The 60,948-nt window shown below is 37.9% G+C and overlaps 1 protein-coding gene across 1 annotated transcript; it reads right to left on the bottom strand.

Moving 5' to 3' along the window:
• Positions 1 to 18,608: 18,608 nt before the first annotated feature.
• Zfand5 (zinc finger AN1-type containing 5) lies at positions 18,609 to 29,406 on the bottom strand. The gene is made up of 6 exons (XM_046459401.2): positions 28,853 to 29,406; positions 24,759 to 24,918; positions 24,228 to 24,339; positions 23,525 to 23,628; positions 21,245 to 21,370; positions 18,609 to 20,257 (listed from the first exon to the last, which is right to left on the bottom strand). The coding sequence occupies exons 2-6, from the start codon at positions 24,907 to 24,909 to the stop codon at positions 20,109 to 20,111; spliced, it is 642 nt and encodes a 213-aa protein (XP_046315357.1). The 5' UTR covers positions 24,910 to 24,918; positions 28,853 to 29,406; the 3' UTR covers positions 18,609 to 20,108.
• Positions 29,407 to 60,948: the final 31,542 nt, after the last annotated feature.

Here is a 60,948-nt window from a genome sequence, read left to right as displayed (position 1 = left end):
CCTTTTATAAGTTCTAGGCTTCCTTTGTTCTCCTGCCCTCTTCCTCTTATCTTTTTCCTTCCTAAGTACAGAGCCCAAGGATGCTCGGTGGGCTGGCCCACCGGTGGGAAACAGGTGGGGTGAAGGGGGAAGGGCAGGATGGAGCAGCCAAGGACACATTAACAACCTTATAGCTCCCTGTAGGAGGGGCAATTCCTGGGACAGGTTACTTTGGCAACAGGTTGGAGCAGGGGCAGGTTCTCCTTAAGGGTGGTGGAAGGGCTCTGAAGGAATTAACATTTCAGTCCCTCAGGGGACAGTCTCCAGTTTGCTGGACTTACTCAAAATTGGCCACCTTGGTCAGACCTGACTGGATTTACCTACCTATACTGACTGCCTGTCTAATTCTGGCTTCACTTTCTCTTTATGATCACAAAACATTCAGGATTTGTCCTATTGATACTTTTTGTCTTTGGGTGTTTTTGCCCTCTAGTGATCAAGGTTGGGAGCCATGTGTTTTCAGAATTGTCCCTCTCTCTGTGTATGATATGTAATACAAGAGTGCTCCACTCATTAGATCATAACCCCCTTTGGCCCAACTTGTTCATAGAAAACAACGAATATTTCATCTGGATATAAACCTGCGACTTCTTAGCCAGTATAAGATTTAAAAGGCATTTTTCTTCATGTTTAGTCCTTGCTTATCAACCTAAAAAATTAATTTCAGCATTGTATTTCATTTAGTCTTCTGCCCTCTTTAAAAATAGCAATGAAAAACACCGGGAGACAGCTCTTCTTGGGTTTGTTTATTGGATTACCTTTAATAGCCCCATTTTCTTATTTATTGCTGGGCTCAAGCAAGTCCAATCATCATTAATTAAAATGCACGAAGCACTCACAGCAGCATAAATAAAATAGTAGAGAGAGCAGCCTCCTCTTAGTGTCTTCTAAGATGGGTTATTCTAAAAGGAAAGACATGCTTTCTATCTCAAAAATTAGAAAAGCGCTTTCTCCACCTGGTTAAAAGCAAGGAAATATAAAGCCACCAATTTTGCAGAGAAAGGTCTTTTTCAGGCCCCTGTGAGGTCTAATTTTATAGCAAAATGAAAGATTATCCTCTGCCATCTGTCACTGAAACCCAGTCTGCATCTATAGCCAAACCTTGGAGCAGAGAAAAAGCAAAGGAAACTGAGAGACTTGAATGTGTAGGAGTTGTTTCACAAGTTTATTTTTATTTGTCATCATCAGAAGGATTTCAAGACTAGCCATTTAATAGACTCTCACTGACCAACTGATGGAGAGACGGGTGATTCAGGATGGGAACTCCCTGGGAAAGGAAAATGTTCTGCTGTGGGGATTGATGGAAAAATGAGGAAGGAAAATGCTGGCACAGAAATGGAGGCCAAATAAGTCAAAGACCCAAGATGTCTCCATGGTGATGGAGAAGAATGGCTTTGCGGCTTTGTGGAGGCCATCCAGTTTCCATCCAGGGGAAGGACAGCCATCCTCTTTAAGAAAGGTGAAATAACTGTGTTAGTCAGTCTCCTGTTCTTATACTAAAAACCTGAGATAAGCAACTTAAAAAGGGAAGGTTTTGTTTGGCTTACAGTTTTAGGAGTTTCAACCCATGGTCAGTTGACCCATTGCTTTTGGGCCTATTATGGGGCACCATATCATGGTGGCAGAATATGGAGATGTAAACAGTTCACTCCATGGTGGCCAGGAAGTGAAAAGAGAGAAGGAAGAGGAGACTGGGATCCCGATATATCTTTTGAGGGCACACCCCCAATGACCTAATTTTACTCCCCCAGTACCTACGTTCTAGAGATTCTACAACCTCTCAATTAGCACCATAGGTTGGGACCAAGCCAACACAGGCCTTTGGAGGACATTCAAGATCCAAACTGAGCCAGGCACAGTGGTGCACACCTGATCCTCCTTCACATTATTCTCAACTTCATTCTAGTTACTCTCTGATATTTCCCAGTTCTGGTAACATTACCTTGGTATGCCAGGAGCATGCAAATTTATTTTTAACATTTGTGTACATGCTTGGTAAAATATTATTAAAACTAAAATTTAAATACTTCATCCATCCATTAAATAAAAAAGAAAAGAATGAATTATATAACATTTAGAATGAAATTAAATTGACTTAATAGCAACAATTGAGCTTATCAGATTAAAAATATAAGATGTTGGAAGTGGGGTGCTGGATAAGAATGATCAGCACAAGAATTGCTTTGCATTTTTTCTAAAGGATTTGGCAAAGTTGGATTGCAGTGGGATAGTCTTTGAAATCTTTGCCACACTCTTGTCATGCTTAGCAAGCACAAACTATTCCCACCTTAGACTTTAGAAGAGTTTCTGAGCTCTAAGGAGATGTATCTTCATTCTAGAAAGAAGAAGGGTATAGAGGAGAGGGGGTGGGCAGAGGATGGTGAATGGGCAGGGGTGAAGTTTGACAGAAGAAATAACTTCTAATATTCTGTAGCACAGTAGCATACCTATAGCTGACAACAATTAATTGACTAGTTCAGAATAACTAATAAATAGGATTTTGAATGTTCCTGACATTAGAAAAAATGATTTATGACTGAGGTGAGTTGCCAGTTACCTGATCTGATCATTATTCATTGTCTACGTGTATTGAAATGTCACACTACACCCCATAAATATATACAATTATTGTGTCAATTAAGAATATATATTATGCCTAGCAGGCATGAGGCCCTGGATTTGATTTCTAGCACTGAAAACAAATAACAAAATATCTATATGTAAATATCAAGTCTCTGTGGACTCAAATTAACAGTTATGGATGAATAAAGTGTTCCATTGGTTATCCTTTCCAAACTTCTTGTCAGAATTGTCATGATCCCAAAGGTCTGGCTCATTTTTAGCTTATCTGAGCAGGCTGTTCTGATCTGTCAGCTATAATTGTTCCTCTTACCTATTCATTTTGCTGAAGGTTCCCCCAGCTGCACAGCCCACAAACCTCCTCCTGTTTCCCAGCTGTCACCACTGGGCCTGGTATTTCCTAAATGTCCAGTGGTGATCTCTCCCACTTCATTCTGAGTTTGGCTAGTCATTAAATAGCCACTGATCTAGATTAGCTACACTGGGGCCAGGGAGACTCTTTCTCCCTTTAAGAATATTGCATGAACTGATGAGTTCCTGCTAGATGATTTTTTCAACATATTGATAAGCTTTACATGAATAAACTAAACAATAACTTGTCGGTAGATACTTTGCTAACTTTATTAGATAGTTCCCCAAATTTGGAGTATATAGTCACTATTTTTTCCTCTAACATGTTAAGTTTTACCTTTTTGACAACAGAAAGTTTAACACATGAGAGGTGCTTTCTGGGTTTTGTTTCTTATTATTTCTTTCAAGTAGTTAAAAAAATGTCAAATAATGAGTGATAGGTAGAAAAAATATTTGCAGTGATTCTTTTTGTTTTTTGTACTTGGAATTGAACCCAGGGGTGCTTTACGATCAAGCTACATCCCAAGCCCCTTTTTTATTTCTTATTTTGAGACAGGGTCTCACTATATTGCTGAGGCTGGCCTCGAACTTGCAATTCTCTTGTCTCAGGCTCTGGAGCTGCTGAGATTACAAGCAAGCACCACTGTGACCAGCTTTGTAATGAGTTTTGAAAGAGATAGATTCCAGATCTAAAGAAATATAACATTATGATGAATCATGTGCTGTGAAAAGTTCTGAGGAATATGATGACTACATATCTTTGCCTCCAGGGGCTTTAAGTGCATATAACTGTCTCTCCATGTGATCCCTCCAGTGGGTTCTGATGCAGTAGGAGTCTGCTTCCAGATACTGAGCAGGTGCAGGTGCCATGCTCTTGGACTTCCCAGCTTCCAGAACCAACCATATGTTGGACATTATCCATAACTTTGGATTTTGCTTATAAAGTCCATCATGAAAAAAAATACAAATTAATTTCTTATAGTTAGATGATGTTATAAACTTGCATGATCTACCACTTGCATTAGTGAATGGGCCACAAGCCAGAGGCACAAGTGAAATCTCATTCTCTACTTATGTCACATGGTGGTATTGTCAGGCAGCCCTCCTCATCTTTCTCTCCATCACTCTAACAGAGAAGCAGGAGAAATGTTTTTAGGGACTAAAAATATAAGTGGCTTTCATTTTTTTCCACCCTCAGTTTGTTAGGCAGATTCCGACACAGCTAACTGCAAGAAAACCTAGTGATTATCTTACAGCATTCTGGGAAAGAGGAACTAAGGTGGTGTTAGAGAGAAAATTATCCATAAGACTTGTTAAAATTGCAACACAGACTTTATTCAGGACTATCATGAAGGTATAGGAAATATGCAATGGAGTGTCACAGTAGTGGAAAGAGATTGGATTCACCCTTGAATACAACAAGGAAAAGTAGGACTTTGGTCATTGGATGGATAAGGAAACACGAGAGGTCAGGAGAGATTCTGGCTAATCCACCTTATGTGATTCCTGCTGCAGACAAGCCAGGGTAATCAGACATCAGCTGGTGGTTGTGGGTGATGAGGAAATTGCTCAGATATTGAGTGCAAACAGATATTGAAACAGGAGACTATGGATAAAGTCTGTTTTAACAGAATTCTTGCTAAGTCTAGACTTACAGGACAGGCCTAAGGGTGGGGACTCATTGAAAAAGTGTTCAGAGGTGCTGACAAGCGTTTGGGTATGGGGAGAATCTTCATTGGTATGAGTGCTTAGCATTGTTCCTGCTAAGTAGGCAGAGATCCTTTTTCTCCAAATCTGTCCTAGTATGTTTCAACATTGAAAATGAATGACAATATTTTTTACAACCACGGGAAATGAAATGTTTCATAATCACAATCATATTTCTTCTCAAAGAGAGCTATTTGCTTTTTTTGTTGAATCCATTATGTCATGGAAATGTTATACATGGATGTACTCTATCCGTGGCTAATACTGTTCATAAATTCTGTAAAACTAAAATTCATGTTAAAAATACTTGGATTATAATCAATGATTTGTTCTTTCTGTATCATATTATAATAAAGTCAGATTCTTGGTTCATGCATCCCAGTTCTTGTTACATTAGTTATGCAGTTGGTTGGATTTTCTCTAAGTCCTAAACCTCATTATGTGACCTATTTAAAAACAGCATCTTTGAAGACAGCATAAAAGTAAGATGAGGTCAGCCTGGATTAGGGTGGGTTTTGCATCCAATGACTTTCATCCTAAGAAGAGAAAGAAGAGAAAGATTTGGATACAGAGACACACAGACACTTAGAAAGATGGTGGTGAAGTCAGTGGCAGAGATTGAAGTGATATAGTTACAAGCTAGGGACTTTCAAGAATAATTAACATGTAGCTAAGAAACAGAGGGCTTGCCTAGCATGTACAAGGCCCAACTCAATCCCCGCACTGCAAAATAAACAAACAAATGAAAGGAAAGAAGGAAGGAAGGAATGGAAAGGAGGGAAGGAGGGAAGGAAGACTGAAAACCACTAAAAAGCTTGACAGGCATAGAATGGATTCTACCCCCAGAACCTCTAGAAGGAACAAACCCTGCTGACTTCTTCTTTTTTTAAAATTAGTTCTAATTAGTTATACATGACAGTAGAAAGCTCTTTGATTCATTGTACACAAGGGAAGAGAATTTTTCACTTCTCTGGTTGTACATTAAGTAGAGTCACATCATTCATCTTTTTTTTTTAAGAGAGAGAAAGAGAATTTTTTAATATTTATTTTTCAGTTTTGTTTTCGGTGGACACAACATCTTTATTTTTATGTGGTGCTGAGGATCGAACCCAGTGCCCCGCACATGCCAGGCGAGCGTGTTACTGCTTGAGCCATATCCCCAGCCCCCTGACTTCTTGATTCTAGACTTCCAGCTTCCAGAACAGTGAAAGAATAAATTTCAATTGTTTCAAGAAACCAAGTTTATGATAATGAATGGTAGCTCCAAGAAACCTATAGATTTCACTTACTATGAAGCTTGTCTTTATGAGAGAGAAAACATCTTTACCATCTTTATGTTTCTACTTTATGCAAAATACCGTTAGGCATTGGTGATAGACACAGGGTTCAAGGAGCTCATAAACCCCTTGATGTGAAAGATGTATAAATACACATACTTGAACTCTACTAGAGAGGAAACATTCTTGTCCTTTAGAATCTCCAACCCCAAAAGAGACTATACACAATGTCAAAGATTATGTTTTACATCACCACTTTTTATTTTTCTTCCATGAGTCAAAATAGCCACTTCAACAAACTATAAGTTAACTGTAATCTTTTGAGACATTAAGTATATTACTGACATTAGAATGAAAATGGCCAAATTATATTGTTTTATTGTGTGCAAAGATGAATTTTAACAAAATTCCACTATTATGTATAATTTTAATGCATCAATAAAAGCAAAAGGTTTATTATTGACACTATACAAACTATAGTACAGAAAATATCCTTTTGTACTGATGTCTGAAGGGAAAGATCATTGAGGTTTTAGTGTTTGTTAGGACCTTTAGAATGTTATTACAAGCTAAAAAGTGCACAGTAGTCAATACTTCTTAGGAATCATTTCATATCTGGAAAACAGGGCAAATAAAAGACAATTTTCATGGACCAGGTTGGATTTTGATGCCAAACAAATCTGTTGTTTTGCATTTGGGATGGGAATTCAAACTTGGAATATCACTGTAAATTTGTTCAGGTTATTATAACAAAAAACCATAAACTGGGTAGCTTACTAACAGAGCTTTATTTCTCACAGTTCTGGAGGTGAGGAAGTGCAAGATCAAGGGCCCAGCAGATTCTGTGCCTGGTGAGGCCTATCCTCAAGCTGCAGCCCTTCGTGGTGGACAAAGCAGCAGCTCCCTGGGATCTTTCATGAGGGCATTAACCCTACTCAGGAGGACTCTGTCCTTGTGCTCCAATCACCTCTTAAAGGCCTCCTCTCTTAACACCATCACAATGGCAATTAGGTTTCAATATATGAATTTTGGAAAGGGGACATTAACATTCAGACCATAGCAGCCACCAGTTAGACATCATTTCATGAGGAACTGAAACTGTCAGAAAACAGCTTTTTCCTATGACATTTCTCAATGATGCTCAACCACTTCTGTTAAGGTCACCTCTACCTCACACCAGCCCTGGTTCCCTGGCTACATTCCTGGGGAGGTCATGAGGTACACTTATCTAAATGACTTTATCCTGTATCTCTTGGGACCAAAATTCCATTCCAACATTTTGCATTTCTTAGTATGTTCTCTTGTGTCTCTGGGTTGCATTTAGAGAAATGAAGCCAAGATCTCAGTGGTAAAGTTTATGTTCATGTTTTGGTGATGTACTTACATTTTGCTCTATAGGTGCCCACTGTTCTAAAATGCTTTTATATATATATATATATATATATATATATATATATATATATATATATATATATATATATAAATAAATAAATAAATTGCAGATGAACACAATACCTTTATTTTTATATGGTGCTGAGGATTGAACCTAGTGCCTCAGGCGTTAGAGGCAAGCGCTCTACCACTGAGCCACAACCCCAGCCCCCTGAAATGCTTTTGACCAAGATTCTGGTTGTACCAGAAAACTGACAGTGGGTATGCTGGGCACTGTCTACTTTCCTTTGTCCTAGATTCCCCGCTCAACTTTTCTAGATAATTCACATAATGCAGTAGAAAAATGATTCTTTTTTTCTACAGCTTTTACCCTCCTCCAGAGTACAGGAAGTAGGACTTTATAAAGCTTTAAGTAGCTTTCCTTCAAGGATGGTAAATAAAAGGGCATCAATAAACAAATAGGTAAAATGGGTGGAGTACTCATTTGAATTTTATTAGCATTTCAGAGAACTCCAAGGAGTGGTGTGATTAAGTGATTACTTTTCAGAAGTTGTTTCTAGGTGAAATAACTGAGTTATACATTGAGGAAGCATGAGATTAAAATTGAAATGGACTTGGCACTATGTTGATATTTTGTAAAATACTCTAATGCAGTTCCATGTATAATGCAGTTCCATGTACACCTGCACTTTGAAGTTAGGAAAATACATCAGCACAGGAAGCTATGTTTACAAGTTCAAGTACATAAGTAACTAAGGAAGTTGCTGGTCTGTTCAAGTTCACCTCTTTTTATTTCATGGGTCTGGTTTGTGGGAAAGGATACATATATTCTAAAGTTGTTTTTTCCAAATCTGGATGGTTAACAGAACCACAAAGAGGAGAATTGTCAGCTACAGATTGTCCCACATATCCTGATTCAATGGAAATGAATTGAGACGTGTGTGTGTGTGTGTGTGTGTGTGTGTGTGTGTGTGTGTGTATAGCTCTCCAGTTGATTTTGGTAATCCACAGGTTTGAGGACGAGTTTGCTAAAAGATTTAGGCTACCTTTCCACTCTTAGGCATGATTTAAGTAAATCTCATCCATTTTCAGTGTGTGGATCAATGGATTAGGAGGGATTATGAGGATTAGAAGAGTTTCAAAGACTGATTCTAAGACATCCCTCCAGCAATAGCCGGCTGGCACACAGGCTCAGGGAGAAAGTACATGCCAGCAGACGGATCACCCAGTGAGAAAGTGCTGTTGTCTCAAGCAGCTTCAGACTGCACTTCAACTTTTCTATAGCCTTAGAAACAACAATGTAGAGGTGGTTTGGTTTCTGTTCATCACACAAAACAGTATTCAGTCAGGGCTATGAGAAGATATTGTAACTGACAAGGTTAAAACAATCACTATGTAAGAGAACACTTTTGAAATCCACATTTCTTGGCTTACAAATACACACATCACACAAAGCATGAGGTCTTGAGACTCTGGTGTGAGTTTGAAAGGAGTAAAAGAGAATATCAGAAAAAAAGCAAATTAAAATGGCATAATCATTTTTAAAAGGACCAACCAGATGACTAGGTCTGTTCTGTGCCTCGCCAATTCATTTTCTCCTTCAACCCATGCTACCACTGTTGCTGTCTCTAGCAAGAAGAGAAAAGTTACTGTTTTTCTTCTAATGTTGTCTCAGAGAATCAAGGCAGATTTGGTATTCCTGGCTTGTGTAACACCTAGTTCCCTCTTAATATACTTAAGTGTCTCCACAAGATAACGTTTAGATCCTGGATCTTCTTGGAATCCTGGATCTCTTTGAAACCTCCAAAATTTGCATGTAATTTCGGAGATTTATGGACTCCAGGTGGAGAGCTTTCAGCATTGCAGAAAACCTAGTGTTGGTATTGCATTTCCATTTCACAAATCAGTTTCAGTTGACTGCAAAGAACTGTTTACACTTCACAGATCGGAATCTGTATTCTTTTACATCTATGAATAAAGTCTTTTGTATAGGTTATTAGTTGTGTGAAAATAACTAACCTGCATCAAGCCCCTGGATTGTACTTAACACTACTAAATAAATGAATTTCATACATCATCATTTTAATCCATGAAGTCCATATAGATGGAGGCAATCATACTCAACATTAGCTAACTCTTCCAGAGTCATGCAGTGTTTGAGTCACAAACTTTAAAGCCAGTATCTGACCACCATCTACTTCATTACTTTCCTTGGAATGAAAAATGTGTTCTTCACTTCAGAACAGTTACAAGTGTTCTAAGGTGTGTCTTGTCACTGGGAGGAGAGGCTTCAAGTAACGTTCTGTATCTTATAACAATATCCAACATGAAATCTGACAACCTGTCCTCATAAAACTCAAAATTTCTCAGTACTACAGAGACCCTATGCCTACTAGAACAAAAAGTAGGCCCAAGTCTCCACCATGTTGTCTTAGGAGCCAAATTCTTCAACAAGACTCCTAACGTGCAAGAAGTAAAACAAGAATCATTAAATGGGATAGAATCAAACTAAAAAGCTTCTTCACAGCAAAGGAAACAACTAATAATGTGAAGAAAGAGCCTACAGAATGGGAGAAAATCTTACCACATGCACCTCAGAGTATTAATCTCGAGGATATGTAAAAAATTCAAAAAACTCAACACCCAAAACCCAAATAACCTAACCAATAAATGGGTAAAAGAACTGAACAGACACTTCACAGAATAAATAGAAATGGTCAACAAATATATGAAAAAATGTTCATTATCTGTAGCAATTAGAGAAATGAAAATCAAAATTACACTGAGATTCCATTTCACTTCAGTTAGAACGGTAATTATCAAGAATACAAGTAACAATAAATATTGACGAGGATGTGGGGAAAAAGGTTTACTCATATATTGCTGTTGGGGCTGCAAATTGGTGCTTGCTACTATGGAAAGCAGTATGGAGATGCCTAAGAAAGTTTGGAATGGAACCACCATTTGACCCAGTTATCCCACTCCTGAGTTTATACCTAAAGGACTTAAAATCAGCATACTACAGTGACACAGCCACAGCAGTGTTTATAGTAGCTCAATTCAAATGGCTAAACTATAGAACCACGCTAGATGCCCTTCAACAGATGAATAAAGAACATGTGGTATATTTCCAATGGAATATTACTCAGCCTTATAAAAGAATGAAATTATGGCATTTGCCACTAAATGGATGGAATTAGAGAATATTATGCTGAGTGAAATAAGCCAATCCCAAAGAATCAAAGGCTGAATGTTTTCTGATATGTAGATGGCAATTCACAATAAGGAGTAGGGGGAAAATAGATGTATTTTGGACTAATCAGAGGGAGTGAAGGGAGCATGGGGGTAGGAATGTTAGAATGAATTGGGCATTATTACCATATATGCATATATGATTATGTGACCAGAGTAAATCTATATCATGTACAACAGATAAATGGGAAGTTTACTCCATTTATGTATGATGTACCAAATGCATCCCACTGTCATGTATAACTAATTAAAACAAATAAAAACAATTTTCTCAGTTCTAGAATGAACAAGATCAAGTTAGTAATTCAGAAGATTCTTGTCTGGTGTGCTAGCTCTTGATCTCTGTGAAAGCCCAAACCACACATAATTTCATTTATCCTGCTCACACATGGCACATTAAGGCCATAGGAAGTTGTTCAGAGAATCTGTTTGTTCCTCTCGGTTGGCTTCTGAGAATGAGAGCAGCAAACAAATTCTTGCATTCATCACAGATCATCTCCCTTTGGCTTCCTGGAAGATGACACAACCACCCACAAATGCATATCATGAGAATCTCCTTGTAACAACTGTTTAATTTGGTTTCTACTAGCTGTCAAAAAACTAGCTCATTTTAAGATGTAATCATTGATATTTGGCTTTACAAATGTGTGCCACTGAACGAGTAACTTGTTTATGATTTGAAATCCTGTATTTTGTTCAAACTAACCTGGGGGGTTTTATATAAAGGCTGCCCATCATTGGGCAGATTTGGTTAGCTGTGACAATTATCTAAGGTCCAGATGCCTGTCTTAGCTGGGCACAGTGGCACATGCCTATAATCCTAGTGGCTTGGGAGGCTGAGGCAGGAGGATCACAAGTTCAAAGTCAGCCTCAGCAACTTAGCAAGACTCCAAGAAACGTAGGGAGAACCTGTATCAAAAATAAATAAATAAATAAAAGTAAAAAAAATATCTAGGGATGTGGCTCAGTGGTTAAGTGTCCCTGGGTTCAATCCTTGTTAACTCACCCCACTCCTCCCAAAAGAGATGTCTTAGCAACTAGGGCTTTGCTATGAAGAGAAGAGCCAATAGCCACATATTTTTATTGAGCACTTGAGATGTGACTAGTCTTGAGATGTGTTCTAAGACATCCAAGATAGTACCGATGAAGGATGTAGAATATCTCAATGTTTTATACTAAATACATGTGAAGCTACACTATTTTGGACATATTGGAGTAAACGAATTAATTTCACTCATTTTCTACTTTTTAAAATTTGACTATTATCCCTTTCTGCCTCTATGGCACTCATGAAAACTTGTGGCAAAATGAGGCAAAAAAAAAAAAAAAAAAAAAAAAAGCAGCAGAGCTGGGCATGGTGGTGCACTCATGTAATTCCAGGGGCTGGGGAGACAGAAGGGTTGCAAGTTTGCTAAGCAACTTAGTGAGATCCTGTCTCTAAATACAAAATAGGGCTGGGGATGTGGCTCAGAGCCCCAGAGTTCAATCCCCAGTACCTCCCCACTAACCCAAAAAAGCAGGTTCTGAAGTTCAACTTTTGACTGCACCCACCCAGTACAAGATGGAATCATAGACACTGCCATCTCGAGCAGTTTCTCTGAGAAAGAATCAAAGTGAACAGAAAAGCTGGGAATCTTGGTAGAAGGGTTATAACCATTGAAAGCGGCAAGAGCGAGATCATTATGACATCTGAGGTACTTGAAATATCTCACCAAAAGATTTGAGGAATAATCTATGTGACTGGAAGAGTGTAGTCACTAACAGCAGAGTTAACCAATTAAGTTACTTTCAGATTAACCTGGATGAGAAAAGGGAAGATGAGAATTTTTAAATTTTAAACTTTTATCCGGAATATTTTGTATGAATTTTTGAATAAACTTCGGAACCAAAACAAAAAAATTAAAATTAAAAAAATAAAATGTGGGTGTTAGAAACTTTACAATTAGATACAGTCTTGCACTAAATTTCTATTGTGTAAGGCATTTAAAGCACCAGCTGTTGACACAAGCATCATCAGTAGTATTTGAATAAAATGTTTCTATTTTTATAAATTACCAATTCTACAAGAAAAATGAAGACCCCCCACAGATGAATGAATATAAGACAAGTTGTAATGAAGCAGGCATGCTTTCTCATTACTTATGGGTGTGTAAACTAGAACTAGCAATTTAGCCATTTATGTCAGGAATCTTGACATCCTCAAACAGTAGTCTCGCTTTCAATCACCAAAAAAGAAACCAGAATAAAAAAATTTGTGCATGAAGTTATTCACTAAGCAGTTTTTAATATTAATGACAACTCAGAAACAAATGTCAAGCTCTGCAGGGGGCTATTAAATAAATTATTAAATATTATATAGCCATTAAAATGTTTTTTTTACAGGGGAATTTTTTAAAACAATGTGGTTATGTGCCAAATGAAGACAGGATGCAAAATTGCTCAGAGTGCAATCACAGTTGTAAAAATGAAGACAATGGAAAAAATTATAAGTGCATGTTCATAGTTTGGAGGATCTAAAAATAATTTTGTCTTTTCAACTCATATTTACAATTTCTGTAAGGAGAATGCATTAATTTCTACTTTTACAATTATATGACATTAAAACTGCTACTGTTTACAGCAAGAGAAATTCTAACGTTATCTGCTCATCACAGAATCTAGGTTTCTAACTTTAATAAAATAAAGTAAATCCATATGGACTTTTTAAAGTCAAGGGTGATAATTTTCCCACTTTCATTAACATTCACAGCCAGAGGATAAGGTATGTAGAAAAGGTCAATGGACTCAAATTCTCCTTTGGTGCTTCAATGTCAGAAGAAATCAAATGCTTAGTTGAGCTGGAGAAGGATCAGTCTTTTAGAAAAAAATATGGTTCTATAAAATTTCTTAATGGTAATTTAATTAACTTTATGAGTGCAAGAATAATAAAGGCTTATTATAAAACTTTTAATCATTATAGGTATTTATAATGAAGAGACTATCCCCATGATAGTTTAGTATATATTTCTCTAATTTTTTGGCTGAATATCTAATATTTTTAAAATTAAAATGACATCAATTCAACATTTTGTAAGTTTTTAGTTAACTGTATATTTTAGACAGTTTCTCTTGATTTCTCTGTATGTTTCAGTGATTTATAAGATTCCTTTTTTGGTATACTTTGGTTTAACTAATTACCTATTGACAAGTTATTTTGTTCATCAATTCTTTATGATTGTCAACATTGAATATACATGTTTGCCTCTGATCACTTGTGCAACAAAAATGTCTAAAATATTCATATTTTATAACACACATTGCTCTTACATAAAAAAATTATCAGTTCTATCAAATATTCCCTTCTGATTCCTATAGCTTAATAGGGGTCTTTAAAAAAACACTTTCCCCTCCCACCATTATGTGTAATTATAATGCATCAATAAAAATATGGAAAGAAAATGAGCAGTTTCAGGAAAAAACAAAACAAAACCTTGCCCAGTTGAGAATAATTGTCAGAAAAACTCCTCCAGCTTGGGCAAAAAGTAGAGTTTGAAATGTCTTAATCAGCATTTAGTCAGACACTGGCACATTTGTGTTATTTCCTGCCTGGACAGAGTGGAGTACTATCTTACTACCCTGCTTCTTGTGTTCTTAGGGTCACTCTTATTGTTGTTTAAAACAACCCAGACATACACATGTGGCCCATCTCAAAATCTAAGAGGAATAACCATGAATTATATAACCAATAATCAACTCCTCAAAGAATTTGTTATTAAAATGCACAAAACAAATAAACCAGTTGCAATAATGGAGTCCCGAATCTTTCACATTCGTTTCCTAGGAGCAAATTCATACCATTTCCAAGTTGTTTAAACACATTTGCATTTGGTTAAACCTAAACCAGACCTTTCAAGTTGTTCTTGGTGGGTGTTATAAAACATTGAGTAAATTGTATTTAAGAATCAAGAGCAAGGACAGGCGCAGTGACACACACCTGTAATCCCAGTGACTTGTGTGACTAAGGCAGGATGATCACAAGTTTGAGGCTAGCCTCAGCAATTTAGCAAGGCTATCTCAAAACAAAACATAAAAAGGGTTGGAGTTATACCTCAATGATAAAATAGCCCCTGCGCCCAGAAAAACCAGAGGAAATAATCACAACATTTAAAATGGAAAGTTTTAGATTCATACTATTTTTGTTAAGTCATAGAAAACCCGTTTTAAGAAGACTTTCAACAAAATCTGAGTCTACAATTAGTCATGTTGTAGAAGATCCCATAAAATGATTAATTTGACTTCACAACCTGAATATCTACTTGTCTAATAGTTTTATTATGTACTGTCTTTTCTTGGTGTAATCCTCCTCTTAGTATTGAGAAACACAGTGATTACATATTTTATACTAAATAAGACACAAGAGTTCTGTGGTAAGTTGGATGCTTGGTCTCCTCATAGGGCCCAATTTACCAAGTAACAACTGCTACTCTTTAATCCACAAGTCACTCTTTCAATCAAAGCCTCAAATAAAAGTGACTATCACTTAGATGCTGAAGAACCATGCCTCAATATGAAAGCATAACATTTTGATGCCTGTAGTGTGAACTTCAAGCAGGCATTCATTATTAAACCTTTGAAGTTTCAAGTGACATTATTCTCATCTGATATAATCTAGCCAATGATAAAACTGATTATGTTGCCCCACACCCATAAAACAATCATTCCAACCAAACAAATAATCTGCTGCTAGTTACAGCTAAAAAAAAAAAAAAAGAAAAAAATGAAGCTTGTTTAAACAGGTAATTTGAACCAAACTTTATTTACTAATTTGGTACTGGGGCTTGAATCAAGAGGCTCTTTGCCAGAGCTCCAACCCCAGTCCTTAATTTTTTGAGACTGGGCCTTACTATACTGCAGGGGCTAAACTGAACTTGAGATCTTTCTCCATTTCAAAAGTTGCTGGAATTATAAGGATGTGCTACCACACCTGATTTTAACAGATATTTATTTAATACATATGGTAAAGGCTAATGGATGAGGTGGCAGATTAACAATACATATTTAAGTATTATAAGTTTTTTACTGAATGACACAATCATGAGTGTCCCTGAAAAGGTTAAATTAGAAGCCAAATATTTTTAGTATGTTGTTTTATTAAGACCTTTACCATGGGGTAGGTATAGAAGAGGGGTTCCTCAAGAAACATCACTCCAATTAAGTACTTTTCTTCTGGGGGGTGGACATTAAATAAAAAAAAACAGACCCCCCCCCCCCAAACAAACAAAAAAACACCCTGGGGAGGATTCAGTCTGAAGTAAGCCTCAGCAACTTAGCAAGACCCTGTCTCAAACAAACAAAAAGCTGGGCATATAGTTCAGTGATACAGCACCCTGGGTTCAATCACCAATACCAAAAAAACAAAAAACAAAAAAAAGCTTTGGGTTCTCTAAGAATGGATGAAAACTTGTTATTTGTTTACATGGCAGTACAATTTGCATGTCTAAACACATTTTTAGTGATGAGCACAGAAAAGAGCATAGAAGTATGTTATATAACCAGGATCAACTTAAAATTTGCCCTGGATTATACTCAAAAGTCATCTATCTGGGATTCACTAGACACTACTATTTAAGTTGAGCTCATGCAGGCTGGTTCATTTGTATTTTGTTTTCTTGGCTGATACCTGATTATTTTGTGAACAGTTCCTGCTGTGGATTAAAAGTTCATAAAAGATTCCCTATTAACTTCTGAGTAGATTGATAATGTAACAATAACTGTTTAGGATACATTATCATTTCAGATATATAAACTAAGGTTCTGTAGTGACAGTAGCATTCAAACCTTAAGAAAATATTCAATTATTAACTACTAGAAAATATTCTTCCTTCATTTTGCTAATGAATAAAGTATCACGTTAAGTACAATTTAGCAACATCTGTACATATACCAGAAGCAAAGTAAAAGTAGCACTTAGCAGTTGTGAATAAAATGATTTACACTTAGGCTACAAATGATGTCGACTTTTCCTTTTAGGGAATATTAACAGAGAGGTAACTCTGGGTGGTGGGGAGTGTTCTTTACCTTTTTATACTCAAAAAAACATCATTTGTCTATGGAAATATGTACAATTACTTACACTTCAATATTGTTGCACATGTACACTTGTTTCAAAAGGAGGTTTTACAAACTGATTTGTGCAACTTCCCGAGTTTCTTTTCATTAAAAGCTGTTGCCTTTTCCACATAAACTCTTCTAGGTAACAGCAACCTTATCTGTCACTCTCCAAAATTATCTAATACTATGGACAAAAAGCACTGTTAAGTTTGCATTCAAACAGACATGTCATATTAAGTCTTTGTACAAACTCAAAACATTTACACAAAATGGAAGAGACCAAATAATCTAAGTATAAAATTTACCAAAATGTACGTGCACCTTTGAAATAGAGGGTACAGGACAGAATGAGAGGCTGGTTCTCAATGTATACAGATAAATTCATTTTGGAACCGTGTCAATATATTACCAATTCAAAAAGAAATCAGCAGTTTGCATAACATCTATTATTACATTACTAGTAGACATTTGCCCGTTATAATTACTTGCTTCACTTAGTGCAGACATTTGCAAAGAAAACCTTACTGAAAATGATTCAAATCACCTGAAACAGTTTTACAGATCTTAACCTTTTCACCATGTAACTTGATGTGACCAACCTCATTAAATTTTCAAATATTCTTCTCTCCAAGCTCTAGAGATCATTACTTATACATTATACTGGGACAACAGCCCATACTACATACTAGGCAATTTTTAAGTCCTCTTCACACTCCTAAAGCAAGTAGTTACAATCATTTAACCAATGAAGCAGCCAAATCAAACAATTTTACCCTGATGATATTCTGGTCCCAGGGTCCATAACCATAACCACTATACCCCACTGCCCTATCCTCATCAAATGCAAGGCTTACTGAATGGTTAGATTTACAAAAGGATTATAGCCCAGTCAAACAGCTAATTCATCCTAGCAAAGCTAGAGGTACAAAAATTGTTTACATAGGAAACAAGATAGTGTTGTTTTTAAAAAATCTGTGCACATTGCAAATACTGTCTGAACTGAGGGAAATATTATAGGTCTAAATCCAAGAGTCTTGGCAGAACTGAATCTACAAATCTTCCTTCTCCCTCGTGATGCTCTGAAAAAAATCAATTCCTAAAAAGTGATAATATTCATGACAATCTCTTGCTACTACTTTCACAAACTGATATAATTTGAAGACCTATTATCTCCCCATCTCCCAAACACTACATTCCGACTTGAAAAAGATTTAAATTATATATTTTTTTGTTGACAATATGTAGGACGGGGTAGAGCCTCATTTTAAAATTGAAAAACTTTCTTTTCTAAATACCATAATTTCCAATTCTACTGTGATTCAAGTCTTCATATTGAGGGAGGTACTACCTTCAAATCAACACATGGACTTCTACATACACCTTTCTTCCACTTAAAGCAGAAGTAGCAGCACACTAGGAACTGACAAGATTGAAGGGTTAGTATTTCCATGTCTAACTGAAATGGTTTTGCTCTTGGTTTCTGTTGTCCCAGGGAGCAAAATTACATGTAACCATTGTTTGTCCTTCTGTATTACCTGCAAAGACAAAGTTCATGGTCATCTTCTCCACTGCTTCTGTGAACAAAAAATTATGCCTTAAGTCACTGATTCAAGTACAACATGGATAACAAAAATAGGTCGTAATTGAATTTCATTCCTTTCCAAGTTTTCAGATTGTTTTCGATCCTGAAGATTCAGATCTTCAGTAACAAATTGTCCATCATGTGCCATACTTGAAAATTTTTCAAATAACTCAGGATTCTCACTTGATAATCGAGTTCAAGAATGGCAACAGAATATAAATTTATAATACAGCCATGCGAAGTCTGTATATACAACTATAAAGTTGAATATGAAACATTTTCTATTTTCCCCTTTAGGATTCTAACTAAAGCTTAAAAACCCAATGAACAAGTGGAAGTTTCCCTCTGTACATGGCTTTTATTATTTACATAATACAATATAGCATCAATGCTGAAGAGCATGATTATGTGCAATACATAAATATGAACTATCTGTACACATCTGCAGATCTAACTCAGAACTAAGGTACATAAAATTAAAAGCAAAATTGAATGCTTTAAGAATAAAAGTAAAAACTAGGACTGAACACTGCAATAAATCAGAAGTAGTGCCTCGTGTACATACTTAACTATTTACAGATGGAAACAGGCATTACCACAACACTAATCTAACTATGCTCATTTATATATAAAAACACAAGTTTCATACATCACAAAAAAACCTTCCATTATAACACAGAAGTGATATTACCAGACAAGCATCAGTGAAGTATACTGCCTTTTCTAGTTGTTATTGTACAATGCTGTAGATAATGCAGCCCATGCAATACACCCAAGAACACTAGAGTCCTACACCCAAGTACAATTAATATGATAAAGCAGCCCTCTGCAAGTGGTGCTGGATACCACTAAGAAGTCTACTGCAGCCATGTTGGTTATGATTTTCCATGCAGAAGGATACAGTTACATTAAGAACTGAAGTCTTTAAAAAGCTTTAAACATTCTTTCTTGAACCAAAACATTCAACAAAAGATGCACATGAAAAATTAACTGTTCGGATACCTTTGCAACTTAAAATTCAGATGCATGTTATTCAATAGAGCTGCTGTATATGAAAACCAAACAGTTTTAACTTCTTCTTGTAAACAAATTAATCCTAACGCAGTTCTGTGCTACATATTTTTAGTAATGAGAATAATGCAGGTATCTTCTGGTGCAGGCCAGCACAGTAAGCTTCAAAGGTCACCTCAAGACCCAGTTGTTGGCTTGATGGTTTTACTTTTAACCAGCTGTGATGTTTACCTTTCACAGAATGTCTTTTTTGACAGCTTTTATAAGACCAATTGAACCAGGTTTACATATGGCACCAAATACTGATTTCATGGGAAGATCTGATCCTCCTTACAGCATTCTTCCTGCTTCCAAAGAACATGTGAAAATTAAGAAGGTGAAGTTAAAACTATGACAGAAGTAGACTGCCAGTCCTTTTCTGGTGTACCATTTTTAAAAATATACAGGCACATAACACTAGCCAAAGATTATACCTTGATTACATTCCCAAAAGGCAGATAATGCTGCAAACATGCAGAGATTTCATTTATTTTGTTTGGCACATGGGAACTAAATTTTGTCCCTATTATTTGTGTATTTCAATTTGCTGTGCAGATTTTTATCCAATTTTATTCAGGGGAGGGCATATACATTTTGTAGGGCTGTATCTATCCAATTCTGCCTGTAACAAACACCCAAACATTCTAAAATATCAATTATAAGACAGACAAGTGTAAAGTAAAACTCTGGAGAACATCAAAGGAAAATGGCCATGCATCTGCTCTTTAATGTTTTCCTACGATATATTAAAATAAAAACAAAGTTTCAGTCTCTTCACAAGTAGTAATTTATATTCTCTGGATTTTTTCAGCCACAACAACTGGATTCTCTTTTCTGATTTTTGCTGCAGCTTCTGCTTTGTAATCATATGGACAGTTGTGCTTGTCAGAGTAACGGTGAAGTCCACAAAACAAATTTCCACATCGGCAGTCAAATCCTGTACAGATGAGAGGAAGCAGGGTAACTTGGGAACTTGTAGCAATTAAAAGAATTTAAAAAAAGGAGCCTTACTATAAAAAAGAAATCATATTTTCATTGCTTTACAACATGGAAATCTGTCAAATCTTGATGCAGTCTATCAAATTTAAATTGTCAAAGAGCTTTAGCCTATTTTGATATGATGAGAAATTCAAACAACTACAATTATGTCTTACCCTCAAAGGGCAACAGACTGTTAAAGAAATGTGCTTAAGCCAAATCCTATGAAGAAAATAAAATGGGTTATCCGTCAGTTAATTCTACAAAGTTCCTTCCATCAACTCCTATAGATATTACAGTGTAGAATTTATACAGGTTGACCTGAATTCAAAATATAGCCCTAGGTGTGCATGGCACACACTTCTAATCCCAGGGAAGATGATCAAAAGTTCAAGACCAGCCTCAGCAATTGAGCAATTCTGTCTCAAAAAGGGACGGGACGGGGATAAGGCTTAGTGATAAAGTGCTCCTAGGTTCAATCCTCAGTACCCTCCCTCCCAATCCCAAGCATATCTATATCTACTTCTACTATATCATGTGGTAAATGGTAGTATTTCAAATGAAAACTAGATAAAGTCAACCATAACATTCTGAGGTTTCAAGGAGACAAGAAAAAAAGCATTTCATCCCTAGTTCAAAGTAGGCAGATATGTTAGTTCAGTTACCTTTTCCCTAGGAGTTACAAAGGAAAGTATCAAAAGTGATAAGTCTTTGTCAATCCAAAAGAGAAAAATAATTCAGAAGCCTGAAGATAAGGATAACAATAATCATAACATTAGGAAGACAGATGGAAATTAAACCCAATTTCTTAACTAATTAAAATCTAACACTGCTGCGTCCTTCCTAGCCCACTATGGAAAACTTTCTCTCCCTGAAAGTCTTCACAGTGACCAAGAGCTCTTTAATTGCAGTCAGTAAAATATACATTCTTAAGCGTTTGTAATACCTGTAAGGCCAACTTTCTTTCTACACATGAAACATCTGTTCTTCTTTGGTTTGGGTAACTCAGGAGCTTTTTCTTCACTTTGAGAAGTACTGGGCTGAGAAACTGATGGACTGGGCTGAGTGACAACTGAAAAATAAGCATAAAAATTAAGAGATCTCTCCAGAGACCACTGGCTGATAATGATCTAAGCCAAAAAGAAAAATATTTAAAAGAAGGAATAAGATTCATAGAATGTTTAAGAATCCTTTCTTAAAATCTTCCGCTTGAATGACAAAACTTCTTAAAGTTAAGAATTTCCTGGCAATTCCTAGACAACTACTTGGCTCCTCTAAAATTTTATAAAATCACCAGTTAGTATATTCCTTTATCTCAGTCTTAACAAGTCAATACTAGAAAACAAAATACTAATTCTATTTTTTTAAAGACCTGGGGAGATTCTGCTTATATGCTTAGTTTTTCTGTATTGCAATTTCCTAAACATGAACTTCTGAATTAGGGCAGCTGGAATTCATTACTTAGATAGAACTGCCAAGTTCTAAGGTACCTGGCTATAAAACCATGTTGGTTTTTATGCTGACTACTTCAACAAATTTTGACAAAGCCCAAACCATTTATAAATTTTAATGAAATCACTTTGTCATCTTCACAAGTCACATTGTTAGATCTGCAAACAATCTAGAAGTGCTTGCAAGGTTTTGATTTTAGAAAATTAAGGATTCTACTGGCAGAACAGGATTTTTTTAGTGTTACTTTGAGTAGTGAGATATTATCTACAAAAAGCCCCACCTTTTCTCCACCTCTAAGCTTTAGATCACATTTATTGATAGAATTTATCACATTAAAAAAATGCAGACTGCATTAAAGCACATAACCCCACTGGTTCTTTAAGACAAAAGACCAAAACGTACTTCTTATATAAATCCAACTATACCTTAAACATTATAAATTTTTAAAGTTTTAATGTTGATGTAAGGTTTAAGAATAGAAAAATCAATGTATATATGTAATGTTAAAATTACTGCCTATTCATTATTCTAGCATTACTGCTATTTGTCTATCCAAGCTTTTATAGCAGACAGATTGGGTTAATGTGAACTTAAAACTGCCCCAACTTTTCATTTGCATTAGCACTATATCCTCACTGGAATTTATACCTAATACCTGACTTAGAAAATATTCTATCTACTACTATTTCTTAGTAAGCTACTATTACAACCTTAATATAATTCTGATGGTATGAGAGTAAACAGGAGTATGAGAATGGTGTCAGCCATTTCTCTGCCCCCACCTGAAAAAAGGAATAGTAAGTTCCTGAAACATATAAAGAAGAGGATAGAGGAAGAAAAGTGATACAGAAAGAACAAATAGAATAAATAGTGAACCACAATATGTCTCTCAAGTAATAATAAAAGTATGTATTAGCTACAGATCTAACCCCAAAATATGCTTCCAATGTCAGCAATTAAAAAAAAAAAAATAAAATAAAGGTTTTTTTTTTTTTCCCCAAAAGATGAAACTCCTTTCAAAACATCAAATATATAGATTCACCTGCCATTTGATGGCCAAAATATTTGACTCTCACTTAAAGAGACTGACAACAGTACAGATAAAACTGACTCCAATGTTAGCAAAAGCAAGCCTCCAAAGAAAATTACACAACCACTGACACTATTTTTTCCACACTTTACTTTTATATTGTATTCCGTCACCATTTTACCGAGAAAGGATGAATTGATTTGAATGAACTATGTGCACATAGCTAATTCTAACAAGTCAGTCTTGTAACATTAGGACACTTTTGGCTATGCTATAAACACAGCCTCAAAGTCATGACCTGTTGAAACCCAAAATGCCCTTCCATACTGAGCTTTAAATTCCTACAAATGAGACAGGGATCCTGTTCTTTTTACGTTTAGTATTCCATAGGTTCTCTGCTTGAATGTTTTCTACAACATTGACGATATCAAGACTGAACAGTTATTGCTCTTGACCATAAATTTTTTCTTTATGGTCTTGAAAAGTTTATTAAGTTCTCAACACATCCAGTCTCCAGATTATAATCTTGGTAATTTGTAGGCCTGGGGGCACTTAATGGAGAAGAGAGCAAAAAGTATAGCTGTTTTATACTTCAAGATACTTTAAAAGATAGCAGTTCTTTATTTGGTCTCTACTTCATGGCTCTCCCTCCTCTTTGGTCCTTCAATGGGAAGGAGAATCCCGCCACCAACTTTCTCTTGTACTACCAAATCCAGAACTGAACTCATAAAACAAAAAGCATACCTGGCTCTGACACCTCTGTTTTCGGGGTAGTTATTTTGTCCTCTCTTGAAATGCTCATTTCTGTCATTTGCTGAGTTACAGGCAAGGCAGCCACAGGCACATTTCTATTTGAGTTCAAGCAAACAATTATTTTTAAAGATGTTAAGGGTACTTCTTTTTGAGATAATAAGTTGTCATTTCAACTTTAAATTATATATTATTTCCAACATGATCAAGTGGAGCTAGATAACCTGCAAAATTTTAAAAGATTTTGGATGCCCAGCATAAATGGTTGAGAAGAAAGCAATCAATTTGATAAATGGCTCATTAACTTAAGGCTGCTTATTTGTATAAGGTCACCATACGCTATTATAATCAACTAGGAATTTTTAGCTATGCCTATAATTCAAGGACAAAAGGAGCAGCTGTGCCAAAATACCTGTGTGGCACTATAACACTCTCTATAATCCCTAAACTTCAGTTAGAAGGAAATTAAAATACAGCTTTCAAAACGTAAGTGTCTTTGAAGGGTTTCTGGAGTACATTGTGATATACATCTTTACTCAACCACCTAAAGAGTCAGATTTAAGGGCACTGGAATTTTTGTCCAATACATGCAAAGCCAAGGGCATCTGGATACATTAATATATTTGTTAGTACACGGATACAAACATCTTGATTTCTTCCATGTCTTAAACTCTTAAAAAAAAATGTTCAACCTTACCTTGATTTTTCAGATGTGCTGCCAGCAGCACCTTCACAGTTGTTTAAGCTAGCCTCTGCTCTCTGTATAGATGCAGAATCTGAGGTAGGACTGTTGGAACCACTGGCTGTTCCTATTTAAAAAAAGGAATTTGTAAGAAATAAATCAACATTACAAAAACTCACTTAGTGTCAACTTAATAAGTAGTAATACTTGCATTTAATTAGGTTAGTGATTTAAGCACTTTCACTTTGCTGCAATCCTACACTTGAGTATCCAAACTAAAAAAAAAAATTTAAAGACATATCCATTGAACACAATTATGAAACAAAACCTCAAAAATGAAAACCAAAAAAGCTAAGAGATGCTTGTAGGTAGTCATTCATTCCTGATGGATGCAGTCATGTCAAGTACTTGGGCTGTTGCTTTAATTTTAAGCTCGTCAGGTCTTCTCTCCTTGTGCTTTCAGCATTCTCAGTCTTGGGCCCCAATTTCTGGTTCTATATTTTCTGTCCACCAGTTCTTCAAGTGTTTTCCTTGGAAATAACTTACCCATTGGGCTCATTCTGCCACTATTCTGTTGCCTCTGAAGATGTTCTTTGTAGCAAACAGAACACATTCCATTTGTCCTAGGATTTCCATAAAAGCCACATCCTGTACTACACAGCATGGGCCCTGGGGTCTGGTTAGTCTCCTGAGCCATATTTTTCTGCTATAAACAAAACAAAATAACAAAATTTTAGTAAGTAGCATGTCACCAAAATAAATTAGCAGAATACAATAACTAGCATACCTGTTATTTCTAAAATACCAATCTATTACTAACAAAACCCCAAATTGTGTTCCAGACTGAGCAGACAATTAGGAATATTTTGTTGCCTTTATAAAACAAAGAGCATTAAAGGAACTGTTTTAGAACCAAAAGGAAATTCTACCATTAAGTACCAAAATTTATTATTTTACCTGTTAACTATTCTTTGCTTCAATTTAGTCTGACTGCCTGCTGGATACCAGAGTTGTTTTAATCAACAGTAGAAATTGGTATTTGGACTTTCTGCTCCCCAGCACTACAAGTGAACCATCCCAAATGATGTCTTTTAACTTTGTTAGCTAAAAATATTAGAGGGAACTTCCAAATATGGTAGGGGAACACCTCAATCATAACGAATCACTATTTCTGTATTTATTAGTGGTTCTTTAAACTAGCTGAATATTGATTTCACCTTAAAATTACATCTGGACATATTCTGGTGCCATCAGTAATCTGACAATTCTGTGAGACAGGAATATGATTTGTTTAAAGCACCTTTTAGCACCATTTATTAACCATAAATTTCTGAACCAAAGGCTTTTCTAATAACATTTGTCATCCTTACACACAAAAAACCTTTCCATGCTCAAATTTAATATATAAAGCAATATAAATGCATAATATTTTTCTTAGTTGATGGTTAGTATTTAATGCTCATTTACCACAGTGAACTTTAAACAGCAAGCATACCCTTCGCTTTTCCAGAAGTCTTGTTAGAATCAACATAAACATAGTAATGTGTTAAATTTAATAAGTTTTCCTCTGGTAAGAGAAAATACTGTTTAATTTTTTTTTTGAAAATTGTGTAAAAAGCATTATTTGAGAGCATCTGATTAAGGGAAATATGCTCTAGCTTGTGGTGATCACTCATTTTTCCAACTAAAACAAAATACATTCTAGTGAGTTAAAATATGTTTTTAAGAAGTACTTTTTGTCAAAATTACAAAAATAAAGGGAATAATTTTTGTTTAAATATTCTTTTTGCCCTATTGCGTTTAGTGCATTATAATAATACATAATAGTGGAATTCTTTGTTACATATTTATACATGGACATGACACAACAATATAATTTAGTCAATATCATTCCCCACATTTTCCCTTTCCCTGGTCCCTTTCCTCAACTTAGTTACTGGCCTCCCTTTGATTTTTATGAGACACCCTCCCCACCATTTCCTTTTCCCTCTCTAGTGAAAAACAATTTTGACCTGGCCAGAATCCTTACAATTATTCCCCAAACATTTAAATGATAGCAACCTTTCCTTATTAGCAAAAGGACTCCATATTTCAAGCAAATCAAGCTTATATGGAGAATGGCCAAGATCCACAACTTGCTTAAAACAATGATTAATTTAGTTGACAGTGTCTCTTTAAATAGTAAGTAGAATTTAGCTGACTCATTTTAGAGCAGGGTAAACATTTCAACATCACTTATGAAGTTTAATAAACATTTTTATTTGACTTTTTCAATGTTAAAAATATCAAGAGCAAAAAAAATTATTCATATAATGAATTGTGTATTTTCATTCCCATCATGCACAAGTAAACTGCCATTTGAAAAAAGTTGGGTCATTCCCTGAAGCTGGGTTTAGAACTATGCTAATTCACTTTCTGTCCTAGCTTCCAGTGTCATTTGGCATAGGCTTTAAAAGCACTGTCCTCAATTTAAGCCCAACCAATTAAACCACATGAAATGATTTTAATATGAATAAAATATTTGTTTATATGGGATTTCCCACCTAATAACAATCCATTTTGACAAAGTATTTCACCTTTCCTTTTCCTCAAAATCATCTACCTTTAATTCACTGAAAATAAATTTTGAATTCAGTCACAGAAACAATAGGATGTTTATTATTTCCAGGGCTTCCCATCTTTAGGTTTTTCCCCCTAGAAAGCCAGCTTTTAAATGCCATCACATGTGCACAGCTTGCCTTAGTATTTCTCAGCAGCTTAGATCACATGGGAGGGCGCTTCAGCCTGTCACAAGGCTGCAATGTGACAGGCTGAGCTGGATGGAGGCTCTCACATAAAGCCTAGTCAACAGGGGCCTCTGAAATCAGCTTCTATTTATATCTCAGAGCCTGACAACTCCTACACAACCTCAAGAACTAAAAGATGCAACGTTCATATATGGAAAATAAGAAAAACAAAACAAAATGTGATTAAGGCTGCCAGTTTTTTCTAATAGGGAGGATTAGAGAACAATCTCAAATCCAATCTAGATGACCCAAGCATCATTAATCACTCACAAAGCCCCAAATGGTCAGGACTGCTTACAAAAAAACAAGCAGTGAAGAAGGAACAGAGGCATAAAGAATTCTTATGTTTAGAGGAAACCATTTGAGTTGGGGGTGAGTATTCACTATTAGCATTTCCTTTCTGTCTTTAAAAAATATATACCATTACTATTTACCACCTTTAAAGTTGTTAGAAACTTCTGTATTCATGGGTCATTCCTATCAGACATAGAGGAAATGCATATTTTCTGTAAAGTTTGTAGCTTTTCCAATTCATAGTCTAAAAAACCTGCTGTGTAACTAAAATATTCTCCAATCCAAAATCCGAATAAAGGGCATTTACACCTCTGAGATATAGGTGTTTCAGATACATATGGTGTTTTAAGACGTCAAAACCCCCCACTCACCTTGAGTTGAGATCTGAGTTCTAGTACCTAATCTACCAGTAAGCCAGTGACCTTGGACAAGTCCTTACTCTTCAGATCTGAATTACTTCTGCTAAGAGTGGCTTGATTAGACTTAATGTCAGGCCTGAGACAAAAAATAGTGAACTATAACCAATCCTTCATTTTTTGGACATTTTAATAAGAAACTCAAAAAATAAAATTGCAACATTTTCATCAAATGGAGTCCCCAAATCTGACTTAAAAAAAAAAGAAAACCTTAGAAATGAGAAGCAAAATGAAATTTATTTAGATTTTTTTAAGTTTGTAAATGATTTGAAGCCCAAAGGTTTAAACAAAGCTGTGGCCTATATACTACTTTATCTTAAATATCTCCTCGGGCAATAATTCTTGGGGTGGATTCAATCAATAAACGTATCCCGACCCATTCCTCAAATCACAGATACATGAAGTGCATGGAAAGCCAGCCCAAAATTTCGTGTTCACCAGCTTAAATGCATGAAACAAAGAGAAAGGTGCTCCACTTCCTCCATGAAAAGAATCTTGGGGGAGAAAACGCAGCGACGTTGGAAAAACTAAAATATCACGAAGAGCACCCTAGACTCCATGCTCCAGCAGATTTAGAGCAAGTTTGGGTCGCACTGGCCCCCCCATTCCCCTCTAAGGGAAGGCCTCACTCAGGAAAGCCCAACAGGGCCTTCTCCCAAAACCACTGAGTCATGCAGAACGGCAGCTCTGCAGGCCCTGCCGGCCCCTCTCCCCGCCTGGCTCGCGCTGCCGCGACCCCGAACGGCTCATTCGAGAGGAAAAGCCTGGCAGAGCGGGGGGCAGGGGGCCGGGGCGCGGCTGCTGCCTGTCTTTGTTTTCGCGGTCCGGCTGCCCACACCGGGCGCCGCCGCTGCGGGGGGCCGGGAGAGACACGCGAGTCCGGGGCCCGGCCCAGCCGAGGCCGCACGCCGGGCATTGTTCCCGACCGTGCGACTGCGAGCACGCCAGGGGCTCAGGCAGCCGGGCCCCGGGCCACGACTGCAACTGACGCCTCCGTCTTTGTGCTTCCTGAGCTGGCGGGGGAGCTTCCTTCCCCGGACACCGCCATCCGCGGCCCACTCGGGCTTCGCCGCAGGCCCGGGCCGCCCCGACCCTCCACTCTGACCCCCGGCCCAGAGCCCGCCCCCAGCGCCGCACCACTCACCCTGCGGGGGCCGGAATGCAGAAGTCGAGGTCGCGCGCGCGACGCCGGCGCGATAGAGCCGGGCTGAGGCCTCCGGGAAGGACGAGCCGGGCGCCTGGAGCCGCCGCCACGGGCCAGGAACGGGTCGGGGCCACAGGCGGAGGTGGCGCCGCCGCCGCGGGGTCCTTCTTTGTTCCTGCAGCAGCGCCGAGCGTGGCCGGGACACGCCGGAGCTCGGGAAGTGGGAGGAGGGAAGCGGGAGGGGGGTGCAGAGGAGGAAGCGGAGGGAGGACCGGAGGCCGCGGCTGCTAACGCTGTTCTAGGAGCTCGCCCGTCGTCGTCTCACGCCTCCACGCGCGACCGGGTGGACCGAGAAAGGGTTGAGTGGAGCGCACGTAGCGAGGTCGGGGCGTTGTGAGTGTCCGCCGAAGGCGCTCTCCGTCGTTTCCGCCACCGCCGGGGAAGCTGCGCGGCTCCCGGCAGGGAGAGAGCGCGAAGTCCAGATGCAGACAGCTTCGCGATCTGGCCGACTGACGCTCGCTCTTCGCCCGGCGCTCGGGCAGTGAGGGAAAGGGGGGAGGGGGGCGGACCTGTGCGTCAGCGAAAACCCCGTCGGCAGCGACGGGCAGCGCGATTACGTCACGGGCCCGAGGCCCCGCCCCCGGCCTTTGGTCACGGGCTCCGGGGGCGGAACGGAGTCTGACTGCGCGTCTTCCTCGCCTAGCCGAGTCACTAGCCAGGCGGCCGACCTCTGGGTGGAGCTGGAAAGAGCGAGCGCAGTGGAGGATGTGTTTCTATTTTTAACTTGATTGTCCGCCTTCAGCCTCCCTCCTTCCGATTTTCTCACTCGAGCCTGCTTTTCAACGAGTTCTCATTGTTTCAAGCCCTGGGCAGACGTCCTCCCCACCCCCGCTCTCTACCCAAATATTAGATTTCGCCTCCAGGAAAGGACCCTTGGCTTTTGGGTCTTCTGTTTACGAAACCTCCCACTCCATTCCCCGCCCCCGCGTCTTTTCAGTTCCAAGGTCCAACCTGAGCCTTGCCCTGACGCCTCCCGGAAGGCGCGGGCTAGGCGGTGCTCGCTGGCTTGCTAGCTCGCCCAAGGTCACGGGTGGTTGTGCAGAGTCAGGAAACGCTGGGCGGACTGGCTGCCAGTCTTCGGCCTGGCGTCGCTGTTCTGAACAAACTGTTTTGGCCAGCCTGTAAAATCCCTGGAAATGGACTACTCCAGCAAAGGGTTATGAACTGGGAAAGCACCAAATGTTCTGCTGAAGAAATGTGGTGAAGGGACAAACAAACTAGACCTGAGACCGAGATTTGCAAGAGGTGGAGCAGAGCTTTCGTGCAGGAGCAAGTTCAAGAGGGGAGGGATTAGGCAGGCGATTAGAAAAGAGGCAAGGGGCCGACTTCTGTGAAAGAGCTCCAAACACTGAACCTTTTCAAAGCACTAACAAAAACACATTCAACTGATCTATCCAGTTGTTCGAGTTGACTTGGTTCAACTCGAGCGCTACCAAGACAGAAAGGACTGCTGAAATTTTCTGGTGAACAATCATCTAACAAACACGTAGAAATAACGTTTAGGACTGTTAAGGGTCAGCATTAGAGTGGAGGGACAGACCCTTTCTGTGTTTCCCATTGGCTGATCAGGAAAAAAAAAATCACTTGAGGATTGTTTAAAGATTCTTAGGTTTCTCCCCCTTGTATGGTTTTGGTTGTTCTGGGGTAAAACTCAGAAACCTGTATGTTTAAGTTGCGCTTCGGGTGATGCTCACTTGCAATACTGTACGTTTGGGGACAGCTGCCTTGCTACCCTGTGCCCACATTGCCAAATCAAACTGCGCTCAGCCACAGTAACCAGAATACCAGATCCATTGCCATACTTTTTTCTAAAAAAAAAAAAAAAAAAAATCTCAGTTTTGTTCCTAGGATCAATTAATATATTAAGAGATTTAAGTGGTTTGGGTCACTTGGTCCCAGGACCATTGTGATTTATTACTTTAATTAATAAATTAATAAAAACCGTAACTACCATTTACAGGCCATTTTCAGTGCCAAATATTTTCCATTTGGGGTTTCATTAATTCATCACAGTAATTTTCTCTATGAGCTCTATGAGACTGTTTCAGCCAAACCTGTTGCTAGTATTAAACATGGTAAGATTCCTTCTAGCAGCTCTTTTCTAGTGGTTCTCAAAAATGTGGTCTCAAGACCAGCACCATCATTATTACCTGGAAACTTGTTAGAAATACAAATTTGGGGGCTGGAGTTGTAGCCCAGTGTTAGATTGCTAGCATGAGGCCTTGGGTTCAATCTTCAGTGTGCACCCTCTCCTTTAAAAGAAAAACAAAAACAAAAAAAAACCCCACTAATTGTCAGCCCACCACATCAAATCAACAGGATCAACAAACTCTGGGTATAGTGCAACCATGTGCCTTTTATTTATCAAGTCTTCCAGGTGATTCTGGTACATGCTCAAATTTGAAAACTTGATTTACTCCTACCATGTCCTCAGGTGACCCCACTTTCTTTCAGATGGCTCACACCATGTGAAGGAGAAAATTAAGAAAATTTATTTATGTATTACTGATGTAACAGATGAAGGGATGGGCTTCCAAGAAAGTTTCTGTTTTGCTTTGTTTTTGTTTTTTGATGTTTTAAATTTTCACCTGGACTCTAATAACTAACTGAATTATACAACAAAATATATAATAGAATGTTTCTAATAAAACACGCAAAAAGGACTTTATCCTATAGACATTAGAGAAGGTCAACTTTGACTTGAAATCCACCTCTGTAAAAAAGATAATAGGGAAAGCTGAGTGTGTTTGAAATGTGATATTACCGATTAATTCTTCAAAAATAGCTTTTATAGAATTTCATAACATTAGAAGCCGGGTGTGGTGCACATGCCTGTAATACCAGCAGAAGCAGGAGGATTGCAAATTTGAGGCAAGATCCTGTGACAAAATAAAAAAATAATTTAAAAAAATGGACTGGGGTTGTAGATCAGTGGTAAAGCACCCATGGATTTAATTCCTCAGTACCCCCCACCCCCCAAAAAAAAGTTTCATTACATTTGTCATATCAAATGACTGGCACTGATCCATTTCCTAAGTGTTTCTTGAGAACAATGCTAACTCCTAATAATTATTTTTAATTTTTTTACATAAGATGTTTTGCACATTCACTGTAGTTCATTGGTTCAGGAACCCACTGAACCAATGAATACATTGGTAGATAAAAGTAATTATTACCCTGTTTTCATGGATCTTAGTATGTGAGGGGAGAAAGTTAATATCATACAAATATATAACTGTGAACTGGTAAATATTTTGAAAGAAAAGTACTGAATTCTATGGGAGCATTTAACCAATCATAATGGATCCTAAAATCTCACTCAAATCTAAGTCGGAACCATTCCCATCCCCAATAGAACCTGGCTTATTTCCTTAAAGTAACCTACCTGTTGTAAAATAGTATCTTATGAGAAAAGTGCTACTGTTTGTATTCTGCTTAACTCAGGTAAAGTCACTGTAGTTTCAGTTACATTTTTCTTTGTAAAATAGGGATGGTCAGAGAGGAGATTGGTTGGAGATTAATATATGTAATTAAAATTTCTTAATAGAAACTGACATGTGTATAATAATAATCTATACAGCATTAAACTGACATCATAACGCATATAGCATTATACATTATTTGTCTACTGTAAGTATAACAGACCTGGATTTCTCTTATTCTGACATATAGCTTCCCATCATGGAGACAAGAATTGCTTCTATGGCATTATTATAATACCCTGTCATGAATTCATTCTCTCTGCTTAAGTAGAATTTTGTGGAAAACAGCCTTTTCTGGGTTTTAAAAACTTTTGATATTTTTATAATGCCCTTCTTCCCTTTCCTTTCCAATACTTTCACAGATTTCCAAGATCAAGGTAATCAGACTCAATTTTTACAAATTGTTTTCAAAAGGCTTAGCCAGGGGCCAGGGATATAGCTCAGTTGGTAGAGTGCTTGCCTTGCATGTACAAGGCCCTGGGTTCAATCCTCAGCACCACAAAAAAAAAAAAAAAAGTTAGCTAGAAGGATTATGGTACTACTTTTAGAGCAAACCAAATTAAAATTATAACAGATTTAATTATAATGTTTTCCTTTTTAACAACAAATGATGAAATAATAGTTAAAATATCAGTATATGCAATAATGAATTGTATTTGGACCTAGCTTGACAAGTACAACTACTTGTCCCAACCACCCTGGGAAATTAATAAAAGAAGTAACAGTTATTATATAGAACTTTTAATAATTTACACACCACACTTATTTCAACAGAAAATAACTTGATGAAAGAGTCTTCAAATAAGTAGCAGGAAGATCTTAATGAGATTAGAAAAGACTTTCTGACACAATTCAGATAAATTTTCAGTTGGACGCTTATAATAAACTCAATTATAAAATAAAATATATATGAGAATGTTCCTAATAAACATGCAAAAAGGCTTTATCCTGCAGTCATTAGAGAACTCATCTTTGACCTGAAACCAACCTATGCAAAAAAGAAAATAGGGAAAATTAGCCATAAATAATTTTATACCAGATACACATATAATCTAGCTATAAATGAATTTTAAGACTGTTAAAAAGAAGAAAAGTCCCTAATATTTGTGTAAATAAAGAATCTGAAGCAAAGAAAATTGATGATTTGATATGATTATGTATGTATAATTTGCTATAGATATCACTGTTTAAGAAACAAGGTACTTTGGAGCTGGAACTGTGGTACACACCTATAATCCCAGCAACTCAGAAGGCTAAGGCAGGAGGATCACAAGTTTGAGGTCAGTCTCAGTAACCTAAGGAAATCCTATCTCAAAATTAAAAATACAAAGTGCTGGGGAAACAGCTGGGTAAAGCCAGTGGTAAAACACCCTTTGGTTCAATCCTTAGTATGAGAACAAAGAGAAAAAAGAGGAAGAAAGAAAGAAACAAGGTACTTTGGTCTCAAGACCTCTAAGAAATCTTTGTGACTGAACAAACTATATGTGGGATATTCTGCATGTATTTGGAATCTTAGTAGTTAAATCCAGGATTTCCTCAGAAACATCACCTTGAAACAAATAATCTGGAATTGTGGATGATGGGCTAGATCAGGAAGATGGTAAGGAACCAGGTCAGTTATCCAGCTACAGCCCAGCAACTGGGATGATACACAACTTGGGTGGTGAGCCTTTGGTTTCAAAGCCTTAGATATTAGCAACAGAAAAGGATCAAAGAAAATGGACTGATACCATTAGAAAGGACAGGATTCAGGTAGAGGACTGGCAAGAAAGAAGTGAACAGAGTTGGCCCATATGTTGGAGGAATGCAAATTCTAGGCAGAGAGCAAAGACAAGTGCCTTCAGTCTATGTAATGTTTTTCCAATTACAATGGGTTAAGTTGATACATATTCTCAAGAGCCCATTGAGATAAATATTATCATTTTTTCTTTTGCAGAGGAGTTAACTGACTAGAGCTTAGGGTGAACTTGTGTATGTTGTCCATTGTTTTAGAGCTAGTAATACTATGGCTTCTGTCCCTCAGTTTAGTGTTCTGAGTGTCTCCAGGAACATTTAACCCATTTATTTCAAAACTAGATTTCTCATTGTAATGTTAACACCCTTGTCTTATAGATGACCTCTAGTACTACAATTTATCCTTAATAGAAGCTCCATAACAGATAACTCCCTCTAAGTCACTTTTGCTGATTTCCACTTCTCCATTCAATTTCTAAATGCTGCATTCCTTAGGCTACCTCTCAAACACATTCTCTTAAAGCAGTTATACCCATTTCTGTATAGTTAAATGCTGTCTGTACTTTTATTTGGCTTACAAATGCTTGATTTATGGATTTTTTAATTTAAAAAGATCTATCCGTTTATAAGTTTTATTTGTAAACATATTATAACCCAGTGTTATGGTTTGGATGTGAGGTGTCTCGCAAAAGCTCATGTGTGGGACAATGCAAGAAGGTTTAGAGAAGAAATGATTGGGTTGTAAGAGCCTTAACCCAATCAGTGAATTAATCACCTGATGGGGTTAATTGAGTGGTAACTGAAAGCCCGTGGGGTGTGGCTGGTGAAGGCAGGGCATTGGGGCATGGCTTTGGGGTATGTATTTGTTTTTTTTTTTTTTTTTTTTTTTAATTTTTTATTGTGGGTTGTTCAAAACATTACAAATTTCTTGACATATCATATTCCACACTTTGATTCTAGTGGGTTATGAACTCCCACCTTCACCCCATACACAGATTGCAGATTCACATCAGTTACACATCCATTGATTTACAAATTGCCATACTAGTGTCTGTTGTGCTCCGCTGCCTTTCCCATCATCCACCCTCCCCCCTCCCCACCTCTCCCCTCCCCTCCCCTCCTCTCTCTCTACCCCCTCCACTGTATAACCCTGAGGGTCTCCTTCCATTACCGTGCAATTTACCTTCTCTCTCCCTTTCCCTCCCACCTCTCATCCCTGTTAAATGTTAATCTTCTTCTCCTGTTCTTCGTCCCTACTCTGTTCTTAGTTACTTTCCTTATATCAAAGAAGACATTTGGCATTTGTTTTTTAGGGATTGGCTAGCTTCACTTAGCATAATCTGCTCTAATGCCATCCATTTCCCTGTAAATTCTATGATTTTGTCATTTTTTAATGCAGAGTAATACTCCATTGTGTATAAATGCCACATTTTTTTATCCATTCGTCTATTGAAGGGCATCTAGGTTGGTTCCACAGTCTTGCTATTGTGAACTGTGCTGCTATGAACATCGATGTAGCAGTGTCCCTGTAGCATGCTCTTTTTAGGTCTTTAGGGAATAGACCAAGAAGGGGAATAGCTGGGTCAAATGGTGGCTCCATTCCCAGCTTTCCAAGAAATCTCCATACTGCTTTCCAAATTGGCTGCACCAATCTGCAGTCCCACCAGCAATGTACAAGTGTACCCTTTTCCCCACATCCTCGCCAGCACTTGTTGTTGTTTGACTTCCTAATGGCTGCCAATCTTACTGGAGTGAGATGGTATCTTAGGGTGGTTTTGATTTGCATTTCTCTGACAGCTAGAGATGTTGAGCATTTTTTCATGTACTTGTTGATTGACTGTATGTCCTCCTCTGTGAAGTGTCTGTTCAGGTCCTTGGCCCATTTGTTGATTGGGTTGTTTGTTCTCTTATTGTCTAATTTTTTGAGTTCTTTGTATACTCTGGATATTAGGGCTCTATCTGAAGTGTGAGGAGTAAAGATTTGTTCCCAGGATGTAGGCTCCCTATTTACCTCTCTTATTGTTTCTTTTGCTGAGAAAAAACTTCTTAGTTTGAGTAAGTCCCATTTGTTGATTCTAGTTATTAACTTTTGTGCTATGGGTGTCCTATTGAGGAATTTGGAGCCCGACCCCACCGACTGTAGATCGTAGCCAACTTTTTCTTTATCTGGGAAGTGAAGATCTCTCTCTCTCTCTGCTGCCTGATCAATCATCTTGTAAACTTCTTCTCTCTGCCACACTCTTCCACCATTATGTTCTGCCTCTCCTTGAGCCTTGAAAAATGGAGTTTGCTGTGTATGGACTGAGACCTCTGAAACCATGAGCCCTCACATAAACTTTTCCTTTTCTACAATTGTGTGGGTCAGGTCTTTTAGTCACAGTGGCGAAAAAGCTTACTGAAACACCCAGATTTTTTGTTTGTTTGTTTGTTTCTGTGCTAACTGAATTTATCCTATCATTGGAAGAGAATTCATAGCTAGTTTCTACTCTTGAGTAGTGAATAAATAAGAAGACCTAGAAGTAAAGATGAGTTTATCTTTATTCCTTGTGAATCAGTGACTCTGGAGTAGCCAAAATAAAGTCAGAGCCTTAGAATTCCAGAGTAGGTGGTTCAGTTATTAATATATGTGTGATTTGCATTCCTTTTACTGAAACTTACAACATCATGACAGCTCTTAATGTAAAATGTGCAAACACACAAAGAAAACTTTCTTTTATCTGCAAAATTAAAAGTACTAAATTGAAGCAGGATGAGGAAGTAAAAATGTTAGCCTCGCCAAAGAGTATGTACAGATAGCAATAAGCATCATGTCATCAGGGAAATGGAAATTAAAACAATGAAATGCCACTACACATCTATTAGACCAAATACTGGAAAGGATATGGAACAACAGGAATTTTTATTAACTGCTGATAGGAATGCAAAATGGGATGGGCCTGGTGGTGCATGCCTATAATCCCAGTGACTCAGGAGGTTGAGGCAGGATGACCACAGGTTCAAAGCCAGCCTCAGCAACTTAGCAAGACCCTGTCTCAAAAAATAAAAAAACGAACACCTAGAGGGACATGTCCACTAAGCTTCTTGTGACTGGATGACATTGTTCTTTGCTTGTGTGTTTTTTTTTTTTCTCCTGCAATGTACAATTTACTTTTAAAAAATAAAAATTATTTTAAAAACTACTAGTACTACTACTAATAATAAACAGGCTGGGGATGTGGCTTGGTGGTTAAGTGTCCCTGGGTTCAATACCCAGTACCAAAAAATTATTAATTAAAAATACTGTATGATTTGGCAGTCACACTCCATGGTGTTTGCCCAAAGGAGATGAAAATATGTCAACATGAAAAAAACTGAACACGTTTACAAGAACTTTATTCACAGTTGCCAAAACTTAGAAGCAAGTATGATAGCCTTCAGCAGGTAAATGAAGAAATAAAGTCTATTAGTATGTTATAGCTCCATGGTTGAGCTCTTGTCTAGCATGTGCAAGACCTAGGTTCAATCCCTTAATCTTGGCTCTCCAAGATTAAGAATCTGCATCTGATAATGGCCTTCTTGTTGACAAGTCCTGAGGTGGTACAGGGTATCACATGCTGATTGTGTGTGTGTGTGTGTGTGTGTGTGTGTGTACTCCGTCCTTTGTTTTTTCTTATAAAGGTACCTGTATTCAGTCATGGGGGTTCTACCATGATGAACTTATCTGATCCTATTGATTTCCTAAAGAGTCCACCTTTAAACATTGTAGTTGGGTTGAGTTTCCAAGCTCTTAAACCCTCACAAGAAGGTATTAAATATAGAAACACATTTCTTTTTCCACCTCTGAGGCATTCTACCACTGAACTATATCCCCATCCTTTTTTTTTTTTTTATTTTGAGACAGCATCTTGTTAAGGTGTCCAGGTTGGCCTTGAAACTTGTGATCCTCTTGCCTCAGTCTCCTGAGTAGCTGGGATTACAGGTGTATGCTGCCATGCCCAGTTTAATATATGAACTCTGTTTATTTGGTGTGGTATTGGTGATTGAACCCAGGTTTACTTTACCACTGAGCTATATCCCCAGTCCTTTTGTATTTTTTATTTTTGAGACAGGATCTTGCTAAGTTGCTGAGGGTCTTGCTAAATTGCTTAGGCTGGCCTTGAATTTGTTATCCTTCCTCCCAAGTTGCTGGGATTACAGGGGTGTGGCACCACATCTGACAATATATGAACTCATGAGGGACACATTAAAACCATACCATAGCACTGTGTAGTACATTAAGACAATGGAAATCAGCGCTAAAAGAAAACGAGCTATCAAGCAAGGAGAAGATATGGAGGAAACTTAAATACATATTATTGAGTGAAAAAGCCAGTCAGAACAGGCTACATATTGTTAATTCCAACTAGATGATATCCTGGAAAGGCTATGGAAACAGTGAAATGATCAAGTGATTGCCAGGGCTTTGAGGAGAGGGGATGAAAGATAAATAGGCCAACTACAGAGGAGTTTTATGATACAGAAACGGTTTTCTTTGATACTATAATAGTGGATACAGATTATTATCAATTTTTCTATAACCCATAGAATATACAACATCAAGAGTGATTCTACTGGGCACTGACACACTGTAATTCCAGCAACTCGGGAGGCTGAACCAAGAGGATTACAAATTCAAAGCCAGCCTCTGCAACTTAAGCGAGGCTCTGAGCAATTTAGAGAGACCCGTCTCAAAGTAAAAAAGATAAACAGGGCTGGCGGTGTGCTTCAATAGTTAAGCACCCCTAGGTTCAATCTCCAGTACCAAAAATGAAAAATAAAAAAGTGATCTTAATGTAAACCAAAAACTACAGACTTTGGTTTGTAATGGTGGGTCAATGTAGGTTCATCAGTTGTAATATACCACTCCTGTGGGGCATGCTCATAATGGAAAACATGTATATGTGGCAGCAGGGCATACACGGGACATCTCTGTACCCTACTCTGTGTTTTACTTGAAAATGCAACTGCTCTAAAAAGTGCATTAAAAAATAAAACAAAACCCTGGATCTTCCGTATTCAGACACGTCCTAATTGAAAGTCATCTCACCAAGTGTATATATAAAAGGCCTGTCTGTTAACTTCTTGTATGATGTAAAATTGGAAAGGAGTTAGAGATTGTTAGGTCTTATCACTATCTCTAAAATATATTTAAGGCAGGGCTGGGGCTGTAGCTCAGAGGCAGAGTGCTAGCATGCATGAGGCCCTGGGTTTTAGCCCCAGCATGGGGGTAGGAGATGAAATGTATCTAAGGCAAACCCTCAATTATTAGGATTGCCTGATGCTTTTGTTGCTGGAGGGAATGCTGCACGGAGTTTCCCAATTATATAGCAGAAAGTGGTATTGGAGACCTCAAAGCAATTGAAAAGGGAACCTTTTGGAAGAAAGAGTAGGAGTAGAGTTCAATGAATGTCACAGAAGATTATAGAATGCTGTAGTTTAAATCTGGAATGTCCCCCAAAGGCCTATGTGTTAAATAAAGGCTTGGTCCCCACTCTGTGATACTTTTGGGAGGTGGTGAAAGCTTTAAGAGGTGAGAAAGTGGAAGAAATTTCTAGTGGAAGAAATTTAAGTTATTGCAGGTGTGCCCTCGCAGAAATTATTAAAACCTGGGACTCTTCCCATGCCCAGCTGCCACCTCTCATTCTCAGGATGTTTTGCTGTGCCAAAACAGACCCTAAAGCAATGGAGCCAAGGAATGACTGGAAACTCTGAAGCTGTGAGTCAAAATAAACCTTTACTTTGTAATGAGTTCATTATCTCAGGTGTTTTGCATTAGTGACAGAAAGCTGACTAACAAATATTTGAGAAGAATATTGTCTCAGTGTAAGAGTATAATCTCAGACTGCAAGTGTTGATTACAGGGTGCTCAACAAGGGCACAGAGGAACTTCAGAATAACATCAGCAGTCATTATTGTCATGGCCTTTGGAAGAGATTTGTCATTTGAGGAAATGACTTTCCTGAAATTCAGTGTTCTCTTGAACACTTTATCAGATATAGAAAATTGTTCCAAATTACTCACCTCCAGCTTTTATAAGAAGAGGGGGAGACTCCTTTACTGGTTGCTTCCTGTAAGACCTGAAAACCACCTGCTACAGAGGATAGTTAGGAGAGAGTACCAACCTCCATGTGTACTTGTAGCTTCTCCTCTATCCCTGTTCTTTCCTTTCATTTTTTTAAAATTTATATATGATAGCAGAATGTATTAAAATTCTTATTACACATATAGAGCACAGTTTTTCATATCTCTGGTTGTATACATAGTATATTCACACCAATTCGTGTCTTTATACCTGGATAGTATACAGATAATAATGATCATCACATTCCACCATCATTAATTACCCCACGCTCCCTCCCTTCCCCTCCCACCCCTCTGCCCTATCTAGAGTTCATCTATTCCTCCCATGCTCCCTCTCCCTATCCCACTATGAATCAGCCTCCTTATATCAAAGAAAACATTTGGCATTTGGCTTTTTGGGATTGGCTAACTTCACTTAGAATTATCTTCTCTAACTCCATCCCTTTTCCTGCAAATGCCATAATTTTATTCTCTTTTATTGCTGAGTAATATTTCATTGTGTATACATGCTACTTTTTTTTAATCCATTCATCTATTGAAGGGCATCTAGGTTGGTTCCACAGTTTAGCTATTGTGAATTGTGCTGCTATAAACATTGATGTGGCTGTGTCACTGTAGTTGTAGATGTGCTGTTTTTAAGTCCTTTGGGTATGACTGAGGAGAGGGACAGCTGGGTCAAATGGTGGTTCCATTCCCAATTTTCCAAGAAATCTTTATACTGCTTTCCATATTGGCTGCACCAATTTGCAGTCCCACCAGCAGTGTATGAGTGTACCTTTCCCCCCACATCCTCGCAAACACTTATTGTTGTTTTTATGCATAATAGCTGCCATTCTGATTGGAGTGAGATGATATCTTAGAGTAGTTTTGTTTGGCATTTCTCTAATTGGTAGAGATGTTGAACATTTTTTCATATATTTGTTGTGTGACTGTACATCATCTTCTGAGAAGTGTCTGTTCAGGTCCTTGGCCCATTTATTGATTGAGTTATTTGGGTTTTTTTGGTGTTTAGCTTTTTGAGTTCTTTATATAGTCTAAAGATTAATGCTCCATCTGATGTGTGAGGGGTAAAGATTTGCTACCAAGATGTAGGCTCTCTGTTCACCTTATAGATTGTTTCTTTTGCTGAGAAGAAACTTCTTAATTTGAGTCCATCCCATTTATTGATTCTTGATTTTAATTCTTGTGCCACAGGAGTCTTATTAAGGAAGTTGGGGCATAATCCCAGATGATGGAGATTAGGGTCTACTTTTTCTTCTATTAGACGCAGAGTCTCTGGTTGTATTTCTAAGTCTGTTTTTGTGCCAATACCATGCTGTTTTTGTTACTATTGCTCTGTAGTATAGTTTAAGTTCTGGTATAGTGATGCCACCTGCTTCACCCTTCCTGCTAAGGATTGCCTTAGCTATTCTGGGTTTCTCATTTTTCCAGATGAATATCATGATTGTTTTTTCTATTTCTATGAGGAATGCCATTGGGATTTTGATCAGAATTGCATTAAATTTGTATAGTGCTTTTGGTAGTATGGTCATTTTGATAATATTAATGCTGCCTATCCAAGAGCAAGGTAGATCTTTCCATCTTCTAAGGTATTCTTTGACTTCTTTATTTAGGGTTCTGTAATTTTCATTATATAGATCTTCTACCTCTTTTATTAACATATAATACTTGCTTCCCAAGTATTTTATTTTATTTTTTTGAGGCTATTGAGAATGGGGTAGTTTTCCTCATTTCCTTTTCAGAAGATTTGTCACTGATATACAGAAATGCCTTTGATTTATGGGTATTGATTTTATATTCTGCTACTTTGCTGAATTCATTTACTAGTTCTAGAAGTTTTCTGGTGGAGCTTTTATGGTCTTCCAGTATAGAATCATATCATCAGCAAATAGTGCCAATTTGAGATCTTCTTTGATTATGTTTATCCCTTTAATTTCCTTCATCTGTCTAATTGCTCTTGCCATTGTTTCAAGAACTATGTTAAATAGAAGTGGTGAAAGATGGCATCCCTGTCTTGTTCCAGTTTTTAGAGGGAATGCCTTCAATTTTTCTCCATTTAGAATAATGTTGGCCTGGGGCTTAGCATAGATAGCCTTTATGATGTTGAGATATGTTCCTGTTATCCACAGTTTTTTTATCGTAAAGGGGTGCTGTATTTTGTCAATTTTTTTTTCTGCGTCTATTGAGATGATCATATGATTCTTATCTTTAAGTCTATTGATGTAATGAATTACATTTATTGATTTCTGTATATTGAACCAACCTTGCATCCCTGGGATGAATCCCACTTGATCATGGTGCACAATCTTTTTGATATGTTTTTGTATTCAATTTGCCAGAATTTTAGCATCTGTGTTCATTAGAAATACTGGTCTGAAATTTCTTTTTTTGATGTTTCTTTGCCTGATTTTGGAATCAGAGTGATACTGGCCTCATAGAATGAGTTTGAAAGTGCTGCCTCTTTTTTCTATTTCCTGAAATAAATTGGAGAGTATTGGTAGTAGTTCTTCTTTAAAGGTCTTATAGAACTCGGCTGTGTATCCATCCGGTCCTGGTCTTTTCTTGGTTGTTAGACATTTGATGGCATCTGCTATTTTGTCACTTGAAATTGATCTGTTTAAATTTTGTATATCATCCTGATTCAATTGGGGCAAATTATATGACTCTAGGAATTTGTCGATGCCTTTGATATTTTCCATTTTATTGGAGTACAAGTTTTCAAAATAATTCCTAGTTATCGTCTGTATTTCTGTAGTGTCTGTTGTGATATTTCCTTTTTTATCACATATGTTAGTGATTTGAGTTTTCTCTCTCCTTCTCTTGGTTAGCATGGTTAACGGTCTGTCAATTTTATTTATTTTTTCAAAGAACCAACTTTTTGTTCTGTCAATTTTTTCAATTATTTCTTTTGTTTCAATTTCATTGATTTCAGCTCTGATTTTAATTATTTCCTGTCTTCTGCTGCTTTTGGTGTTGATTCATTCTTCTTTTTCTAGGGCTTTGAGATGTAGTGTTAAGTCATTTATTTGTTGACTTTTTCTTCTTTTAAGGAATGAACTCCATGCAATGAACTTTCCTCTTAGAACTGCCTTCATAGTGTCCCAGAGATTTTGATATGTTGTATCTGTGTTCTCATTCACCTCTAAAAACTTGTTAATCTCCTCCTTGATGTCTTCTGTAACCCATTGCTCATTCAGTAGCATATTATTTAGTCTCCAGGTGTTGGAGTAGATTTTATTTCTAATTTTATCATTGATTTCTAGTTTCATTCTATTATGATCTGATAGAATGCAGGTTAGTATCTCTAATTTTTTATATTTGCTAAGAGTTGCTTTGTGGCATTGTAGATGGTCTATTTTAGAGAAGGATCCATGTGCTGCTGAGAATAAAGTATATTCTCTTGTTGAAGGTTGGAATATTCTATATATGTTAGTTAAGTCTAAGTTATTGATTGTATTATTGAGTTGTATAGTTTCTTTGTTCAGCTTTTGTTTGGAAGATCTATCTAGTGATGAAAGAGGTTTGTTAAAGTCACTCAAAATTATTGTGTTGTGGTCTATTTGACTCTTGAACCCGAGAAGAGTTTGTTATTGAGACATGATTTGTATTCTCAGCCATTTTTGTTTATTTTTGGTATTTAATGTGACTTGTTTTCTCCTCTGATTTGATTTTCCTTTAATGTAATCCCTCCCTCTGCTTATTTTCATCCTTGTTTTTCATTTCCTTTTCTTGGAATATTTTGCTGAAGTTGTTCTGTAGTGCAGGCTTTCTAGTTGTAAATTCTTTTAACTTTTGTTTATCATGGAAAGTTTTTATTTCATCATAAAAACTAAAACTTAGTTTTGCTGGATATAAGATTCTTGGTTGGTATCCATTTTCTTTCAGAGCTTGGTATATGTTGTTCCATGATCTCCTGGTTTTGAGGGTCTGAGTTGAAAAATCTGCTGAGATATGAATTGGTCTCCCCTTATATGTGATCTGATTCCTCTCTTTTAAGATTCTACCCTTATTCTGTAGGCTAGGCATTTTCATTATAATGTGCCTTGATGTAGATCTGTTGTAATTTTGTACATTTGGTGTGGTGTAAGCCTCTTGTATTTGGTTTTCCAATTCATTCTTCATGCTTGGGAAATTTTCTGATATTATCTCATTGCAGAGATTGTGCATTCCTTTGGTTTGAAACTCTGTGCCTTCCTCTATCCCAATAACTCTTAGATTTGGTCTTTTGATGCTGTCCCATAGTTCTGGGATGTTCTGTTCATGGTTTCTAACTTTCTTCACTGTGTGATCAACTTTATTTTTCAGATTGTATACTTTGTCTTCATTATTTGACGTTCTTTCTTCCAAGTAATCTAGTCTTTTGATTATGCTTTCTTATTGAATTTTTAAATTTGATTTGTTGTATCCTTCATTTCAAGGATTTCTGACTTTTTTTTTCAGGGTCTCTATCTCTCTCTTGAAGTTATATTTTGCTACCTGTATTTGCTCTCTTATCTCATTGTTGGAGTGATCAATTTTTGCTTGTATTTGCTCATTTAGGACATTCTTTAATTCACAGATCATTTTAATTATGAACCTTCTGAACTCCTTCTCTGACATTTCATCAACTTCACTGTCCATAGGTTTGGTTATTGTAGTGTCCTGGTTTGTTTTGGGCACTTTCCTCCCTTGTTTTTTCATGTTGTCTATGTGTCTTCCTTTCTTGTAGTGTGAATCTGAGAGATTACAGTTTCTACCCTATATTCTTGTAGTACCCATGCAGATTGTCTATACCTCTTCTTGATGTTGGGATTCCAGACTCTGCTGGTGTCCCTCAATGGATGCTACTGCATCCTGGATCTGGGACCTGCATAAGTTGGAGTGGGTGGATCTGGGCCACGGGGCTTGACCTCCTGTGGTAGTTTGCTGGTAGGAAGGGGCAGTCCTGCACCAAAGGGTAGGCTCTGGCAGTGTTTGTCCCACTGGGGGAGGGGTGAACCAGGCATAGTGAGATCCTTGATCCCATGTGGGCTGGTGTAGGTGGTTTGGGCTGGATCTTGGCTTTCATGGTAGTCCATTGGTTAGAAGGGACGGTCCTAAACCAGAGGCTAGGCTCTGGCGAGTGTCTGCCCTGCCGGAAAGGGGTGGACTCCAGTTCTTTCCTTTCAAAAGATGTCTTTCACTGGATGAAGTGCAACACACCTGTAATCCCAGTGACTTGGGAGGCTGAGGAAAGAGAATTCCAAGTTCAAGGACCCTCTGAGCAATTTAGTAGTACCTTATCTCAAAATAAACACCCAAAAGGGTTGTGAGTGTAGCTCTGTGGTATAGAACTTGCCTATCCTGGGAGAGTCAATCCCTAGTACTACAAAAGAAAACACACAAATAAACTTCTTTTCTTCTAGCCTTTTCTGGCTAAGGGGTTAAGAAGCATGAGCAGCCATCAGGAGGAGAGGATTAAAGAAAGGATTCCTACAATGACAGTTAGATTCAACCAGATGACTTCTAAAGTCCCTGGCAATTATAAGACCACCAAATTTGCTTGAGTACTTATTTAAATGAGTAAATTTCTGGTTCATTTTTTTTAACTTCTTTTATTTTGTAGTCACTAGGCTTTATTGTTAAGGAATAATTTTTTTAAAGAGGATAAAAAGCCTGAAATTCATAAGTTAACTTTTAAAATAAAAATCAATATAATATTACAACTGCACTAAGTTTAAAAACTATATGAGTTACATGTAAATAGTAATGTTTATTTTATGGTTACTTTGTGTTTTATGTAACCTCATCTGTAATCCTTACAATAATACTTTGAAGTAGTGATGATTATCCTCTTTCCCAGAGGCAGAATGAGACACAAGAGGTAAATCACATATCTAAAATCATATAGTTGGTATCTAAGACTGAAACAAAATCCAAGTCATTCTGTCTTCAAATCTCAGGTTCTTTTTGATGCAAGTGCATTCCTAAAACTAGCAAAGATTACAGAATTTTAGACTAGAAATGAAATTTAGTCCTTTTCAGTCTTCTACCCACTATAGAAGCCCTCCAAACCCTGTCACCTACATTCATATTCTGTGCTAAAACTTTGAGAGGATGTACTTACAAGGCCAATCCATTTCAGCCTTCCTAGAATTGTGATACAAGAATTAATCTAGGACCAGTGTGTTAGCACATACCTGGAATCCCAGCAGCTTGTGAGGCTGAGTGAGGAAGATTGTGAGTTCACAGCCAACCTCAGCAAAAGCAAGCTGCTAAGCAACTCAGTGAGACCCTGTCTCTAAATAAAATACAAAACATGGTGGGGGATGTGGCTCAGTAGTGGAATGCCCCCCCCACACACACACAAAAAGAATTAATCTGGATTATTACCATTATAATGATGAACTACATAACAATATTTTGGCTAATGGTGGACTTCATATATGATGGTGGTCCTACAAGACTACAATGATACTGAATAATTCCTATCACCTGGTGACATCATAATCTTTATAACATTTTTTAAAATTTATTTTTGTGTGGTGCTGAGGTTCTAACCCAGTGCCTCACATGTGCTAGGCAAGAGCTCTACCACTGAGCCACAACCCCAGCCCCCTTTGTAACATTTTAGCGCCATGCATTACTCACTTATTTGTAGCGATTCTCATGTAAACAAGCCTACTGCTAGCCCCAATAAAGTATAGTACTTATAATTATGTATAGTACATAATACTTGATAATGCAACAAGTGATTATATTAATAGTTTAAGTATATACTATACGATTTATGTGTGTTGGGGGGTACTGTGGATTTTGCCCAAGGCACTCTACCACTGAGCTACATCCCAGTCCTTTTTGTTTTTTATTTTGAAACAGAGTCTCGATAAGTTGCCCAGGCTGGCCTTGAACTTGTGATCCTCCTGCCTAAGTCTCCTGAGTAGCTGTGATTATGGGTGTGCACTACAGCACTGACACTATATTCTTTATTTTTGTCATTATTTTAGAGTGTACTCCTAGTTATTACTGGAGCTGGGAGTATAACTTGGTGGAAGAGGGTATGCTTAGCTTATGCGAGGCTGGGGGCTACACTTCAAATGCAAAAACAAAAATCAGAAAACAAAAAAAAATCCTAAAAATTTACTGAAAACCAGTATTTGGTGTTATATATTGATTGCAGATCTTGAAGCTCTTGATTGAATCATTTTTCTCCTGTGCTTGATTGACTCTTGTTGTTTTGTTCATTATACCCCTAGGAGCAATAGGCTATAGTACATATACCACCTGCCCCCCCAGTATAGCCTATGTGTAAAGTAGACTATACCATCCAGGTCTGTGTATGCTCCATAATCTTCACACAGTGACAAGTTACCTAATGACACACTTCTCAGAATGTATCCCTGTCATTAAGCAACACATGACAGAATTTAATTTGCAAACACCTAAGAAAAATGGAACTTTAGTGTTTCATTTAAATTGGTTAAAAGCAGCTAACTAGACTAATTTTATGTTTTAAAAATTTACTGATAGTCATGTTCAATGGTGAGGCTATTTCTTTGAATTTGTACTTGGGTATAATTTTGTGGACACTTTACCATGGTCAACTCTCATTGTCATTTAGTGAATTGTATATCTCAGTGACAGTAATCTTGATGCTTTGGCACTTACACCAAATTTGTTTTCCCTTTTTTTAGGGTAAAGGAGGAGGAACAAAACAAAAGAAATATTGGATGGAATTGTTTCCTATAACTGTTTTATTATTTTGTTTTAAAATTAAGAAATATTAATAATATATGAATATATTCTATAAAATTTTTAAGCAACAGATGATTTTGACCTTTAAGTAATTCTATGCTCTAAGCCCCTCCCACCCATTTGTCCCCTCTTCCTGGAGATGATCCTTAGGTTCTTATGTGTCTGTTCTTTCCAACTTTGTTCTAGATATAGATATATATGAAGAAAGACATCCTTGTGATTTGTTTTACATCAACAAGAGATGGCTTATGTGTTGTTCTGTGATGGTATACATTGGAGTTCTTCCATACCAATGCATATAAATCTAAAATTATGGGATATGGGTATAACATGATTATTTTATTCTTTTGGTACCAGGAATTGAACCCAGGGGTGCTTATCCACAGAGCCACATCCCCACCCCTTTTTATTTGTTATTTCAGGACAGGGTCTTGCTAAGTTGCTTAGGGTCTTGCTAAATTACTGAGGTTGGCTTTGAACTTGCCATCCTCCTGCCTCAGCCTCCTGAGCCGCTGGGGTTACAGTTGTGTGCCATCATGCCCGGCTCTTTTTTAACTTTTAAGAAGATAATACATACAAGATGTTTGAGATTTACTAGGAGAGAATCCTTGGAATGAAGGAGTCTTGCTTGGCTTCTCCCCTATCTATAAGCTAACAATTGTAATAGCATTTGGTAAAATTTGTTAAATGCTGGTTATGTGTTAGTCTTTGTCATCAGCACTTTACACATAGTAATATTATTTAAATTCCCATAGGAGAATTAGGGAGTAATCTTAATTAATACCCCTACTTTGCTAACATGGACATTGTAAAAGGTTGTCCTGATAATAGAAAGGGTGAGGACCTCTACATGGTGTACCTCAGAGACCTGCACCAGAAGGCCTTAACCCTTGAGCAGTAAGAGGCCTAGAGCAGCTCCATGCAAGTCCATGGTCTACAGCTCCCAATCAAAAACTGTTCCACACTTGAGAGTCTACCTTAGGGTGATTAGTTCTTCTGCTTTGTCCAGGATTTTTCCTACTTTTAGCATGGAAAGTCCTATGTCCCAATCAAATCCTCAGTCTTAAGCAATGCTAAATGTTTGGAAGCTAGATGTTTGGCCCTAGTCAAATTAGTGTTTGCTTTAAAGAAAGATGGGTGAGAATGTATGTGAAGCAGATGGGTGGCACTCCTGCCCCATGGTCATCAGAGAGTAGAGGCAGGACCTTAATCATGAACTACCAAAGTAAATATCTTTTAGTAAATCCAGTCATATAAAGAGTAAGATCAAGGATGATGAATTTTCTCACCACAGCATCACCCTGTAGGACAGGAATAGATTAAAAGGAGAAAAGACTTACCACCTAAGATGCATTTCTAATATATCAAGGAACTTAAGTGTTCTGAATTGGAACCTGTTTTATTTCAGATCTTAAAATGTCTCTACAAGGCCCATATGCTAAGGGTTTGATTGCCAGCCTGTAGTGCTACTGGGAGGTGGAGGATTCTGTAGGAGGTGGGGTCTTGTGAGAGAAATTTAGGTCATGGGGATATGCCCTTGAAGGGGATATTGGGACCCTGGTCGGCTGGCCAGCCGGTCTGTCTGTCTGTCTGTCTCTCCTTCCTAGAGGCCATGAGGTGATCAATTTCTTTTACAAATAAGCTCCCCACCATGATATATTGCCTTGCCACAGTGACAAAAAGCTGACAAACACAGGACCTAACTGTAGAAACTCCTTGGCAGTAAAAATTTTATTCTCTTTGTCTTTTAATGTTAAATGATTTGAATGCAATATCCTGTCTTTCTCAATAATGGACCTATAAAATACCTTGCTTTTCTTTTTTTATCAACAACAGCCAATACTCCAAGCTACTTCAATATCAATGTTGACAGATTTAGGGCTGTGTATGTATGTGTGTGTGTGTACGGGGAGTGGGGTAGGGGTGGCAGAGTGGGGGGTTAGATCTGGAGTTATTTCACCAAAGACAGAATATTTAAGATAAAAATTTAAAAGGCAAAGATTGCATATTTTTGAACAGTCTAATGATCTTCATGTATTTAGAGTTGTGAATAGTATAACATATTTTTAAAACTCCATCACAAATTTTAAAGTGGATAAGAAAAGCATAATTTAATCATGTTTCTTAGCAGATGGTAAGTACCAAGAGAGGAAATGGTGGGACTAAGGCATTCTTGCAAAAGAAACACAAGGCCAGGTACAGTGGTGTATGCCTGTAATCCTAGTGGTTTGGGAGGCTGAGGCAGAATGATCGTGAGTTCAAAGCCAGCCTCAGCAACATTGAAGCACTAAGCAACTCAGTGAGACCCTGTCTCCAAATAAAATAAAAAATAGGGCTGGGGATGTGGCTCAGTGGTTGAACGAGTGCCTCTGAGTTCAATCCCTGGTACAAAAAAAAAAAAAAAAAAAAAAAGGACATAGGATTATTTGCTGAAATGTAATTATGTTTGCCTTAAAAACTCTCTTATTTGAATCTTGCTCTATCTAATAAATCATGCTAAAACTGGCCTCCTCCTGAAAACACAAATGTAAGAGTAAACCAAATTTAACCCCATCTCACAAATTTAACTCTGAAATTACGCTTTGCTGAGCACTAAGTTGGAGTGAGTGACTTCATGGACCAAAACTGCATTGACAAAAGTCCTGTGGAGCTCAGGGCTACAATGTGAAGCCATTGATTTTGCAACAACTTCTTTTCTGATTTAAAACAAAAAGTGATCCTCATGTGCTAGAGAATCTAATTTATTAATGGTACTCATTCTTTATCTGTCATCCATTTCCTTGGAAAAGGCCATACTACGTGACCTGAGCAAAAAGAACATCAGAAACTGGTTTTGGGGATGTGGTAGGAGATGGGGCCTTCAAAACACTTGGGACAGTTTGTCCTCAAGGCAGGGGACACCAGGAAGGCAGATAGCATTTTCCATAAGAAGTGGGGATGTTCTGAACTATTATTAGATAAGTTATAAAATGTTCCAACTCAAAATTTTTGACAGGAGAAATTAGAAATACTCTTTGATCCCAGCTGCTTTCCAAAAGAATGAAATTTCTGATCCCCTTCAATATAGAGTTATTGAGCATTGCCATGGTTTGAATATGTCTGATCTCCCCAAAACTCCTAATGTTGGCCTAAGAGTATAGTTCAGTAGTAGAGCAAGTGCTTAGCATGTGTAAGGCCCCAGGTTCAATCTCCAACACCAAAAAATAAAATAAAATAAAACAAAGCTCATGTTGAAATTTAATTCCCATTATGAGATATTAAGAGGTAGGACCAGGTGTGACCTTTGAAAGGTAATTAGAGCTCTGTCCCCATCTATAGTTTAATGCATTCATAAAATTACTGAATTGATAGATTAATACATTAACGGGTTAATAGGTTATCTTAAGAGTGGGTCAGCTCTGGAAACCAGTTTCACAGACAATCCCTGTCTCTCACCATGTGATGCCTGCATGAATGTGACCCCTTAATCTTGGATAAGATTGTGAGCCAAAATAAACTTCCTTTCTCTATAACTTACCCAGTCTGTGATATTCTGTTATCAGCAATAGAAAATGGACAAAGAAAATTGACTATGTAGATTAGCACTAGTAGACTAATGTGCTACTAGACCCCAGAGACCAATGTTGAGGATGATCTGACCTCTTCCTTCGGGGGGGTGTATGTCTTACTGAATTCCTTTCTCTTTCCCTATCCTTACTCTCTTTGTTCTTGCCATTCAGGCTTTTTTTTTTTTTTTGCTTTTCCTTACACTGTTATGTTTGGCTATCTGGTGTCTCCCAAAAGTTCATATGTGAGACAATGCAAGAATGTTTAGAGATGAGATGACTAGATTATAAAAGCTGTAACCTAATAGGTAGGTAGATGAGGCTGGAGAAAGAAAGTCACTGGGGGCATGCTTCTGAGGTTCCCAGATTATCTCTGGTGAGCAGAGCCTTCTCTCTTATTTTCTGGCTCTCATGTCCTGAGCAACTTTTCTCTGCCACACCCTTCTGCCATGATGTTCTGTCTCACCTTAGGCCCAGAGATATGAAGTTGGCTGACCATGGACTGAACCTCTGAACCTATGAACCCAAATAAACTTTCAAAATTCATGTACTTTCTATTTCTTTTACCAGGACAACTCTTGTTCCAGAAATTTCAGTTTACTTCCTGCTTAAAGATTACCTTACCCAGGTGTGGTGGCGCATAGCTATAATCCCAGCAATTCAGGAGGTTGAAGCAGGAGGATCACAAGCTCAAGGCCAGCCTTAGCACCTTAGTGAGACCCTGTCTCAAAAGAGCTAGGGATGTAGTTCAGTGGTAAAGCACCCTGGGTTCAATCCCCAGTACAAAAAAAAAAATGCCCTTAAATAGGAGACCATTCCTGACCCACTATGTAAAAGAGCATGCACATGAACTTTATTATTCAGTGAACATTTGTGGAAAGAAAGAATGAATGAAGGGGTCAAATAAATTATTCTATTATTCATAGAAGTTTGAGCTCAGTGTTTTTATGCTCCTGAAGATCATGAATCAAATTTTAAGTGCCCTCAGAAATCTTCAAGGTTAGTCATTTTATTCTATGCCCAGGGACCGACATATGGCATGAGGGAGGTTGAATGATTAGGTTTCTGTTTCTCCTAACCTCTCTTCCTCTCTTCTCTTTCAACTACAACTCTGCTATTAGTGGTTTTTCTCCGATGGATATCCGCAAAAAAATTCTTGTAAAGATAGGATTCCCTAAGATAAACAATAGCAAGTAAACAGAAAACAAGTAAAAAGGAAACCAATATTGAAGGGAATTCGTGTGAAGGATGTTAATTCTTTTTCTTTGCTTCATCACTCTGGCATCATTTTCCAATATTCAGGAAGGAGTATCTGAACTAGATGAGTCTTTTATAGGCTCAAATCACTCTAAAATAGAATGAGAGAAGGATAGTTGAAAGAAAGGAGTTTAATGCTCTGTTTTAACCTTTAATAGTAATACAGTGTTAGGAAATTTTCATCTTAATCACTTTATATTCAATGATAGAAAACTTAAATCCAAGCCTTTGTTAGCATATATGATTTTCCCTGAAAAATACTTATTTTTATAGATCACATTGACATCATTAGCAAAGAAGCCATTAGAAAAACAACAGCATTTAAATGACTTTTTAAAAATGGGGCTCAGCATTGTAGCTCAGTGGTAGAGGATTTGCCTACCATGCACAAGGGTCTGGATTCCACCCCTGCCCCCTACTGCAACAATAAAAAATTGTTGGAGCTGGGTATGGTGGTGCTGAGATAGGAGGATCACCAGTTCAAAGCAGCTTCAGCAATTTCGAGGGGCTCTAAGCAACTTAGTGAAAGCCTGTCTCAAAATAAAAAAATTGAAAAAGGGCTGGGGAGTGCGGGGTTGTGGCTCAGTGGTAGAGTACTTGCCTAGCACATGTGAAGCACTGGGTTCGATCCTCAGCACCACATAAAAATAAATAAAATAAAGGTATTGTGTCTATCTACAACTAAAAACAATGAAAAGGGGGTGGGGGCTGAGGATGTAGCTCAGTTGTCATGCACCTCTGGGTTCATCCCCAGTATAAAAAAAAAAAAAAAGATTCTTCCCAGTTGCTCACTGTTGACTGTTGAAATGAACAGCTGTGAGCTCTGTGCTCATAGTTTTCACATGGCCTACATGTCCTTGGGGGAGTCCTACAGTTGTCATTTAAACAAACATATCTTTGTTATGTTGGAAGAGGCATAGAATTTGTTTCTGTTGGAGTGCTGATACCAGCTTTGAAGCAGGCAGTTGGGAGCACTGAAGTTTCTTCCTGCTTGTGGAGAACAGGCTGTATCTTTCTCCGAGTTACTCAATTTGTAAAGCAGTAGTTTGCCATGAGCTACTCCATTTTGAGTACAAGTGCTGAGGTAGAATGATTTGACATTTTGTTTATACAAGTAAACAATCACCATCTGCCTGGCACAGCCATAAGACATAAAGTAAAAAAAAATAAATTAATTGTGCTAGTAAAATGACTACCTGTGAAATTATCAAATAAGAATCATGTGAACTACATGGGCATATCAAACCCAAACTCATATCAGAAAAACCAAAATACCAAATGAAGTAACCTTTCACCTGTGACCCATAAAAAGGGGAGTAGCCGAAGACTGGTTGCAGCACCACACACTGACCTGTCATCAGACCTTCCAGTGGACGCATCACAAGACTGACAGGTGATCGACCTTTAACTCTGTCCTCGGGTTTCACTCAGCTTGATCTCCCTGTTTATATGCCCACTTTGAGACAGTCTGCTGTCTGGACCCGGGTCTAGGGTAAGCCTGACCCAGGCTGTCAGGCTGTGCTCTGACAGCCCTGTACCCTGAACACATTCTTCCTTGGTTCATAATCTTACATGACCACCAGCAGTGACTCTTCCATATGTAACTGCTCTCTGTTTTTGTCCTTGGTATAGCATCCTTTAACCCTTTGACCACTTAATCCTTTCTTAGTCTTTCACTATCATATATATCATAGTGTGATGTATGGCCTGTGACTTGAGTGTTGTAGATGTCAGGAATTAAGATTGGAATAAAAGCACCTGTGACTGCTCAGCTTATGCCTTTTAGGTGACCCATAAGTATTCAGTGAATAGCAATCGAGCAAAGTAGGATAGCTTGTGAATTTATTGTTTTTGAATAAATTCTGATGTTGTGGAAAGACAAATATATTTGGTCTATGTTAATGGCATAGCTCACTGCTATGACACGGCTCTTGGCATCTATTTCCTGTTTAGTTTCCCCATATCCTAAACAATGCTCCAAATATGCTGGGTGTGTGTATCAATGCCCAGCTGAGGGGAATGAAAGCAGCTGGCACCTATGCTACATCCACTGGGGTAGATTTTTAGAAAATATGAAAATACTTTTTTGGTACTGAAGATTGAACCCAGGGGTGCTTAACCACTGGCCACGTCTCCAGCCCTTTTTTAAAAAATATTTTACTTAGGACAGGGTCTTTCTAAGGTGCTCAGGGCCTCCCTAAGTTGCTGAGGCTGGCTTTGAACTCATGATCCTCCTGCCTCAGCCTCCCCAGCCACTGGGATTACAGGCATGCACTACCATACCTGGCCTTCCTTCTTATTTATTTATTTATTTAATTATGTTTGATACTAGGGATTGAACCCAGAGGTGCTTTACTACTGAGCTACATCCCTAGCCCTTTTAAAAAAAATTTATTTTAAGACATGTATCACTAATTTGATGAGGATCTTGCTAGGTTGCTGAGACTGGCCTTGAACTGTGATCCTCCTGCTTCAGCCTCCCAAGTCACCGGAAAAGGCCCGTGGAACTGTGCCTGGCTCCTCCTGTCCTCCTGAGTTCTTAAGAAAATGAAACTCACTAGAAGAGGAACCTGTTTGGATTTTTTATTATTTTGGTAAACACTGACTTCTGTGTCAGAAGTTCCTAGTTTTTCAGGAGTTGCCCTATTAACTATAGGATCTACAAGTTTTAGTGTATTTTGTATACACCCTCTGTGTATCACTTGCAGTTAGGTCTGAAGAGGATTAGATTTGGAATCAGAAGACTTAGACTCTATATTTGTCACAAAACTTTTTCTAGTGACAAAGAGCAATAACACCACTACTATAGAATTGTGGGGTGACCAAATGAGATCATGTACCTAAAAGAAATTTATAAAGAATAAGGCTCAATACAAACTAAAATATTATTTTTATTAAGCCCAGTTTTGCTTTCTATAATTCTTGATTATGAAAACCTTCAAAATCCACCTATTGTGGGCAGAAAAAGGTCCACATGCATGTTGTAAGAGATCTTCAATAATATGACCTATCTCACACACCTGCTTCATGGAACCTGTTCTTCAGGCAAACCAAGCTTTTCACAATTCTGGAAGAAAGGCTTATATTTATATATCTATGACCTTTGTGAGTGCAGTTTCTTTTCCAGGACTATCTTTACACTTGTCTTGAAGTTGAAACCCTACATGTATAGAGTTCACCTCAAGTTCTGTTTCTCATGTGTTCCATGGTATTTCCAATATTTTTAATACATATGTAATGAATTTAATATTTGATAACCAACATATTAAAGATACATGTGTATATATTTTTTTTAAAGATTAAAATAATCATATATTCACACACACATGTACATCATACTGCTGTCTGGAAGATCTGGAATAAAATATTGGTATTTCCAATATTGTACTGTGGAAATGGAGGGACATGTGTGATATCTCTATAAACAGGAAGTTTTCTGAAGGAAGTGGAAGGGCTGATGTTTTAAAGTTCTTTAAAGTGCTTTGAATGTCCTTGGCACTCAATGTATATTTGCTGCAAGAGAAAGTAAATGAATAAACTCAGAATTAGGAATTCATGTTTTGTTTTTCATCTTCTAAATTTTTAGTCATTTTCAATGGCCATGGTTATCTAATTGGTGGGACCCATGGAAAATCCAGGTGGTTTTTGTGTGCTTGAGTTTTTATCTTGTCCAGGGAAAGACAGTGATAGAGATGTAAACTTTCTTTTTTTTCCCTTCCTCCCTGAAGGTTTCTGTGGACTTCTGTAGAAAACCTCCTGAAGAAAGCAGTCATTTGGAGAATGTATTTTATTTTCTATTTACTTTGCAATCTACAAAAGCTCTTTCATGTCTGTTATTTCTTTTCAGCCCCGAAACAGTGGTGAGACACATGTATTTTCATTCTGCTTATAAATGAGAAACTTGCAACTTGGAAATGTTTAGTGACTCAACCAAAGTTATTAAGACAACAAAGGCAGAACTAGCCTCAAAACCAGGTCTTTTGATGCCAAAACCGGTGTTCTTTCTTCTATACCATAGCTGCCATCTGGAAACCTGGCAAGAGTTTTTACTTTATGACTTCTTTTTAGGCAGGAACAGCTTTGAAAATATATTTTAAAAAATAAAGTCATGTGGGTCATCTGTTTTTTCAATACAACATACCTGGATACCTTGCATAGGTAATATGATGGGGGAAGAAGTGTTATGTAATTTCTATGGGTATACTTCTCCCAAGATACTCCTGTCTTAAACTGTACTGTTAAGGCCAAGGGAATGCATTCATTGCCACTGTTTTTATGCCACTGATACAGTCACAGAAAGACACTCTGACAAGAATTGCCACCTGTCTTTAAAATACTTTTTAAATTCTCATAGGCAGCTTGAAGAGGATAAAGGGAGCACATTTATTTATTCCTCACTCCCAGGACTAATGAAATAATTACAGAAAAAAATACAACCTGTAAAAATCAAGAGGTTTATAGGTGGTTTTGAGCAAATAAGAGAGAAAACAGATGCTTTAAAAAAGAAGTTTCTAAGTGGAGTTGGGTGCAGTAGTGTACCTGTAATCTCAGTGACTCAGGAGGCTGAGTCAGGAGGATCCCAAGTTCAAGGACAGCCTCAGCAACTTAGGGAGATGCTATCTGGAAACAAAAAAAAAATAAAAAAGGATATAGCTCAATGGTAAAGGGCACTTGGATTCAACCCCCACTACCGCTCCCCACACATACAAAAAAGAAGAAGTTCATAAGTGTGGTGTAAGGTATAGATAAAGAGGAGGATGCAGCACTCTATAGAAGTCATCTACTGCCATGAAGAACCCTGAAAGAGGTTTGGATTTGGTGCATCAGTCCAAGTTGTTTAGTACCTAATTAGTAGAGATTTCCTAGGAAAGATAAAGCGTACATGATCAAATGAAATTGTTAAAAAGAGTAACATCCCCAGAACTGGAGAGAGATCTTCAAATTTGAAGTATTTGAACTAGTATAGCAGGATAAAAGAGAGGAGATCCATAATTTAGGGACCTCACTGCAAAATCTCAGAAAACCCACAATTCAAATGGGAATTTATACCCCTGCACCCTTACCTGAGGATGTACATCAGTAAGCTGAGGGTAAAAACCAAGAAAGGAAGACTTGGGCTTGGGAAATAAAGAATTTAACTTGTCCCAAAAGAAGTCTGGCCTTTGCCTTAAGCTTCTAGGCTAAATTCCTACAATGTCATGCCTGATAGGAGTCTTTTGTGTGCCTAGGGGCCTTAGGCAAGCCAGGCATGTGATTTAGGATGGAGCTTTTTTGAAACCAAATGGTAACAATATGAATTAGTGTGGGGGCTTTGGGACACACTAAAATTAGCCAAGTGGATAATCCATAATATCTGTGTAATGGGGCCTTCAGAGGAGACTCTAGACAAAAGGGTGTTACTGGTGGGTGCAATGGCATATGCCTGTAATCCCAGTGGCTGGGGAGGCTGAGGCAGGATGATAGCAAGTTCAAAGCCAGCCTCAGCAATTTAAGGAGGCCCCCAGCAACTCAGCAAGACCCTGTCTCTAAACAGAATATAAAAAAGGGCTGAGAATGTGGTTCAGTGGTTGAGATCCCCTGGGTTCAATCCCCAGTACAAGGGGAAAAAAGGTGCTATTGAATTTTTGAACCCAAATGATGGGTTCTTTGTCTCCCTCTCAGAACTGTGAAACCAATTACAAGACTGCACCAATTGAGCAGTGAAGAATGGCCAAGAATGTGAGAAGTGGAAGATAAACTAATAAAACAGCATCTTACCCATTGGGAGTGAGGAAGTTATAGATACAGGGTAAAAGAAATAAGGGGAAGAAATATTCATGTGTTATTATCATGAAGTTAGATGTTGTCTGGGGGTCACTCTGACAACTATCTTAGATCTAGACAGTTTCAGCAGCCAGTCCTTCTGAAGAGGGACTTCTGGCCCTCAGGCTGATCTCAAAGACAAGCAAGCTTAGAGCAATGTGGAAATTCAGCTATCCAGGCAGCACAAGATCAGGGCAGGGAAACTTAAGTCTCTGCTGAACTTCCTTGGGTAGTCTGTGCTTCTTGTCACTCATCAACAGTAGGAAGCTAATGCATCTTGTCTCCACCAGGACAACAGAAGCTTTGCACTTGGCAGGACCCCAGATTCCACCTATGCTTTCCTTTCCCTGGTTGATAGTAATCCATACCCTTTATCTATGGTGAATCTTAACCAGGAGTATAATATCTCAGAGTGTTCTGTGAGATCTTTAGACAATTATCAAAACTGAAGTTAGTTTGGTGAACTCTCCCAACTTGAAATTGAGGTCACAAATGAAGAAGGCCTTGTGTGGGCTAATTTTATAATTTTCTGACTCTTCTCAGGGCTACATAATGAGGATTACTAGTTTTGAGGACTAGGGTCTGGGGCTGGATCTCAGTAGTGGTAGAGAGCTTATCTAACATGCATGAAGCCCTAAGCTTGATCCCCAATACCTCAAAAACAAAATAGATTTGAAGAATAATGAAACGGCAAGCAACTAGTAGATCAATAAGGAAACTAGTCCAATGTAGGACAGAGGCCAGCCAAGTTACCAAAGAGTAGCATCTGGACAGCCATCTTAAGTGACAGCTGCCATTTTAAGGAAAAAGTTTCACTTTCCAGCCCAAGGACATTTCTGACAAAGGCTCACCAGTCCCTCATACCAACCCAACTCCTAACCGCCCTCATTAGGGCCTGCCAGTCTCTGATTCCTGAGCCTGCCCCATAAAAGTCCCAGAACCCAAGCCTGTTTTGCCTGTCTCTCCTATAGAAAGAGAGCCTTTGTCACCTCTGACAAATAAACTCTCATATATGTCTCTGCCTGGTCTCTTCTGTCTTTCATTTCTCGCTTACCCGTCTCTAGTTTCTTGCTCTCCCTTCAGCAAGATTGTAGGAGATGGTGAAAAAAGACTTAACAAGATAAAAAATACAAACAAACAAACAAACAAAACCCCCCAAAACCCAAACCCAGAAATTCTAGATAAACCAAAACACTTCACCAGAATGTCATGTTCCCACTATGAAACAACACAAAACATGTGTTTTTTTTTTTTTGTTTTTGTTTTTTTTTTTTTTTTAGCAGTCACTAAAATTCAAGAGAGGAGAATCTGTTTAACCTTGGTGTGTCTGCATTTTCCTTTGAGTGGCACAAGGATTATGAGAACAGAATCCTAGGCAAGGGAATGTAATTATCAGCACTCTCTGGGATCTGTGATGAATAATGTGATGAATAGTCATAATAATGCAAAATTTGTTTATTGGTCATGGGGTTTTAAAATAAACCCGGGCACTAAACATGGAGGAGTTAATCATGATTAAGGACAGAATGTAAACCCTCAGCATTGATGTTAAAGTAAAGCTCTAGCTGGCAGATTTTTGAGAGATGAAAAGTAGGTGGGAAGGGAAGAAACCCTAAAGGTGTAAATACCCTCATTTTACAAAATGAGAAGTCAATAGAATCCTTTGAAAATCAGTGAAAAGATTAAATTGTGCTGAGGAAGGTGGGCCTGGAGAGCAGTGTGGGTGAGGATTTTTAATCTGGAAAAAAACAAGACAACTTCACCCAGTTAATACTGCAAATAAAATATCCATCCCAGTAAACTGTAGACTCTTTAAATATAAAAGATAAACTAGAAAGTCATTAGAAAATAATACAGAAAAATAAATTCATGATATCTCTGTGAGAAAATAATTTTTAAACATCTTGAACATTAAGAAGCAGCCAACTAGCTGGGCGTAGGCACACGCCTGTAATCCTCCGGAGGTTGAGTCAGGAGAATCAAGAGTTCAAAGCCAGCCTCAGCAATTTAGTGAGGCACTAAGCAACTCAGTGAGACCCTGAAATAGGGCTTGGGGTGTGGCTCAGCATTTAAGCACCCGCCCCTGAGTTCAATCCCAAGTACTAGAAAGAAAAAAAAAAAAGTTTCAGTGGACAAGCAGCAAGGGCTACATTCAAAGTGTAAAGTGGACCTCTGTTGCAGGAGGAGGCCTGAGAGCAGAAAAACCCACATTGGTGTTCTAGTTTAGGAGCTTATATATGGTTCTGTGTAGAGCGTGGAACAAAATCTGTGTTAAACAGGCATTGAAAACAGCACCAAAATCTTTGATCAAAGTCTATATTAAATAGGCAATGAAAACAGCACTAAGGCTATCTCCTTTGAGTTTTAATTCTTCCTATCAACTTCCATCTAAGCTCTCCCCCAC

This window comes from Marmota monax, unplaced genomic scaffold (assembly GCF_021218885.2).
Source record: "Marmota monax isolate L192 unplaced genomic scaffold, Marmota_monax_Labrador192_F-V1.1 WCK01_AAM20220418_F8-fsc00059, whole genome shotgun sequence".
Lineage (NCBI taxonomy): Eukaryota > Metazoa > Chordata > Mammalia > Rodentia > Sciuridae > Marmota > Marmota monax.
This window is presented reverse-complemented; position numbering and strand designations above follow the sequence as displayed.

Bases quoted from the DNA above. Each gene is read 5' to 3' on its own strand.
- Zfand5 (XM_046459401.2), bottom strand. From the start codon at position 24,909: ATGGCTCAGGAGACTAACCAGACCCCAGGGCCCATGCTGTGTAGTACA. The intron at 21,371-23,524 runs GTATGCTTTTTG...CTTATTTTTCAG, and splicing joins AACAGAGGTGTCAGAGCCAG to TTGTCACTCAGCCCAGTCCA. The intron at 20,258-21,244 runs GTATTACAAACG...TCATCTGTACAG, and splicing joins AAAGAAAGTTGGCCTTACAG to GATTTGACTGCCGATGTGGA.